Below are 60,888 nucleotides of genomic sequence, written 5' to 3'. Positions count from 1 at the left end.
CCTGTAGACAAACGGCCTTCAGTCTCTACTTCTTTCAACTGGTGTTCTGTAATTATCTCGCTCTCAGACCCAGTCTTGAACAACAACATCCAGTGATTCCACGATGCTTGTTTAACAGCCTATTAGGCTTCGTATTAGAGGCTCTTTTCTTCAGCAGGTTGTGTCCAAAGGCACACAGAAAACAGTCTTTTCAAATGAGTATAAAAAGTGACTGAATTATAGAACAGTTTGGGTTGGAAAGGACCCTAAAGATCATCTAGTTCCAAGCCCCATCTTTAATTTTTAAGTTTCTGTCTTATCAGTATGTACATCAAGATTAAACTTCGACTTCTTGGTTGCTTTTCTGAACAATCACAGAATATTGATCTAACTCAGAATATGCCTACAGTAATCACAAAGCCTAAATGACAGAGACATCTGTAAATGACAGATAACTTCAAATCTGTCTCTTGATCACTTCTGATTAGTTGTAGGCAGGCTATAAGAATTTAATGGAAGTTGTATTTTAATAGAAAGATACTGCCTTATTGAGAGAGTTTTCTGGTACCCCCAAGCTCTGTAATTTAATTATTATCCATTAATGTAATTGCCACGATGCCTAAGTGATAATACACTGACTTAGCCCCAAAATTCTGATGGCCATGAGTCTTAGTTTATCTGATTTTGGAGCTAGAGTGTCTGAAGCACAAAATGGTGGAGCAACTCTTTTGCAAGGTCATGGGGTAAACTTGCCAGAAATGTATTTGCTGAGCATTGAATGTCGCATTCTTCTCGTTCAGCCTACTGTTCTACGGAATGCATATCTTTTGTACATTCTCTACCACAGACACCTGCAAACAGCAAAATGATCTTTAATGGTTCCATATCATCTGGAGAAGAGGCACTTAAGTTAATTTCATCCTGTTGCCTGCTGTATAGGTAAAGTATCTTTAAGTTAATTTCATCCTTTTGCCTGCTGTATAGGTGAAGTATCTTTGTTATGCTCATCCTTCAGAAATGTAGGGATGTATCAATAAGACCAAGGAATATTTCCACCAATAAAATTTCAGTTCCCCATTATTTTAAAAAATTAGAAGTTCAATGAGCAGGAAAGCGCCTTTTCTATCAGCAATAAGCTCTGCTTTTTTGTACATAGACACTGGACTATGTTGTATTTGTAAAAGAGATCTGAAAAGAGTTGGAGGGTTAAGTATTTAAAAGAACATCACAATGGGAATACAGAATGTTTGCTGTCATTGACTTAGTTGTTATGAATAAGTACAGCTGGAAGAAATCTGAAAAAATCATCACAAATACAGTGAAGGAGGAGAGTAGCTGAAGTGACAGGTTAGTGCAAACCTGGTAGATTACTTTTGCCTGGTAGGGGATGCAATCTTATCCTTGTTTATTATTAATTTTGCAAGTAAAAGTTTTGTGGTACGTGTTATGTCTTCACTCATAAATCAGCCTCTCTGTGCCTCCACCTGTGTTCAGATTTGATCTTTATCTCTCTTTACCTAAGGCCCATAAAACACCTACAGATCTTTAGACCAGGAACCTGAGAGAAATGCAAAATGTAATTTATTACTGAGATAATACTATTGAAAAATGGATCCATCTGCTTATTTAATACTATCCTTAATGGAAAATGAAAGGTCCTTGAAATTCTGAGAAGCAAAAGTGCTAGAAACAGCTGAGTCCATATTGAAACATAAAAAAATCTAGTACTATTTAATTTTGAAATCATATTTCCTACAAATTAAACTAAGAGGTTTGTAATAGCAATAATTACCTATTCAGCATCCTTCATCAGTCTCTGAACTCATTTTCTTCAGTCATTACTTGAGAGAAAAAAAAAAAACTTAAATGGGTCATTTATGCTTAAATTAATCTGTGGTTTTCCCCACGTACGTTCTTTGTTCATCTCCAGCTTTAATTATGGAAAAACATTTTGTTTGATAGAAATCTATGGCAAAATAGGTGCCTACTTCTTAGTCATCCTAAGTTCAGTGATTGCTAAATTAGTGACATCAATTGTAAGATCTATTTAACTTGAAAAAACCTGGCCCACAACATGAATGAGCAGGAACATGCAGAAGAGCTCTTTGAAGCTTTTAGAGGACAGGAGTCATTCTGCAAGGCAGCAAAGATTCTCTCAGCTGCTAATGCAATCTATTTGTAAGCCTGTATGTTGAGGGGAGGCTCTGTGAAGGCCAGTCAACAAGAAGGTTTATTTGCTTGTTTGATGTATAATTTACAGTTGCCACTTGTGCAAAGGAGAACACCTCTGGGGTGCCAAACCTCACTCTGCATTTGGAGAAGCTACAGCTTCACAAAGTAGCATGACAATGGTTCCACATTCACAGGTGTGGTTTTTTTGTAGTCATTAAGACTTTTTTTTTTCTCAAAGTATTCTGATGTTGTTGTTTCTTTATGTCCAGTTTGTTATATACAGTCAGAATGGTGATGCATATGTGTTTCTCAAAAATATACATGATTTAACAAGTTCTGGAAAGAACCTACGAAGAACCTACGTGCCAAAAGTTAGGAGACAAAAAAAAATCCCCATTTATGAAAGAGGATGAATTATGTTTATACAAGAAAGGAAGAAAAAGGAACATTTTTTTCTCAGAAACCCAAATTGTTTGCATGTCACCTGTAATATAAAAATGAGTTTTTCCCGTTTGAAAAATAATTTTCTGGTTAGAGCAAGGAAACAAAAGGATTGTCCTTGTACTTTTGCAATGCATTTTGAGTTAACCAGTGTAGCAGTAAAACAAGAACATCCTTGTTGTAAGCCTAGCTGGAAAAACATCTAAATGCTCTGATTGTTTATGGAATTTTAATACTTGAAGGATTGCTGCTTCTTTGCTTTTTTGGCAGAAATAGCAACTGTGGTTAATGATCATCTGGGTTTTTATTTTTTTCTAATAAAATGTCATTTATCAGCAAAGAAGGAGAAAGGAATCTGAGAGTCATGCATACAGATGCATAAGCTAAATACTGCTTCTTTTGCCAGATTTCTGCTTTTGCTTGTACATTAATGGAAAATCTGTTTGTTTAAAAATAAGGGAAGTCCAACAAGTCCAAATTTTGGATCTAGATGTGAATTACAAGCTCTTATATCTAGATTTTATTCTCAGACCAGTACGTACCTGAAGCCTGTAGTGCTCAGAAACATATATTGAATTGTATCTTCACATGTATTTATATACGTAATTTCCCCCTATTTGTGACTGGACAGGTCTTGGTGATCACCAGGAATTATACACTACACACAATTCAACATGTATAGAGAGCATTTAAATGTTTAAACATCAGGAAGTGCTTAGGTAGTTCAGGATGAGGTGGCTGTCAACCACGACCTTTCCACATATTTTTGGAGAAGGGTACTTCCCTTACAGCCTTGATTTTGTTACTGAGCTCTAGGCCTTCTGTGCATTTTTTCTGTGTCTAGCAGTTTCAGTGCAGGCTTACAACCCAAAGTTCTATGGCTCTTCAGAAGCAAAAATCTAATGTGTCATAAGTATACACTAGTGCAAAGAATTACTCTAGTCTGGTGCTCGTGTTCACTAGAATGGTGACTGGTCATGGCTGCTGAATTTGCTGGCATCACAGGTCTCAATTGCTCAGCGAAGATTGAGTGTATGTGAAAACGAAATCTCAGGATAGGGAAATAAAGTAGAATCCTGAATAAAGTAGATCTCATGAATATTTGGCAGCACATAAAATGAATGAGACACTTCTTACAATCTTACAAAAACTACCTGGATCTAGATAGAACCTGTATCTGTGTCAGAAATGGGAATTCAGTGTGCAAAACAAATTGAGTTAAATAGTGTGTTTAACTCATTACATCAACTTTTATATCTCTCATAGCTACAGTGACTCAAGGAATATATTACAGGTTTCTTGAACAAATGGAGCCTGCCCACACTAAATGAGTCAGATAAAAATCAATTACATTTTGGATTCTTAACTCTGGAAATAATCAATGTCATCATTGTTCCATCCCTAGAAGCGAAATACTGGTCCTGGTCAACCAATCTTTTTAAGTTGGTTTGTGCAAAACATTTTAAGTATTTTTTTATCTTATTTTTTGGACCCTTTGAAAATGGATAAATATTTGGTATTGAGGCCAAATATTAATAGGGCCTTTTTAAATACCAATAAGCACTGTTTAATGACTCATTTATGTTTATATGGGATGTTAAAAAGGCAGACCTTAAGTTTTATCATATTTTGTAATATTTGAGGCTCCAACTGGTAAATTTATTTGTATTTCTGTAGTCTGGAGTCTTCTACTCTCAGCAGTGTAATGGGAGATAAAGACAGAATGGGCTAGTATAAGCTACTACTCAAAGTTTTCAGAGTTTAGAAATTTGTATCCATTAGCTGTTTGGGGGAGAGAAACGTGTCATATGCCAAACCTACCAAACTATAACATCTACTAGGAATGGTGTACTACTGTTACAGCATTTATGCGAGCTGGAAGAAGAAAGAAAACAGACTTGATACATTACATTATATGCTTTATTTCTTCAGCCTGTGTAAGTCCATATTGTCTCTAAACTAATACAATGATGTGATACTCTTTATATCATCAGTTTTTATTAACTCCCCTTGCTTTCTCTAACTTATCCCTCAAGGACTGATATATATTAGCAAGCACTGAAAACAGATGTTGATAATTCTTTGTGTGTTGTTTACACCTCCAATTTTCATTGGATTCCCTGCATTCCAGATGGCACATAGTGATTCTATTAAATGTGTAAGATTAAAATGGTTTACTTTCAAATATGCATGTCTGTTTGTGCTTTGTAATTTTAATTCCAACATCTTGACCAATCCCATTCTGTCCTTTTGACCTTTTGGATTCTTCCATTTTTGCAATTTGTTACCTTCTTGTCATTTGCCAAGAATAGAGAAAAGATTCCCTGCTTCAACCATTCCTCATATGATTTGTCATCAGCGATAGTAAATTTTAGAATTAATTACTTGTTTTATTGGTACATTCTTTAGGTCTCTCAAAGTGCATGTAATCATACTTAATTAGTTGTAGTAGGAAATGAAGTAGACTGTCTGCAACTGTTTTTTTGTTTGTTTGGTTGGTTGGTTTTTTGTTGGGTTGGGTTGGGTTGGGTTGTTTTTTGTGTTTGTTTGTGTGTTTCAGAACTTCCAAGTTAAGAACTATTTGGATTGGCAGTATGATGTAATATGTACTAGAGTAATTCTTAGGAGATTTGGACTCCTCAGACCTGCCCTATTCTAATCAGTTGTTACAAAGCTAAACGTCATATAAACATTTCCTTTTCACTGCTTCCATTTCTCATTTTTGATCTATCTTATATTCAATATACTGCATGCTTTTACAGAACGGTATATTCTCCTGTGTATGTTCACAGTAACTTTTAAAAATTATTAAAACTGTACTCAATTTATACTCTATAAATAAGACCAGATACACAGTACTGTAAATTATTTATTCAGTGCCATTATATTCATGACACTTCATATAACAAATCAACTCCTATGACAAAATTCTGCTGCTTTATCTAGGTCTCATCTGGAGTAAGTCCATGAAAAACTATAATTAAACCAACATAGATTTGTAGTAACTTTAAATGACTTAGTCATAGTAAAATGAATATAGCACTTGGTCTATGATCCTGGCTTCAAAAATGTGTACTCCAAATTTGGCAGAGTGAAGGAGGCAGGAGAGAGCAGAAATTCCCCTCCTGCACATACATTCGCCATCCTCAGGTCTCACGTTTATATGCAAATGTTCCTTTATTTCTGCAGATGAAAACACTTCTGCACTCAGGCTGCAAAATCACAAGAAAATGTGTTTAAATTACAAAATGGAAATTTCTCATGGCATCCTCATTACAGTAGACAATACTCATGCAGATGTAATATCAGTGGATTCCATTTGAAGAGGAGGCAGTGTAGGCACACTGCATACTCACCATACTCATCACCTAGAAAGAGCTAAGCATCCTGAAGCTCATCCATGACCCATCCTGCAAAGAGATCAAATACAGTACTGACAACAGAATTGTAGAAGAGAGCCCCCTACGCAGACGTAAAGAAAAAAAAATGAAAGAAAAAAAGAGAGAGAAAAAAAAAAGAAAAAAAAGCTGTGAAATTACAGAGATTTAGATAAATCTAGAAGATCTTAAAGTCCATATGGCTGTAACCATCCACATCTTCACCAGGTCTGATTCACTCTTTCAGATGTGCATATCTTGATTTAAGAAAAATGGATGTCTTTCACTGCACATCCAGGTTTAGAAAAAGGTAGCTCTGTGTGCTGATCAAAAGCATGTCCTTGTGGTGCAAAACTACAGTAGGCTGTCTTGCCAAAATAGTTATGTTCTCTCTACACTTTTTTGGCATGATCTTGATGGTATTTCACTTGCAAAATTCGTCCTGAGTTTAGCTGAAGTCATGCAGCTTGGAAGATTATATTCTGCTATATGACTGTATGGCCCTATTAAGCAGACAAGTTGAAAATTGAAAAGAAACAGAAAAGGTCGAAAATCTCTTTGGATCATTCAATCAATTGCTCTTATTAGCCAGAGCTGTTCCAGCATTATACTGTGATCACCTACTACTATGATGGTGTTAGGATATTTACATAGGCTGCACCTGAGAGTGACAAATGCACTTTAATATTTACTTGCTTAATGTACCAAATGCTGCCTCATGAAGAGGGGAATTGACATAAACGACTTAATAAAAAGACTTCCTCTGGAGCTTTGCATCTAATGATCATCAAGTAGTTTACAAGCAGGAATGAAAGTGGCATCAAAACGGTCTTCATTCAGGGATAATAATACCACCATTTTACAGATGGAAAAATAATCCAGACATAGGAATGTGTTTTAGGCAATGACAGCAGCCTTATCCAGTGCTTCACTGCAGGTTTCATAGGACGAATGAAGAGGCACTCAGAGCCATGTCAAATGGTGAAGAATAATGGGACTGTGGCTGTCCTGCCAAGGAAATTACCATTGTGCGGCCTCTCCTACAGTGCTGGGTCAAAAAGGGACTCCAGTACAAAAAAGATTAGGAGAGCTTTGCCTCACAAGGGTTACCTCATACTGTTACAGCCTTACCATGCAGCCTGCCCAGGGACACGGAGACTACATGGGCCGTGGCAGCTCACGCGATGGAGAGCAGGCACTGTACCTCTGCTGTTTTTGTGTAACCATTGGTGGTGATGTTGGTCTCTTTTCTCCGGTGACAAGTGATAGGACATGAGGCAATGGCCTCAAGTTGTGCTGGGGAGGTTTAGATTGGATGTCTGAAAGAATTTCTTGACAGAGAGCGTGGTTGGGTATTGGAATGGGTGCCCAGGGAGGCCCCGTCCCAGTCCCCGGAGGTGTTTAGGAGATGTGGGGACACGGCACTGAGGGACGTGGGGCAGTGGCAGACTTGCAGTGTTCGGTGGTGGTTGGACCTGATGATCCTAAGGCTCTTTTCCAACCTAAACAATTCATTGTGCAACCTTGTGAGTAAAATCGAGGCAAAGGCAGTGCAAGCTGGAAAACATCCCTTCACAGTGCGGAGGAAGACTGCCAGCTCTTCCAGATGACGTTGGCTCTCCTCACTTGACACGTTAGGAAACACTTGAAGAAAATCCCGCAGCGTTTTACCGACTTTTACTCCTTCGGGTGTACGTGTGTGCTCGGTTCTGCTTCACTTTAGCTCCCCCCTCCCGGGGCCGCCCCCCGCAGCCGCCCCCCTCAGCCGGGCCGGCCTCCCCCGCGCCCAGGCGCCTCCCCGGCGGAGGCGGTGCCGCCCCCTCGGCGGCGGCTCCTCTCGGCATGGCGGCCACGGGGGACGCGTTCCGGAGGGCCCGGGGCAGGGCCCTGTCCGCCTTCCGCCACGGTACGCCGAACCTCGGCGCGGGGCGGCGGGCGGGAGGTAGGGAAGGGGGGGACGGGCATGGGCAGCCCGCACCGGGCCGGGATCCCCGCGGTTGTAGCAGGGAGCGGGGCCGGGCCGGGGCCTTCCCTGGGCCTGGGTCTTTCCCCCCGCCAGAGCCCTGCACCGGGGCCGGCAAGGTGCGGCTAATACTGAGCTCCGCAACTTGTGCGGCTGTTGGTTGGTGCCGGCGCTGTGCTCCCGGGGGCCTGCAGCCGTGTGGGTGACCCAGCTCGTGGCACCCACCCGGGCAGTGTCCCTGCAGGTGTCCCTGTGGAGCCCAGCAGGGCCCCGGCTGCCTCAGGGTGGTGCAGCCCCTCGCAAGGTGGAGGGCAGCTGCGGCTCCTTCCCTGCTGCTTCCACCTGAGACCACCTCACCTGGGCAGCGACCGCACTCGTCTCCTCCCAGGTGAAGGAAGTTTGAGGCTTCGGCTGCTCCTGGGGGCACACCAGCACCGAGCATGCTCTTGTATCACACCTCTTTGTAAAAGGCTCCAAGGATGGAGAGCCTGTGCTTTTTCTAGGTCTCAGGCACCTGGCGAGCTTTAGCAGTCACTTCCTGTTGCCACACACGGAAGGTATTCTCTTGCCGTGTACCTGTTTATAAATTACAAGTTGTATTGGTTTGGCGAGGTGGGCAGGACTATTCAGTCCCAGTGATTCTGCTGTATTTTCTTGGGTATCATTTGGAAATATTTGGCTTTGCTTGTTGCCAAATAAAGAGAAATCACCAACTCTGAGCATGTGAAGTATATGTATACAGTCATTCTGGCAACCTATTAATTGCAGATGGTCTGGTTGGTTTGGAACAGAATGTCAAGCAGTTGCTGAGGGGACAGATGGCAGACAAGCCATCTAGTTACATCAACTGTATAGGGAAAGCGTAATAAAAGGAGCGTTCAAGGCAGTGTAAAAATTTCTGGGAAAAGTTGTATCAAGTGCTTCTTGAAAATTGCCTTAAACGTGGACAAAAATGTGATTTGGTTACCTGTTTTCCAGGTTTGTTTCATTCTCCTGAAGTGTCCTTGTTTGGTGTTCCGTAAATAAATATTAATTAAGACTTTTCTCAGTGACTGCTGCCTTTTAATGTTGTTTAGAATGTGTAGCCCAGCTACCGTCTCTAAATACAATGTTTCTATATTAATGTTTTACTTAGCTCTCTTCTAAGAGTCTAAAGTTCAATGCAATGTTTTAATGACTAAATGATTGGGAAAAAGGAAAAAAAAGACTCAAAGGCTAACAAAACTGAGGCAAAGTTTCTTGCAGTTTAAAATGTAAATCAATTGTCTCCTTTTTTTTCCCCTCTGGCTTTAGAGTTCATTCATCCTACAGACATAATTCCTTCTGTCAGGCAGGTAGCTACACAAAATATTTACCAGTACTGTTATGGTTTGGCACAGTTAATTTCCTTTTTTCTTACTAAACTTTCTGCAAAATTATTCTTCCACACCCTATCCCCCAGTAGTCATTTGTTCAGTCTGCTTTCACATGGTGTGGAGGTTATACCTCTAACCTGTGCTGATCTACTCTTGATACGTGAGTTGCATGAACCAGAAGCTCAAAGTTCTAAAGGTCTAAAATATCCATGTAACTGATGGAGCATAGTAGCGAACACCACATAAATTTCCTACTTTATTGGAAGGAGACCTCTGTATGTTTTGGCTTTTTTTAATACATTCTCTGTCTTTCTTATCCATGCTTCAGATGTCCACTACTTTTGTTAGTGTTTTAGTGACTACACACAGGACTGTATGTTTAGGTAAGTTCTGTCGTTTTCCCCACCACCTCTCCCAAAAACTCTAATGCTATAGCATGCCATGCAAAGAATTTCTGGGAAAGTATGTAGAGCGCTTTTTTCAAGTAACTATACAAGCAACAGTACCATCAGCTGTTGTCAGGTTGATTTTTTTTTTCCTCAAGTGGAAGAAATAGTCCTCTTTGTGTTTCTTGCAGGGTGTCTGGTATGTGTGAGAAAATAGTTGTGAGAGCAGGGAGACTGCGTGGTGCAGGAGGGAGCATCCTTAGTGCCCCAGGTGCTTTCAGTGGCTAAATTCTTGGATAGGTCATGCAGAGATGAGCTAGGATCAGATCTGGTGAGAAAAATGAAGTCACCACAAATGTAAAATTAAAAAAATAAGTAATATCAAATTATTCAAAAAAATGAATAATCCTAAATCCACAGCCTAACTATGTGTTTGAGAATCTGCTAGTTTTGTCTGATGGTTACCTGCCTCTTGCAGATCAAGGTTTTGGAACCAGAGTTGTGTATTCACGTGCTCAGTCCCGCCAGTGATGGTTTCTACCTCTGTCATGTTGCTGTCACTCAACTTTTGCAGACTAAGTTTATTCAGCTGGTCCTCATATTTTTTATTTTGTCCTGTTCTTTATTCCGTTCCTAACTATGCTGTTTAGCCGTTATTGTCTATTGAGGTAACACCTTTGTAGTACTTGCTAGAGCTTTGATTGTTTCTATGAAGTTTGTGTTTGGTTAGTTTTCCCCTGCGTGCACTACCGTGCACTTTTCTGCACTGAAGTTCATCAGCTTTCTTGAACAGTGACTCTGAGTAATGAAGTCTTTCCTCAGTTCTTCACAACCAGGCCTTGCTTGCATTTAGCCAACTAGCTTGGTGCTAGCAAACCTCACTTCCTCGCTATTCAGTTGCTCCTACAGATGGTTTTGAATATATTGAACAGTATAGATGCCAGTACAGATTCACTTGTCACTTGGGAGCTGTGCATCTTGGCCCCTTTCTTTTTTTCTGACCTGTTATTTATGTCTGAGAACCTTCATTGATGGCAGCTGGGCTCCTGTAAGAGCCTTGGGTAAGGAGCTGTGTCAGACACCTGTTGGAGATTCAAGTAGACACTATCAAGTGGATTTCCCTTGTCCACGTAAAAGCTGTTGATGACTTTCTGAAGAATCAGTAAGTGCAGAAATTGTTTTTGTTACAGTTTCTATTAGCTTTGCTGATCAGTAGGCACCAGACTGCTCGGTGCTCTGTTAAGTGTAGAAGTGATACTGGCCATCTTCCTGCTTCTCTGTACAAAAGCAGTTTTAAGAAAGAAGTAACACTCCATGGGTTGGATGGTTGTGAGTTTTTTTTGTTTGTTTTTTTTTCTTCCTTCAGTTACTTTCAAATTCTGTGGGTGCCAACTAATCCGAGCGGTTTGTTGGTATTCATGTCTATTCGTTGAATCATTTGCTGGTATTTGAGCCAGGTCTGATGCCCCATCTGTAAGGAAGGGTTCTGGCCTCAGATCTTCACAGGTTCTTCCACAGTGAACACGGGTATGAAAATGTATGTTGTTTTTCTGTTCCACCTTTATTTTTGGATGCATCTTGCATGTCTGGAGCATCTGTTAGTCTTAGTGAATGTCTGCAGCTTACCTGCTCACACTGCCTCTAAAAAGGGCTTTATTAGATTTTGGATTTATGCTCTTTCTAGTTGTTCTTCATTCTTTTAAATTGATTTCTTGGACTACCAGTGTATAAAGCTGGAAATCTGTAAAAGTTAACCTTTCAGTATATAAAATCTTTCCTGATTTCCTTATTTTGGATGCTTCAGCTTTTTTAAGAGTGCCTTCCTGTTCTTACCACCCTCCTTATGGCTGTTATGTTGTTCAGTTGGGCTGGATTCTTTTGGGCTTTTCTAAAGTCCTTCTCAGTAAATGCTGTGCATATGGTTTGAGCCTCTGGGATAGTGTCTTTGAATAGTTTCCATGCTGTCCTCAAAGATTTTTGCTCTTTTTAAAAGCTTCATAATTACATATAATTCCCCTTCCTTTGAAATTAAATACAACTGCAGTTGATTTCTTATTTTTTTTCTTGCTTTCACATGAATGTTGGGTCTTTGCACATTATGATTACCATTCTAGAACTCAACAGCAATATTTTTGATCAGGGTTTTACACTGATCAGAACAAGTCAAGAACTGCTTCCGAGCTAGCATATTCCATTCCCAGTACTGCCTCCAAGTCTCATAGAATTAGGCATTTTTTTTTCACGTGGGCTTTAAGCAACTTTCAGTGACTTCACCTTGTCATTATGCAAGCCACCCCCCTTCACACCTACAGTCATGGGCTGTAGAAGTTTCTCTATTTTCTGCAATGGGTTTACATGCTGAATTTAGGGGTGGGCATAAAGGCATGACTAGCGTTTAGCATTTCATAGCCCTCAATACAAATAAACTGTATTGGAGGGGGTATTTCCTGCCTTGATATTTTATCTTAGTTTATTTTATCTTAGTTTTTAGATAGTTTATCTTTAAAAAATAGTAGCATTGTTTAAATTATTTGAGAAACTATTCTGTCAGTTAGTGTTTCTTACTGACAGCTCTGTAGTTTAAGCTTACAGTACATCATTTCTACAGCAATTACTCCTTTAGGGAGTTTTATTTTCTCCCCTAAAATGTATTTTGATACCTGTTTTGAAGATTTTTCTTTTTGCTGATACATAAAATCATGTCTCCCATAGTAGGTTACGTTGGTCATTCAGCAGAACCCCCTGTCATGTCTTTGGTAGTCTCTAAGGTACACCTGGAAAACACAGCTGAAAGGAATGAATGCTTCATTAGATTGAAATCTTCTGTGTTTGAACATACAGAAAGTAATGCCAGTATCTTTTGAAACCGTAATTACTGATAATGTTTTAATAGCAAACAAGGAATTATTAAAGATTTAGTGCATGTACTTTATTGGTTTTTAAGCTGCTTCAGGAGTGAAAACAGCTGTTTCCAGGAATTAAATTGACTTAAAGGTGAACTGAAATTTTTGTCTTGTGTGTTATTTGTGTATCACAAACACGGCATTCATTTAAAAAAAAAATTGCTTCTTTAGAAAACCAAAGTTATGCTTCTTGTCCAATCTTATGTCCATGATTTGTTTCTAGGTATTTTATAGGCAGACAGCTAAAAGCAGGGAAGCATGTACATTCTGTTGTTATTTCATATTTAAAAGCAGACAGAAGAGGGACTTGGGCCATCTTTATCTTTCAAAAAAAAAATGCTATAGAAGTTATTAAATGCTTTTGGTTTGCTTTTTGTCTTTGGTTAGCAATCTGAGTCTAAACATGGAAAAAATCCACCTTTCAGTTGTTTCAGTGATCTTTCAGAGAAGTGAAGTCAAGTCCCCTGGCAAACCCAGCATCAGAATAAGGGTACTTTTCATATTTATTTCTGCCCATGTTGTACTGAGCAAGCATGTCCACGTCCTTTCTCTTCTGATAGTACAACATCCACTGAGAGACTGCAGCCAAGAGTAGCTTCTCATAACTGCTTTGTTTCCGTGAAATGTTGTAGAGTGTAGAGATAAAACCAAAGCAACCTCAAAGCCAGAGCTTGTGTTGACAGTCCCACCAGTGCCACTGGAAGTGCCACCAGTGCTACGGGGCTGTTGCAGGCCTGCTTGCAGTGCTCTGTATGACATCTCTAATGGTCTCCTCGGCCTTGTAGTCTGAGGAGAAATTAGAATAGAAAGGGAAGAAATAAAGGCACGTGACGTGATAATAGCTATTGTCCCCTAGAAATGGTGAGGTTTGACTTAAATCCCACCTAGGTCACTGAAGTCTTCTTGTGTGTGATCACAATGCACCACCCAGGTTTTCTCCTGTGTATGCTGCCAACTGCTCTGGCCCTTCACAGAATTAATCCTTAGATAAAATTAGAAGCTGGCACCATTTTTCAGTCCGTGCTACTTAAAATACATTGCATTGATCCTCTCTCCGTACTTTGGCGTGCATGGGAGCAGAGTAAGAGTGGGAAGCTATCGAAACTGAGGCATAGCAACATGTTCGGAAGTTGGACTTCTCCCGTGGCAATCGGATGTACGGCTCTTAAGGAGGCCTGCAAACAAAACAGATTTGGAATAGGAGCTTTGTGGGCTCTGTCAGAGCAGCTCTGCAGACCTTATTTGTCCTTCAGAAATGGAAGCCCTACGTACATCACTTGTCTGAGAAATCTGCTGACTTCTGTCTGGCATTTGTGGTTTTTGATTGCTGTGGTAATTTCAAAAAGTCATAAATGACCTCTGTGCCAGTAGTGATAAAGAACCAATTTTCAGGTGTTCTCAGCTCTGTTCAGTTTTGTGATGCAAGGGAAAAGGCAAAAAAAAAAAATATTTACTAATTGAGTCTGTCTTTTATTGCTTTACCTTTGTCTAATGCAACTATGTAGCTTATTTAAAGGCTTGAAAAATGGACCCCCCATGGATTTGAAAATTGAACCTCCTAGCCAGAAGGATACCTTTGATGTCATTTCACATAAAAGCCATCACTTGCTCCATTTGAAGGGAAGATAGCAACTGCACATGCTCTTTAATTGGAACCTTACGGAGAAACATCGAGGACCTGGATCATGACTGGAGGATCACTGCAAAAACAGCTGTTTGTTACTAACCTTCTGCCAGACTTCGGCATTCCCCTGGCATACCAACAGGGTGGTTTGTCTGAGCACTCTTGTGATCCACTGCATAGTCCAACAAACAGGTCCAAGCAGCCTTCTGGGGTGCCTCTCTTACCACTTGAGCAGCTGAGGGTCATTTGTGTGGCTTATGTACACCTGCTCTGCTGGAGGTGCTAAGGAGCAGCTGGTGAGGGAGAAGCAGGGCATGAAGATTTGCTAATAACTGTCTGAACACAGATTGAAATCCATCAATAAATCATGTAATTGACAGGCAGAAGACTTCTGGATCCAGCCGCAGTAGTGGATGATGTTTTTCTATTCTGTTCCTCAGTGCTACGCTCTTACCATGTTGGTCTGTTGTCAGAGCACTTGTGCAGGAGTGCTCCTGGGGTTTTAAGCCAAATCAGCCAAGTTGCACCAGTAGCAACAACTTAGTTTAACCGGACTGATGTTTTGCCTTGCACTGATGCAGAGAAACTTGTGTGAACTGCTCTGCAAGCTGCAGTAAGGGCAGTTAAGAGTTATTTCCTGAAGGAGCTAGTTCCAACTGGGGCTTCAGGCTTGGTGCACATGCAAATCTGCACCAGTGCTGTTGTACCAGTACAACTCTCTTCACAATATTCTGCTTTTAATCGTAGTACTGGATAGTAACTGGAACATAGTGCTTTATAGTAACTGAAACATGTTCCAGATAAACAAAAACTTGAAGTGGGTGTCCCTGTATTCTTTTGTTTGCATACATTCTTCAGTGTTTTTTATGTGGGGATGAAAGTCAGTAACTATTAAACTTAATTGGTAAGTGCCACATGATAAATGATAAGCTAATGCAACCTGGTTTAAATACTGCTAGGATTTTTTTTAAGTTAGGTTTCAAGCAATCAAATAGCAAGAAAAAGGTAGATAAAATTTATTCAACCTCACTGTTATTTGTAACTATTTAATAAATTGTCAAATACCAAAAAAAGAACTTTCAACTAAATTTGACTAAGACCAGTTAATTAAACTAACATTTTAAGTAAATGTTATTTATGTAGACCCGATTCCTGTGTCTCTCCTGTTGTCCCAGCTTCGTTTTCTAAATTTGATTCCTTTTTGTCTTTTTTTCTTTCCCACAGGAGACTGTGGCGTATATTACCTCTGCATCAATTTCAGTTTTTCTCTTTTCACCCCCTATCTCTTTCCTTTTCTCCCCACTCTTCTTCACCTCCACCTCTGCATCTTCTGCTTCTCCTTTCTTCTGCCACTTCTTGGTTCTGTCTGTGTGCTGAACTTCTCTTTACAAATTCATCTTATCAGTCTCTCTCTCCCTCTGCCTCACATGACCATCACCCACCCACTCAAACCAGAGCATCTGTGCACAAGCTTGGAAACATTCAGGTACCTAAAACCTAGAGAGCTACTCTATTGGCATAGATGTAAAGCAGGGGAAAAGAATGCCATGAAATGAGAATAACCCCTGCTCTGGCCTTGCAGAGAGTTTAGCTCCAGCTCTGCAGCCTCCCTGACAGCCCGCTCTCCGCTTGCCAGGCTCCCCTCTGCCCAGGCAGTGTACGTGAACCTCCTCGGTATGCAGGACCAGGTCCAACCCTGCTGCCTGGCTGCCACAGATGTGCAGCTGCCCTCACCACCACACTCCACCCCACGGCTTGAGCAGGGGAAGCATGGTGCATCCATCAGTGAAACCCAGTCCTTTAAAACAAAGATTAGGTTTTCTAAGTGGTTCCTGTGAAGATAGATGTCTCTTTGTTGGCTTAGGTAACTATTGTAGGAATTACTGGCTTCAGGTTAATCAGTGCAAAATAAGTCGATTATGCTCAGCATCCATGATCAGCGCTGGCTCCCAAGTTACTGGAAAAGGGACAGGTGTTAAGGATCCCACCACATTGCTCAAAGACTAAAGCTTTTTCTCCCCGAGCATCAGTTTAGTGAGTGTGAGGTTGTTGCACTCCTCCATAACAAGCTCCCATTTCAGACTTTCTCTTTTCAGCCTTGCTTTGTATAGGTCATAAAGGGTTTCTGATGCAAGCCTCCTTAACTCATTTCTTTATAACTTTCTGCTTAGAAAAACTATGAGGTGATTTCTCTGCCCAAACAATGCCTTTGATACAGCACGTAAGCTGATTTTTATGGCAGTCGTATTTTTCATTTTCCATGCAAGACACACACAATAAAAACCTAAATTACTTTGTGTCATTCAGCTGGTTCCATAAGGCTTCTATTGAAAACTCATGGATAGATGGATCATTTCACTTCTCCGAATAAGTTATGTAATTGGAAAAGTTCATTTCAGAATTAAAAGCTAATAAATGGCTCAGAGTTCTATCTATAAAATGTGATTATTATTTAGAACAAGGCAATGCTAGCATGAATTAACAAACAATGTTAATGGATGATAAGTAATTTTGTTTAGAAATTAAAGGTTACATTAACCAAAATGTAGAAGTTTGCATTTAGCAAAATGATCTGATGCCATAGCAACAGATGACAATTACAAGCAGCTTTGGGGACTTGCCCACATTCCTTCTTAGCCACCCCAGTCCTTCTATATCCATGGTGCAGATGAATTATAACCCCTGCTTTCCAACCTTCCTTGAAAAAAACATACCCCTCTTCTTAGAAAGTAAGAAGGTCCAGTACTAGGCCACTTGGAAGAAAACAAGAAGTGAATCCATGCGGTAGACATGTTACTTGCTTATGTGCTGCTAGTGGGGGATAAATCTAGAACTGCTTCAAACTGTACGTCAGATCAGGCGAACACAATTTGGGAACGCACTTATCTATTGTATTTTAATTTGAAATAATTTGCTGTATCATTTTTTACGTTCAACTATAGATTGATATAGTCACAGACTTTCTGATGGTTGAAATGCTGTAAAAAAAAAAGACAATAAAACTAAATGTTTTAAACAAAATAGGAGTTAGACATGCTCGTAACAAGCATAAAAGTGAGAAAGCCAGACCCAGCTGTCCAAACTGAAGTTTTCAGGTCACAAATGAATGTCTTTAGACAGCTAGAGAAACCCCAGTGTACTTGTGTTTGTGCTTTAATTCAGAATTGAGATGTAAGTCTAGGGAACATGATACCAATTTTTGGTTTTAATCAGTAGCAAGCTATAGCTTTAGTTTCTCAGTGTGAGATTTCTTTTTCGGAACATGCTTACAGGCAGTCTTATGTATCACACTTCTTTTGTGCTACTTGGTATTGGAGTATCAAAGAACCAAGTATACAAGAAGATTGTAGCAGTACAAATTCTGTAGTATAATCCATCTGCACTCACTCTACGAATGGGAATTTGTTTTGTTTTGTTTTGAGTTCCCACCTTTTTATCATAGTTCTTGGAAGCTATTGTGGCAGTTCCAAATTAGGTTTTCCATTACTGCTGCCAATTCTGATGTTGCTGGGATTTGTGTTTGCTGACCTTGGTTCTGTTTGGTGGCATTAGCCCTAACTCCAGAGAGTGTATTGCAAATAGCATTTAACTCAATAATAATTTAAGGACAAGTCTAGTGGAGCAATAAAATGTGGAATGTGTTGTGTATGTTTTAACTTGTTAATTAAAGGAGCAATTATTGGAGTATTAAAAGAATCTACTGAAATGTAATGTTACACACTTGTGCTCTGTTGTACTCTTGCAATTTCCAGCACTATTTGCAAAATTCTTCACATACTTTTCCTCTAATCAGTCTGCAATTACCATGTGGTATAATTAGATTAATGTACTTCAATTTATTGCAGCTACGCCTTACAGGAAAATTTTGCAATTCTGCCTTTATATTTGTCCTATATGAATGACTACAGAGTTCTATACTTTCATGAAAGTGGACTCAACTTATTTAAGTAAAGAGCAATCAATTTAATGGGGCATAGAACTTTTCATTCTCTCTATAAGTTTCTCTAGTACTTCACTTTTTTTTTTCCCGTGTTTTTAGATGATGAGTATGAATGGAAAGGACCTTTCTACTTCATCCAAGGAGCAGATCCTCAGTTTGGACTGATAAAAGCTTGGGCAGTTGGAGACACTAACAACGGAGATGATGAATGGAAAGAAGAAATCAAGTTAACAGAGCAAGCAGTGCAGGCCGTTAACAAACTAAACCCTAAACCCAAGTTCTTTGTGCTGTGCGGAGACCTTATCCATGGAATGCCAGGTAAGGCAATTAAAAGTATAACAACTCCATTTTCTTTATATTTCAGATAGGCAACAAGGCTAATTCCCTTGACTTCACAATATTCTTTCATAGCATTTGGTATCCTACTGTTTTGGTGTTTGGAAAAAACAGAATGTTTTTAGATGATTCTTGAGATGTATCGAGCATTTAAATTCTTAAAATGCTAAAAGTCAGCAAATTCAAGTTGTAGCATTCTGTCCTGTTGCTGTAGAAAGCAGTGATCAGTGTCTGTGTGTGTATGACCATAGGAAGAACAAGAGTGTCTAGAAAGGTGCGTTATAAAATTGGACAGTCATAACTTTAAAACAGACTCATAATATTGGCCATTTTAAGATAAATACTCGTACTGGAAGTGAATAAAAAAGTCATCTTACCAGTTGGCAAGTGGTCTCAAAAGCAGATCTAAACAAAGAGTCTTTGATTTCTTAGCCCTGATAACAAACAGAGCTGCAGACAGCCTTAGCAGTGCAGCTGACAGCACAACAATCCAACAAGAGAGCTTGCAAATTGAGTCCTGCATACTTTGCTCTACCTGAGATGGTGCTTCCTGGCCCTTGTTTGCCCAGCAAGGTTTGAGTGCATTAGACACCTTTCACTAATTCATTCAGTGTCTCGCAAAGTGGATTTTAAAACCTTAGCTGCTTGACAAGACAAATTGAATGACATTGTTATTTATAAGCTACAAACTGTCTTTTTTTCCAGAATACAATTTTAGTGATAGAGCAGAAAAGTATAAAAAACAGGAGAATTTAAGCTTGCTAGGTTCTATTGCGTAAAACCTCAGCAGCTTGATCATAATGTGAAGTCTGCTGTTACACTCTTTTACTGATTTATCTTTTTCCATTAATTTTGGAAGCATACAGGTTTAGCCCAGAATTATAAGCTAATCTCTTCCTAAGAAGCATCTAACCTTCCCATAGCAAAGGTTTAATAAGTATTTCAATTAGGACATAATTTATGGAAGAGTTCCACATGTGTTGCTTTCAGCATCCCTTGTAAGGGAAGGAAAGAAACTCAGAATAAACAATAGGTTTTCTGCATCCTCTCAAGAAGGGTATTTCACACAGAGATTTAAATAATCAAGAAACCTAATCTAATTTCAGTTTACCTTGATATTTCTAAACGGCTCATAAAACAATGCAGAGTTCTGTCTGATACCTTTGTCTACCTTTGTCTATTTTGATTTTATCAACATTATTCTAAGGCCTATTCTGTTGATAGAGAGTGAGTGCTAATTATAGACAGCCAGCAGTCTTCTGATTTCTGCTAGGTGCTGGACGGCTGGATAAAATAAATGAGTGTTGTGTGCTGCAAGTTTGTTTTCTCTTAGAAATGGATCTTTCGTTATCCCTTCTGCCAGTGTATGTCTTGGACTTGTATAGTATTTTAAATAGAAACCTGTCGGAGTGCAGCAAAACATTATCATTCATTCATTTTACTAGCAAACATGTAAAAGAAATCAAATAGGTTGTACTGCTGAGATCACTTGTGGTGTATGATGTATGTGCTGTGCATTGTATAAATATTTGAAGCTACCTACTGCAATTTCCAAGAAATTGCAAGAAAGAGCAGTTATTAACTTGCTTGAGCTTCTGTATTTTATTTAATTCACCTAGTAAGTTCTTGTTGATTTAAATTATATTCTTTAATACTTTATAAGCCTGTGTTACCACGTCATTAAGGAAATAGTAGGAAATATTATTACTGCTAAAAGGAATTTTAGTCTTCAGCTGAAACAATTTACTGTCTTGTTTCATTGCTTCTTTTGTATTTATACAAATGACTTTGTGTTGTGAGTTGGTAAACATATAAATACAACTTTACAACCAGCCATTTGTCTTTCTGTCCAAACTGATGAGAGCCTGAGATAGAAGCGAATCATTCTTCTTTGCAGAGATACGTGGGGATTAGCACACTCTGATCAGTTGCCCCAAAGGGCAGAGAGACGTGTGATACAGCAGGGGGGATAGAAATGCTGAGTCAGAAAAAAATATTTCATAGAAGGTAAATCAGAATCTGTGTCTTTTAAAGGAATTTGAAACAAAGTAGTTTAAACTGTATCATGTCTATTTTGGAAGTGAAATAACAGGTTTTTCAAAGGATTTTGTCCTACCTTTTTCTCTCAGTCTCTGGAATAGAAACTCCTTCAAAACACAAAAACGGTTAAATAAAAACTCTGAGAAAATATATTTTAAAGCGAGACAACCCACACCCTGTTTTAACAATGTTTTATCAAGATACATATTAACAGTTTCTTTGGTGGGGCTTGTTAATAGCTGTTACTGTATGAGACATTGCGAGACACCGGCATTAAGAAGCCAAGTTGTTGGCTTTATGAGAACTTATTTGCTGCATATTCTTTATCAAATGGAAATCCCCTGATGTTAAAAATGAAACCTTTTCAGGTTCCTTGCAGTGATAGTTTCTGGAAAACTTGGAAATACTGCAGTCACTTTTTCTATTTTTCTGCCACATTCCATGTTAAGCTCTGGGGGTCAAGGTGACTCACAGAGGAATGAGTTCCTAAATTTCTTCTCTTAGAGGGAACATGTTTGAAAATCTAGTATATTTCTGCACCAGTCCTAGCTCAGTTTTAAAGCAAAAATAATAATATAGAGCCGTTATATTCTATTATCAAATGGCACAAGTCTCTTTCTGCTAATTCTGATACAAATACTGTGCTTGAGATTTCATACCTTACAAATACATTATCTCTTTTAACAATTCTAACTTACAACCACAAAGAAATAAAAAGGTAAGTCAGTAACTGATTAAACTTCAAGAAAATTTTAGAAAGAGTTCAATTTTAAAATTATAATAAGAATATTGAAATTTGCCAACACTTTCAGCATTTGTTATTTAAAAAAAAAATCAAAATTTTAAGTCTTTCTGCAGTAGTACATTAATGAGTAAGAGAAAACAGGGAATCTAAGATTTGTTATAGCCAATAGCTTTTCAGGTAGCGTGAATGCATAATTGTTTGCATGCAAGACCAGAATGGAAGACCAGTACTTGCATTTCTTTTCCTCGAGGAATTTAAACATTCTGACTGCATGTTTGTAGTGATATGGTACTGCCGTCATTTCATGCTTCTCCACAGAGCAGTCTCTCAAAAAATAATTGCTGTGCCGATTCCATTATCATGTTAGTTCAATAGAAGGAAGGATTAAAAAATCTTTTTTTCAGTAGGAGAAATTAAAAATTATATAAGACAAGACTTTGATTTAATTTTAACAGTTGTGAATTTGGCTTATCTTATTTAATATCTCAGATTACCTTGTAAATCACTTGTGTATATCAGCTATATTAAAACTGTATTAAAATCAGGGTTAATGAAAGTGTATCATAGTTACTGTTGCAGCATGGTTACAGTCAGCTGAGGTTAAGCTTATTTTATGATCCCCTGGCTGATGTCTATCAGGTTCTTTGGATAACATTACTTTATAATCAGTGCCTGACAATAAAAAAGGACAAAAAAACCCCACATACATTCCTCTCTTAATGTGTTTTATCATGAAGAGCTCAATTTAAGGTTTGTCATGACTGTTTTAAAGCACACACTCTAGCTATTTAGCTGAAGTAAGGTTGAAGCCTTTTGCAAAGGAACTCCAAGAAATCTCAGAATTCCAGCAGCTCGAAGTGATGAGCAGAATCCTGATCAGCTGGGAAGCAATCAGGCACAGCACTTGGAATCCATTACAGATGTCATTAGAGCAATGAAGTAATCAGCACCAGTATCTTGGTATTTAGCTGCTGATTAAAAGTAGTTTGTACTCTGAATATTATTTTCAAAAGTTTTTCTTGATTACATAATCAAGAATAGGATATCTATTCCTGGTAACGCTAATATTGTGGTACATAATCAAGAATTTTAAGCAATACCTTATAGTGCAACTTTGTTACTAAAAACGGTTTCTGTGAACTTGATACTTACACCTAGACACATCATGATAATGAAAGACTTGCTTCTAAAAACATTTGTGTGCATTAAGTTAGTATACCATAACTTACTACGGCAAAAATAGTAATCTGCAAAATATTATTGATTGGGTAATGTGTTTATTTCACTGCATTTTTGTAGCACTCTGGCAACTTCTTTCTTTTTTTTTCCTTTTTTTTTTTTTGTCGTATCAAGTTTGAACTTTCTGTTTTGGTTTATGACAGCTTCCCATGTCCTTCCATCAACCAACACCTTTTGAGCACCACAGTGCAGCAAGGTTCTCCACCCACCTAGACTGCAACATCCTAACTCCACAGCCTTTGGAAGATAAAAAGTGCCTTGCAGTGACATCAGCCAACTCTCTGCATTCTGGGATGCTTCCCCTCAAGTCCCACAGACTTGCTTGGGTTGAAATTTTTCAAGAGATACATGATTGAATCCTCTTGCACTACAGATAGTTCCTTTGCTTCTGTAAGTCTAGGCCCAAAGGCTTGGGAGAACATTTCAGTAAGGACTGAGACAAAAAGAGCATTGAGCACGTGTCACTAATCACTGCCTCACTCAGCAGTGGTTCTACATTTTGTTTGTTATTTTATTGCTAAAGTAGCAGCAGAAACTATTGTTGCCCACCATGTCCCTTGCTAGTTTCAACTCTTGTGGAGCTTTTGTTTTCCCAACATGAGCCCTGCATGCCCAGGCAGTTTGTCTTTGTTCTTCCTTTCAAGCTTATCTTTGCTTCAGTCTCCTTTTTATGTCCTTTTTACATCAACGCTCACAGAGTTCCCCATTTAGCCAAGTCATTCTCCTGACAATCTACGCTTTTTTTTTTTCCCTCAGTATAAGGATGGGCAATTCTTGTTAGGAGGAGGTTTCTTTTGAGACCTGTCAACTCTCGCAAACTCTTGCCTTTCAGAGCTACCTCCCACAGGATCCCATCTACCAATTCCCCAAATAACACAGAGTCTTCTCTCCTGAAGCTCCAGATCTGCTGTCTGCCTGCTTTACTCCCCTCAGGATTATGAACTCCATTCTGATGGCTGCTGCAGCCACGGCTGCCAGGGATTAACACGCTCCCTAGCACCTCCTGTGTTTGTGAGTAGCTGGGCTGGAAGAGTGGGCCCTGGTTGGCCCACAGATTTGCATCTGTGTTAAGAAGTTGTCCAGGCTCCCTCCTGGATTGCTGTCAGCAGGTACTGGGGAGGTTTGTCTCCCTTAAGAGTCAGGGTTCGTGATCTGGAGACTTCCTCAAGTTGCTTATAGAAGACTTAATCTGTTTATTCACCCCTATTGTCTCTAGGAAAATCCCACTCTTAAGGGCTGACCTCTCCTCTGATCCTGAACCACAGGCTCAACAAACCCAGTGTCTGGTCATGGAATACCCCCCTCCTTACATGGAGGGCAACCCCCTCCCACCTTCTTTCTTACCCTTCTTCCCTGTTTCATTTAATATGCAGCATTGTGCTTTCTTTAGCATCCCATACCTTTAGTCTGGAGCAGCACTCAGGAACCAGCTTCTGCATTTCAACATCTTTCGTTACAGCAGCAGAGAACTCAGCTGTTTGCAAGGTCACCCCACTGCAGCCATGGAGAAATGCTCACTTGTGAAGCTGAGAATGACAGCTCTTTTTATGTGGCTGAATTCCCTTGGAGGAATTTATTTAAACTGCATTTTTGTAATGATGCTACTGCTATTAGTGGCATGATAGACATCAGTTCTATCCAGAAAAGTCTTTTATGTGATGTAGCTTTAGACCAGGTGTTTAATTATTTTTCATTAATTGCTCTGCTTACAAGGGTGAAAGAGCAAGTAAGACAGCAAGTCTGCGAACTTTACTTAGCTCTGAGTGTAGTAAAACGTAGCTGTTTAGAGACTAAAGGAAACGAGACTTGTCTAATAATGTGTATAATCAAAAAAAAATGATAGAACTTAAGCTTGGTCTGTTAGCAGTGTTATAATGGATCAGTGAGCAAGCAATGTTTATGCTTGCAGTTTTAGATTAATTTGTATGTATATGTTAATTAGAATAAATCAAAATTACTAGAATTGAGTATCATGGCACTCAAAGTACAGTGTGAATACCTGTACTAATTCCTCCAAGTGAAGGTGTAATCTCTAATATACATTTTTCCTGCCCATGTCTCTATGTGCTAAACAGTCCACCACAAGCCTTTTCGGTCAAGTAAGCCCAAGCAGTAAGATGTTTCAGTTTTTTTCCTCTACCTTTGTTTTATATTAGTAAATGATTTAATTAAAGGCTTTCAAACTGTTCTTTCTGACACATTTCTGAAACAAATGTGGTTCTGGTGGAGCAACCTTCAGCTTTTGCTGAGCAGACACAGCATTTGGCAGGAACAGCCATGCATGTAGTGCTCTACTTCAGAATTCCTTCTTTTTGCTGAGAGGTGGGAAGGAGGAAGACTTGGATCTGCTATTACAAAGGTCTTTTCTCTAAAGAACACATCTATTCCATTTTTATATCCCTTTGAAAAAAAATCAATCTAGACAGCTGTGTAAATGATGGCAGGAGACTAAGCCATTGTATTTGAAATAGACTGAATTCCAATACAAGAATTATGTTGTCTCTGTTCTTCTGACATGCCTAGTGAATTAATTATGATGGCACTTTTTCCTTTTTAATTAATCTGCCTATATTTCCATTTCTCTCATTAGTTTCAGAAGCAATTGTTCATCTTTCTGTCTAGTTTGATCACGTCAAGATAAGGAATTTTGCCTGTTTATGCTTTCTTACTCATTCCCAGTGTCTGATGTTGTGGGGCTTTTTTGCACAGATTTTTATTCATTTTAAAGCAGACAAAATATTTAAGTGGTGTTGCTCATTTCAGATGCTTTTAGTCTTCCTTTTTTTTTTTTTTTTTTTTTAATTTACCTATCGTAGCTCTCTTGAATTACCTGTATTGCATCCCCACAACACACCCCCACCCCACACAGGGCAGGGTGTGGGGAGGAAGGGAAGGTACAAGGAGCTGGTTTTCTGTTTGCTGAGGTCAGAGCTGCCTCGTGCCATTTTGCACCTCAACAGTGGCTCTGAAATTGGTACACCTGGTTCCTGGGGAGATGTTGCACAGGAAGGAAAGCAGTTCATTTAATCCTTATATCTACCTGGGAGCTTTGTTTGTTACAGTGGCTCTTCCTCCTTTCCTAGAGTTTAGTGAATACTTATGGTCTTTCAAAGATACCCGGTATTACTGCACGTGGTGGCAGTACTGTAGTGAAGGTGTCTGTGGGGAAGGACAGTAGCTTTGTAGGTTATATATAATTGCGATATGAATTTTATATCCAGACTAAAGATGAGTCTCATGAATTTATTTTATTCTATTATTAAATATATTTCTTTAACATCAGACAGATTTGCCATATGCATTTAATTGTTGTCTGCCTGGTAGAGTAAACATTGTCCTTGTTTTCATGTGCTTATGTATATATTTGCGTGTATTCTTCCATTCACGTATATGTGGATATACATTTCAAATCCTTAACAGGGCAAGTATTATAAATGTGATACGCTGCAGAAAAAATGGCATAAACTGATACTTTTTTCAGATGCAAACTAGTTACCCCTTAATGAACAGAAGGTGGTTGGGGAGAATTAAACAGAAGCTTTCAAGTGTGAACAAAGCTGCTCTGGTCTGCATGGTGCAGGAAGAGGAAACACAGGGTTGTTACCAAACATGACATGGCATGGAAAGGTATGCAAGGAGATGTTGTCTAGTATCAACAGTTTGACTGCTCTTCAGCAAAGCAAACTGTATAATACTTAAAAATGTCTACAGAGCTAAAACTGGGTAGACCCAGTTTCTGAACTTACTTTTGTACGACTTAGGTTTTTATTTAATCCACCAATGCCAACCAAAGCCTGAATTGCCAGATAATTCTCTGTGATAGGATTAGAACACAGAGTTGGTCAGCATTTTGGTACCGTAAAGCATGATGAAATGTAGATTTTTATTTAAGTTTCTTTTGTAAATGGAACAAGTTAAATCATCTGATTAATTTTTTTAATCAGCTATACAGAGCTGCAGTCATTCAGTAATATTTTCGTATTGCTCCTTGGTGTGTTTGCTGTCTGTGTCTCCTTCTCTCTGTTGAGCTGCAGTTAGACTTGTAAGATCTTCCAGGATTGTGTCTGTTACATATTTTCTTTTTTTCTTCTTTTTTTTCTGTGTGGTCTGATGTTTATTTGGGGCTGTGAGCACACACAAAAAAAAAAAGTGCTAGAGGAACTTCCAGGGAGAAAACAGAAGCACACATATGGAACTTGATGGGGTAAGGTTGCAGCTAAATGAGATCAATTTTACAGTATGAATGTCTAAATTCTACTTGGGGCAGCTACATTTTTTCCCATATCTTGCTGTAAAATTTAAATGTGCTAAAAAGAATAGCAGTGTTGCAACAATTGCTGTTTAACCCACCACCAATCCATGGGCTGAGGCAACACAGAAGATTAGTCTTAAATTTGTAATAGAACTTCTGGCACTGTCAGAAGGAGGGAACAACTGTCTTGATGGAGGAAGAGATTTTTGATGTGCACCAGTCATCTTCAGAGGGATGGGACCTTTAGGAACAGCCTTCCGTAGCCTGGTCCGTAGGTGCATTACAGACAGGTACAGGTGTACGTTGGCCAGGATCAATGTGAAACCCATACTCCTTTGGGAATGCCATTTCATACTTTCCTGTTACCTCCCAGGTTTTTTAAGGAGGATATTAATTATCCTAGGTAATTACAGACTGGCCGCATGTAGGTGGGTGTAGTTGCCATTGCTACACACAGGCCACTAGCCTTTTGCTAGCATGCTTTATGATGGCTTCATGAGACCACAATCCTGGCCTACCAGGCTCATTACCAGCTTGTTGTAGGAACTGGCTGTGTACTGGTGTGCCTGGCTCCCACTCTCTGCCTGCTGCTTCCAGGGTCCCCAACGCTTCTAGGACCATCTCACCAGCCAACCAGTCCCCCCCCAGTGCATACAATGCTGTGAGCATGTGTGCATGTTTATTCCCCTCAAATTCTGCACATTTTTGCTCCTCTGTCACTCTAACTCCCCAATAAAGCCTTAGTGCTTAGCAACTCAATTTGACTAATTACAATTTTGGGCAGCGCTATGTGCTTTATGTGAAAAGCAAGTAAAACTGCCAGCTACATGTGTCCTTAAAATTATGTACTCCATTCTGTAATCCTGTCTTCCATACAAACAGTCTTTTTTTCCATATAATAATAGAGGGAATGATATGCACTAAGTTTTCCAAGAGCAGGTGCCAAATGTTAGGATTCTGAGTTCAAATTTAGGCAGCAATTAAGGGACATGATTTTCAAATCAGCATTTCTCCATTTGACTTCTGCTTGACAATTTGATGATCAGGACACAAGACGAGCTGGGCGTACTGGCTTTTATACAATCAGTACCTCTTATAAGCTCTGACACATACGCTGGAGAGAGTGAAGTTATTTACGTTCAGAATAGACAGCTTCAGAGCTGAGGAGCATCAGAGCTGATGGCTCTGTCGTCCAGACAGCGGTATGGCTTCATTTCTGGTTATAATCACTGTAACGTTTTAAGGCATTCCCCCTCCTGAGAGAATTACTAACTTGAACCTCTTTCCAGGGCCCAGATGTGATGTGTGACTGCTGCAGTTCAGAATATTCCTGTCTTCTGTTTCTGTTAAATATTGAGTCCCTGAATACATCTTCCTCCAAAACTCTAGTTTTTATAGATAATAAATTTTAAAGCATAGGCTGCAAACCTCCGCCTTAGAGGGTAACTCTAAGAAAACTCTTCAACTTGTTCAGTTTTCTAAACCAAGAGGAAAGTACATACCATAAATGGTCCTGGTCAAAGCATTTTCTTTAAAACCAAGATAAAGGCACCTCGCTATTGTAAATACTTGAGTTTCTCTTACTTCAAAAGCAGCCTTGGGCTTGACCAGGAAAGATGAGTGAATTTTTGGCTTCGGCAAGGGCTGAAGCTTAGTGCATTACAGGCAGTTCTGCCTGATTTTGGTTTGGAGCCAATAAAAAGGGGTCGTTGAGATAATACTGAGTTTCATAACTTTTGTTATATTTAATAAGGTCTGCAGTCATTTGCATATGAATGTTCATCCTTCTCTTTAGCAAACATTTCGCATGCATTTAATGTACAAACTTGTAAATTTTTCTGTTGATTTCCTGACATCCCTTCCAGGAGGCAGAGTGCTGCACTCGTCCTTTGTTGTATCAGATACAAACCATCTTGGTCACATTTCAATAACTGAGTTGTTGGAGATTTGGAGCTCTTTGCTGCTGGTGGCTTTTGTGCACAAGACATGATATGAATGCAATGCTGAAATCTGTATGCAAATGCACAAACTGCCATTTATATGTTTGTGAACTGAATAAATTACAGGGAAAGTCAGGTCCCATACAAGTTCTTAATGTTATATAGAGAGAATTAGCAAGACATCATACAAAGGAAGAAATGCCTGATAATGCTTAATATCTTCCTCAAAAAGTGTTTTTTTCTGTAGTAAGTCTGGCTGTGAACTGCTTTTGTTATTGCTTTTAAACTACCATTAAATAACCCATTTTGCTAAAACAAAGGAACAATAACTTAAAAAAAACAAAACAAAACTCACCAGATAACTTTAAGCTGCTTTGCCTGCCCTCAAGGGAAGCATGTATATAAGGAGATATTTTATAAAGGCTTAATTTTAATTAAAAATACAGTAATTCTTAAATGATTTCCCTTCCTCATGTAGAAGGCGAGAGCACAAATGCTGATGTTTGATTTGTTCATATAACAAACACAGAGCTAATTAAAAGAAAAAAAAGTCTACAGAAATAATGCTTAAAATATGGCTCCAGCTTTAAAAATGACTGTAGGCATGTCACCTTTACTGTATTTGTCTTTTTTTTCCTCCCTTTTCGGAACTGGCTGCTTGGTTTACTAACAAAAGCAAGTTTGTGTGTGGTTTGATTTTTTTATTTTTTTTTCAAAACTCCCATCAGCCTGGCACAGCTGGGGAGGAGGCAGCTGTGTTCAGCTCTGCCACATGCGGCTTCAGCAAAATTGTCAGCTAAATCCCAATTCCTGAATCTTTGTCAGTGGAGATTTATAATAGAGCACGAAGTAGAAAAGGCACAGATTGACTTCTCAAGTGTGAGGTAGAAGCAGTGGAGTTGAAATGTTTATACTGAAGAAGTTATAGGTTAAAATTTTATTTGTTGAATATTCAGTAATTTTTTTTATCAATACATCATTGATCACTATTGTGGTGGTTTTTTTCTGCACTGTCATCTGAAATGACTTGAGCAGTGTTTTTAAGCGTGATCAAATTTTCTGACAGTAGGGTAGCATACACTAAGTCAACTCATTGCATCCATTTGTCTCGCTGTTGCAGCCTATTGATAACTTTGATATGCTGGGTATGATGGAGCCCAACCAAAAGGATTCTTGGCTATTTTCTTCTCCAAACCTGTATCCACACGTCAATTAGTAACGTAACCCAGTTTCTTAACTGGGTGGGTACTACAGTATTTGTCAAACATCTAATAGTACCAATTTCAAGAAATGTCGCTATGGTTGCATAAATAAACATTTTATAGTAATTATCTGTTTCTAGTAAAACCTAATGGAGCATTCAAAGCCTCCAAGCTGCTTAGTGTGAAATTTAATTTGCTGTAATCAGCCCAAGAGCAGGGAAGCATGAGATATTCTCTGTGCATGGAGAATATCTGCTCGACAATATGATTTACTCTCATACTGCAAACATACCATAGTCAGAAGAAAGTGTTTAACTTGAGCAAGTATATATTTATTTGTATTTTGGACCGTAATCTGTGGTCTGCTCTGCAACTGATCTGAGGAATCCTGTTAACAGTACCTCTCTGAATGAAAATCTTTGAAACATGATTATTTACACAATTGTCCTAAAACATACACTCCTTCATTGTACTAGATGATATATAACATATTATATATACATATATGGAAGCATAGTTAGATTTTTCTCCATGTTATAGTAAAACTTAATCTCTCAAACTCCAACTGTAATTCCTTTTCCTCCTTCTTTCTCAGCCCAGAAAGTTTTCATTTAGCTTAGGAACCTTTGAAAATGCATACATGGAGTGGACATCCACAAGGAGTTATTTATTTGGCCTGTTGTATGGTAAATATATCTCTGTTTGAATCTTTGTTGCCTCTTTCTTGTTTTTCCTTGGAATTGCATGTGCTATACATAATGAGTGAGTTGCACAAAATGAGTGCTTTGAGTTGTGCAGGTATTGTCAGAGCAGATGACCACAACAGGCTTTCGAGCGTAAGTGTGAGTGTTTTTCAAAGGCGTGTATCCAGGCTTTTCCACGCCTCTGAATTGGAAAGGATTTTGTTCTTCTTCCTTGGAAGTCAGTGGCAGAAGATTTCGCCCACATCATTTTGACTTGATTAATCAAACTGAACAAAGCTGTCTTTTCCAAACTGCCAGCTCGTACATAGTCAATGAAAAGTAACATCGTTTTAATGGGTAGGCATTGGGCTAAAGCATCCAGTTCCCGTTTGAGGCTCTTCTGCCCGTGGCACATTGCCTGCTTCTGCTGTAAGCTCTTCTCTAACACCCCATAGCGAACATGGGTGCGGTGCAAAGACAAAAATGGCAAAGGATTATTATTTAGGTTAGGAGAGCATATTCTAAGGAAGAAATGGCTTGTTTAAGCCATTGATTCTGGCTGATATTAACCGCCTTTTTGTTATGCACTTGCTCTGGTAGCAAAGATGTATTTGTAAGGCTAGACAATGCCTCAGACATCAGGAAAAGCACATTTATTTTTAAGTAATTTTACCCACTTACTGGAAGCATTTCTCAGTTTAACAGTGTGGACAACTTCATTGGACTTAAGGGACTAGTATTTCAAAGAGTTATTTAGTCATGTTGGTAACTACTGAATATGAAGCTGTAAATATTGCGAAAGTTTCAAAAAGCTGTAATATTTCACAGGTCATCATTTGAAGAAAGTGAAATATTAGAATCTTGCCCTGTCTCTTAAAAGTGAACGCTTAGTGAAGACAATTTTGTACCTTTTGTACTTGTTTTTAGTAAGTTTGTTATTCCAACTTCTGTAACATTGCAGCTTTTTTCCCTGCTTGTCAGGATTTCATCAGCAGCACAAACCCAAAGGCAGTGGTGGCCTGTGCCTGATGGGACAGCTCTGAACAGCTAAGAGATGGGGAAGGATAGAAGAGCAGAATCGGGCTTAAATGAAGCATAATACTTATTTTCACAGCAGAAGGCAGAACAGTAAACTCCATGAATTAGGTTGTTAAGTGGACACCTGCATGGCTGGAGCTCAGAAAAATGTCAGCGTTTGCAGCCGTTACATTTAATGTTGTTCACTGAAACCCAAGGAGAAGTTGAGCCCCTAATAGGCTGTCTCATTTACTTTTGGGGGGTTGTCATTGCTTTAATATAATAATTGTTAATTATTAGCTAAAACCAGAGTTAAGTTTTCTTCCTGTTTCAATGCCCAAAGATATAAAATATATTTAATTTGTGTTTTCATGCAGGGAGATTCTTTAGCATGATCCCTTTTTGTGGCTCAGAACAGACTATTACTTGTTTCTAATGTACTGAAAAAATCAGTTGCTTACAGCTGTAGACAAATGGGTATTTCAGTTCCTGCTTTTCAGTGGGAACTAATGAGATGAGATATTTTATAAGTTAGATTGAGCAGGCAGTTTGTCCAGGAGTGAGTATATAGTCATATTTACATGATCTTTAAGTGTGTATTAAATGGTTTTTGCATGCCATAAAAATAATGTTTTCAGGCTATTTGAAATTAGAAACAAATATGTCTAAAGAAGAGAGAGGAGACATTCTGGCTATTACAGCACGGGCTAAGCCAGAAAAACCTATTTCAGAACATGACCATGCTGGGTTTATTAAAATCGATCAGCTTATTCTTGCGTGTAATAATTGGCAATGGTACAGTGTATTGCATGACTTCATTATGGCAGATGCTAGAGGGGGGAGAAAAAAAATTAAATTTAAAACAAGAAATAATGAAGGGTACAGACTGAGTAAGAGGATGGCCTGCTAGCTCTTTTCTTTCTATACCAGTGTCCTGTGTATTGTAGAAAGAGCCTGTAAGATACAGTTTCATTCTGGGGATACCATTGGCTTTGGGCCTAGGTAACAAGCACAGCAATGGGGCTGTCACTGGGGTCAGCAGAGAGATGCTGCGAGGGATGCTGTAAGAGCTTAGCTGTAGCCCTGCTAAGCTGGAGCTGACAGCCAGGTGTCCAAAACAGCTATGGAGATAAAAGGCAATCCCATTTTGAGCAGGAGGAGACTGCTCTCACAAAGAGAGATAGAGGCAGTGGTTAAATATGTCTCTGTGAAGGTACTTACAAAAGGAGCATGCTGTGAGTATAGCCTTGGACACCCCTTTTGTCTTCCCTAGAAAGTTAGGGAATAATACTAGGGAAAGTCATCAAAATGTCACGTAAAAGGAGTCGAGCAACTGCAGACAGTCATGAAAACCACAAAAGGACAAGCACCTCAAGAAAAGGAGAGCCCAAAATAATTAGACTCTGATTAGGTGATTGTGGTGCAAAGATGATACAAAGATGAACTGTAAGGCCCAGGAGAAAACACAAATCTGTCGTTTGTTTATAGCAGTCGTGTGATTGTGCCCATCAAGAATTATCTGCCTTCTGGTATCAGAGTAGTTCTCCTGATTTCATTGTAAACTACAAAAGGAATGGGTCCAATGCTTTTGTTAATTCAATTTTCATTGGTGATGTTTTGACATTTTGTATTTTGCTTTTATCAGATATAGTTACTATTTCTATCTGATGTTTTATGTAGTGTTTTAACCTGCAATTTAGCTTTTACCTGTTCTGTGATATTCTGTCTCTTGGGTTAGATGTTAACCAGATTGCAGTTGTCACGTCAGTTCTTTTCAAAAGTGTTGCTTGCATAAAAGCTCATAGTTAAACAATTTTCTTTTTAACTTTCTTCTTTTGCTACCTGAAAATTTGCATTTTTCTTTTAAAAGGATGTGTTTGCAACTCCTCAAAAGTTTAGGACACTTGTATGATACAATGAAAGACTGAGGCAGTAATTCTGAAATCCAGAAAACAATTATGCTACATTTTTTACATTTTTTATGTAATTTAGAGAGTAATTTTCCCCTTCTGAACAGGTGAAGTAGAGGAAAACGGAGGCCTCTCTGGTGGCTGATAATAAGTAGGCAACAAGAGAAATATAAATGTACTTATGACAAAACCTGCAAGTTACGCTGCTACTTCACATGCTCTCATCCCGCACCTTCTTGCCCTCCCTTAGGTTCTTTTTCCTCACTGGAGCCTTCTCTGGTACACCAGTTTCAAAAGTAGATTCAATTGATGCACCACCTTTTGGGGGGGGGAGATGCTCTGCCGGGTTGGTGAACTTGATAGGTTTGCAAAGGAATTCAGCAAATATGAGAATGGTGTGAGCCTGGTGGGTGAGGGCTCCTAGGCAGGAGCTGGGATTTTCACATTTCGTAGTCAAGAGGTTGATCAGTTGGCTGAATCTTCAGTAACTTTACCCTAAAAGTGCCTGCACTCATCCTCAGCCGAGCAAAGGCCTTGCAGAGACTCAGAGACGCCTTAACTCAGTGCAGGCGATGTAAATATGTACGAAGTCACAGTTAGGATCCTGTTTGCCAGACTTCTAAAGCCAGTTGTTAGGTTAAACTTACTACTAGACATTTGGTTGTATTCACCCACGTTGTTTTTGCTGTAGCAAACCATGACACAGTAATAATGTCTGTGCCAAGATTTGCAAAAGAAGTAGGCAAATAGGACTATTCTGGCTCCTGAGGAAAACCAGCCCCTAAAGGAGCTTTAGAAGCAGCAGCAACATCAGCATCGCTTGTCGAGCTGCAGCACTTCTGCCCTGTGGTACGGGGCTGGTCTGTACCAAGCAGATCACTGGAAGTGACTTCTCAGTGGGTTGTCAGAAAGAGAAATGTGGTATCATCGTGTCAGGTTGAGTAACTGACCTCTCTCTGGTGGTGGTCTCTGTGGATTTATGACTGATACCTTTGTTCAGCAAAAGATGTCTAATTACCTCACTGGAATTTCCATCTCTTGAAAAACGGCATGAAATTGGAGGCGCAGGCTGATGCACCCACAGTTTCCACGCACCTGTGTCCTCTGGCAGAGGTGGGGTAGTACTTGGGGGTCTTTTCCTCGTAATTCATATCAGTAGATAAACAGGTGTTAGGTATTTGGAATACCTTGCAGGGTGGGAAAGTGATGATGGTGGTGGAGGTTGCTGTCAGTGAAGGCTTGTCTCAGATACAGAACTGCAGACAGCACACATTGCAGCACTGCAGTCTGGGGACAAACTGTTTCAAATTGTTTTTATAGCTAGGGCATCCAAAAAAAATTTTTTTAAACCCAACACTTTGCTATAGAGGCATGGTCTGGAATACCAAAGTAAACTGCAGCATGGATTATCAGCAAGAGGATTATTTCTTTGGCAGAATAATCTGAATTCTGCTTGTGCTGACTGAAGCCAGCTTCAGCAAAAATGCTTTAGAAGTACGTTCTTTCTTGAAATTTACTCTTCCAGTGAGTGAAGGCAGGTTGCCTTTACTCCTTAAAGCAGTGCAAGATAGAGCATTGCAAGTGTGTAGGCGAACAGCAATGTAACCTACAGCATGAAGATGCAGCGCAGCAGAGCCTTTGACATTGCACCTTCATGCTCCTGTTGACATCGCTCAGCCTTCAGAAATGATAAGCTGGGAAGCTGTGGAGAATTACAGGCAACTGCACCAGCACCGTCTCTTGCTTTTGTGTTTTTTCTAAAAGCCAAACTGTCCTTTATGGGCTATTAATTTAAGTTGTTTATCTTAGGGCAAGACTGTATTTACATAGCCTAACATAAAGACAGAATATTGTAGCTTGGGATTTAAAAATGTCACCACACATGATGCCAGGATAAAGAGAACAGAAATGAATTTCGGTTCCATCCACCCTGACACTTCCCAAATTACTTTTTTACACTGCCTCTTGGCATTATATTTTCTTCCTATTTGCCTCCAACTAGTCCTCTCTCTAAGCTAAAGAAATATATACTGGCACATAAAAATGTTCTTCATAATCATTGGAATGATTAATTATTATAGCTAGCCCTGTCCCAAAGACTACAGAGACATTGCTCCTCCTTTTCTTACCTTTGTAGGTTTCTCTTCTTTTGAAGTTGTTTTGACCTTCTACCAAGAAAAGGTCAAGCCAGAATGTAATTGTCCTGAAATAATCTTTACTTAGTATGATTTCCTAGACTCTTTGGGCAGAGACCTTGTTTTCCATTTTGAGCAATCTGTTTTCTGCAATAAAACACTGAATATGTCTCCCTGTTGCTATAGAAATAATATTGCATTAAATGAGGGAACCAGTGCCCTGCTGTCGACAAATCTAATCTAAGTGTTAGTCTCTGGAGCTTGAATTTCACCACTGGGAAGACATATACATAATTCTACAAATTATTTCTGTAACTTATGCATAAATGTCTTTATACTCTGAAACTGTTAGCTAAATTTCCCAAAGTGATAGCGTGTAGATTAGCATGGTGTAGTGTGTTTACATATCTCTTAATAGAGCCTTCCCCCTCGCCTTTTCCCCACCTCCCTCCCACATGGAATACATTTTTGTATTTATAGCTTGAAATTTCCAGCTCTTCACATGGGAAGGCAGGGAGGGGCAGGGCAAGCAGATTTCTCACTGGGCTTCCTGCCCCATGGGCAACAAAGTATGTCAGATTTATTTTTTGGTTTGTTTTACATCCAGCTCCTCCAAGTAACAGGAGACGTTATTTGCCTTGTTCATTTCTAGGAGTAATAAGGATTTTCCAGAACTGGAAGGATGGCCCAGACTGACCATGCTCCTGGTACATTAACAAGCCCTACAAACCTACCTGCCGTCCTCTACTTTCTAGATACTTTCTAGTGCCATATGGCCAGTATTTCTAAGTTACTCAGAGATTTTGCTACAATAATGTTCTGCCTGGTTCTGCAGTTAAAGATGAGTGCTGCGGATTGCCTTCCTTTGAATTGACACACCACTTATCAAATCTCACACCTGTCTTTACATTTAGGTATATGAATATGTTGGGTTTTAGTACTTTTCTCAAACCATAAGATTCTAGTAACAGCAATAAGGTGTACGGTTTATCTATAGGGTAGAGAAAAGGAATTGAAATACTAACAATGGTTACCAAGGGTCAGTGTTCGGAAACATATTAATTGCAAGGATTTTCAAGAAATGTGGATAAAAAAAATCTTTTGTCTCCTACTTATATGACCAGAGTCCCTGTAATACATTTCTGTATATATATACATGTGTAGTTACAAAAATAGAATGTGGTCTAAAAATACATGGTGATTGATTTGCATGGACTTGTACTCAAACCTATATTGTAATTCTGATTTCAGAGTTCTTGTGAAAACCCTGTTAAAATTTCTTGGTTAACAAATTCAGTTATGATTTGTGAAATAGGCCCATGTTAGATTGTATTGCAGGACAAAATGCACTTTATAAATGTGCAATTTAATTCACAAAAAGTAGGTATATCAGTGACCTCTGTGATTAAAGATTACTCTTTAGAAAACTGAAAAATCTGTCATCATTAGAATAACTTTTTTCCAAAAAAAAAAGCTTTTTTAATTTGTTTAGTGATTGTCAATTAATTAAACCTGCCTAGAGAAGGACAAATTTCAGAAAACCAGAAAAGTAACTGTCTGGGTATGCATATTAATGTAAAAATGAGATGAGGGAAAAACTAGCAAAGTACACAATTACCTTTCTTTGAAATTAATGCTATGCTTATTATTAAAGTGGACTCATCGTATAAACAAGTCACTGCAAGACACTAATTACATTTTTGCTGTTAAAGTAGTTCTTGTAATGAAAAAAAAGGTTTAATTCCTTTGCACTGACATAAAATATAAACCAGATTTTAAACCTGTTTTTTATCCTTGTTTAAAGCTGACTTGTACCATCCAATGTGGCTGCATTTCTTCACCAGATTGTCAGTCTATAAATTATAAGAATCGGACCCCAAAGCTTTTGGTGCAAAACACTATTAGATCACCTACTGCTGCACTGTCTGTTGGTTCCTCTCCAGAGCCTCACTTAATGAAAATTTCAGAAAAGGCTGAGTACTCGATAAGCAGGAGGGAAGGGATTTTCTGGACATACCATATTAAAGTGAAGGTATAGTCTATGTTCCTGCATATTACCATAATCACAAATCTAATGCTAAATATTTCTTACTATATGTGGTATTTCCATTATCTAAAACAAACAATGAAATTAGGAAAAGATAGCATAAACAATAAAACTTGTTTGTTTGTTTGTTTGTTTGTTCTATAGGATCTCAGTGGAGAAAGGACCAAGAGCGAGATTTAAAGAACATTTTGAAGAACACTGACCAGGATATCCCATTGGTATTTGTCAGTGGAAATCATGATATTGGCAATACTCCAACAAGAGAAACAATAGATAATTATTGCAAGAGCTGGGGAGATGACTACTTCAGCTTTTGGGTTGGAGGTGTTTTCTTTCTTGTGCTAAATTCTCAGTTGTACTTTGATTCTTCCAAATGTCCAGAGTTAAAGCAAGCCCAGGATGTGTGGCTTAATGAGCAGCTGGCTGTTGCTGAAAAACATAAATGCAAGCATATAATAGTGTTTCAGCACATCCCTCTGTTTCTGAGAGAACCTGATGAAGACCATGATTATTTCAACTTGGAAAAATCGGTTCGTCAAGGGATAATGGAAAAGTTTCATAAAGCAGGTATTTTCTTGAATTTTCCTCTCTCTGATTTTTTTTTCAGTTGTTAATCATTACGCTGCCAGAAAAAAATAAATTTAACTTGCGTGGTACTGTTTTCAAGGAATTTTAGATTTAGATTATAAGCCTCATTGTTACTTTTAGGGCAAAATTACCAGCTGAATCTAATCATCTCTCAAATGCAGCAAAAGAAATTCAAAACTTTGAGTGAAAAGTAAAGAACTGAAAGTGAAAAACTCTTTAAAACAAATAACAAGGATTCCATTTTGCAAGTGCTGGTATATACAAGACAACCTGAATTTTTCCTACTGAAGGAATAGAAGATCAGGTATTGCCATAGGAGAAAAATACAGAATTTATTTTGCATAAAACAGAGAAACAGAATTCAGAATTACCTTGGAGGTTGTTTTCTCCCACACTGAGCCAATTTTAAACCAAGAGTGTAATGTGCTCTAGATTTATTCAGTGTTAAAGAGTCTTGCTTTGCTAAGATCCATCCTTTGTTTATCCATCGTAATAGGGGCCATTTCTGGGATGAAAGCAGGTGGAACATGCTTTGAACGAGAATATTGTACCAAATCCCTTAGCTTTGTTTGATGAAACTTGAATGCCGTGGAGACAGATACAGTACGCAGCTACTCCTCCATGCTGTTCCCATTGTTTCCCGTTAATTGCTTTCATGTTCCTGGAGTGTGCTAGTCCCTCAGAATTTCCTGCCAGCCTGCCATCACTGCATCAGAGTGTCATTTTCTCTGTATCTATAAAAGAATACGTTATTTGGATTACTGAACAATGGAAATTGCTTATGATATTGTTTGTAATTTACCATATAATTGTTAAGCCAAAACCAGCTACTCATCCAAAACTCATCCAAAACCAGCCTAATTTCCAAGCTCTGAATCTCCTCCTGTTTCCAATCAGTAGGGCCAAAATTTACAATTATCTGAGGGCTCTCCAGGGGACTGACATATATGCAGATTCAAGTTTTACAAGATTTTTTTTCCCCTAAGGAGACGTGCTGAGAGGTGAGGAGATGTTACCTCGTAATATCTTAATACAAAATATAAAGATACTGGTTTTGGACACGAGGAGGATTTTGGTTAAGACTTTTGGTTTTATTGCAACAGAAGGGAGATCTTGTCTTCTTTATTTAAAGAAAAACAGCAGAATTGTATGCTTACATATGGAATGAAACTGATAAAAAGAAAGAAGAAAGAGGTAAGAAGTTAACATAAGTTGAAATGTGTGTGTGTATAAGCCAGGCACATATGTTAGTTCCATCTTGAACCATGAACCTGTACCTTTTACCTTTTTTCCCTGCTTCACTTCACACAGGTTTTTTTTAGGGTTTAGTGTTGTTGTGTTTTAAAGTGCTCAGGGCAATGGCTCTTAAGGTGTTAATCCCAAACCTTGCATAATGTTAATAAAATGGCAAATAGAAGGAAGCCATACAGTAAGAAAATAAATAATCACTCCATGATAAGTTACTCATTTAACTCATGTATTTTCATTGCAAGTTTGAAAAAAGAAAACATATAGGTTTGCATACGATGACTTTTTTGCTTTGACAAGATTTGCCTTACAGGTAGGAGCCCAAAATTTAATATAAAATATTTGTGCTTTTTTCTTTCTCCAACTTTTCCTATGAAAAAGAAAAATGTACCTACCTGATTATGGTCTTTTTGTCTGTTCGTTTTTGTGCTTGTGATAATATAGTGGGAAATATTTCTATTGGAAAGTTGGGCAGCTGAATGCTTATGTACTGTTGGTAAAAACACATCCTAGTCCATTAGAGAGTGCGTTAGCAGAAGGACGCTACCATGCAGGCATATCCCAGTAAAGGAGCATTAGGGTGGAAACCAGAGCAGTTCTGTTCTAGAGTTTTCTGACATCCAGATGGCTTGCTAACATTTCACAACACTCAGCACTGGGAATATAATTAATCAGAAGAGAAGAGAAATTATGCAAAATGTTATCACTGTAACATTTATCATTAAGTTATCATGCTTCTTACAGGGATATTTCAGGCTCTTTCTCCTAATGAGTATCCAGGGGGTTAATCAAAAGTCAAAACTTTTTTCAGACAACTCATGCAGGCTTCGAGGGAGAGGGAAGAGTGAATGGGAAGCCAGGAATACAAGACAACTCTCGCAAAAATATTCTGAACTTCTTTTTGTGCGAACATCCCATGCGTTCCTTCCCTCCATCATTTCCCACTGTGCCCCTTGCTCCCACCCAAAAATCCTCCTCAAATGGCCTGTTGTTTGATTCCTTCATGAATATGTTAATACATTGATCTTTTCCTTGCTGTTTTAGACAACACTGAGGCAATAAGTAACATTTGCAATCCAATAATCAAATGTGCTAATTAAATGAATACAGAGAGCAAGCAGCTCAGTGTTACTCAGAGTGCTGGGAAAAATGAGCTGCATCAAAAGTTGGCTCAGAGTTTCCTTAGTAACGGGTGCATTTGGCTTCCATTTTGTTATTCCTTTGAAGAACGGTCTTTGTAAGACCACAGAATGTTATCAGTAGATTACAAAGAGGCAGTTAGCATGGTAGGACATAAAATTGGTTCCTCCCAGTTCATATATTAATGGAGGATTAAAACACAGAATATTGATAATGAAACCCCAACCTACTTTGCATTTGTTGGGGTTTCTTTTGTTTTGTTTTATGACCTGCTGTTTAAGAAGGTTAACCGCTTATAGCACATAATTGAGAAGTATGGTACAGCTTTTTATTCTGGAAAAGGCAAGGCTGCCTTTATAATGAGTCCCCCACTATTCTCCATCCCCTGGCCCGACACCAGCCCATCCTTCCTTCTGCTTTCTCGTTCTGCATCTCTCCCTTTGCATCCTGGCATGATGCTGTCTTGCAGTGTTTCCAACCACTCTGAAGGATTGTTGTGTAATTACAAAAAAAAATCAGTTTAATCAATGTAATGTGCATATTCTAGGGCTTGGTTTTGGAAATGCAACGTCAGTAGATGGGCATTGTATGATAACCCAGGATCAGACGTGGAGCTATCCCAGTTTTCTCGCTTATACTTTTAATGTTCATAGCGTCAAACATGGAGCAGTAATGCATCTGGTTAGAGAGAGAGAGAGGAAAGGAAGAAAAATCTAAGGATTTCAATCCTTTCATAAACCAAGAAAGTCATATGGGTTTTTATAGAAAATAAAATGATACTGAAAGGATGGATGGTAGCATTGTACAGCTTCTTCAGAGTGAGGTATGCGACTTCAGAAAATGATTATTTTAAATCCTGAGCCCAAATCTTGTGTAGTGACTCCCTTCTGACCGCTTACACATTACAGAATGTTTTTGGTTTAAGTATCCGCTCATTACAAGCAGAGATAAAAGACTAGCTGTAAAGGCTACATCTGGTACAAAGTACTGAATTACATTTCTCACATTAAAAGTGTCCTTAACAGTTGGGCTAATTAAAGATAAAATCATGTCCTTATGATAAATATTTATAAATTGAAAATATGGCACTTGTAAATCTGTATTACATAGTATTACTGCTATGCAAAGTTAAACCATACTTGTAAGCCGCATGTCTAAGAAATCTTCCGAGTCCCATTTTTCTTTAAATGCATTATAACAACCATTGTCCATCAAAAAGCAATTTCAGTGATAGTGAAAGTCAACTCAGTTGAGAACATAGTTTATCATTTAAGTGAGAATATATTTCTGAAAGCATGTTTGTGTAATGTTTAACCCCAGTTGGTAAGGTTCGTCTCCTTTCTGTGCAGAAGCTAAGTACAGGAAAAAAAGCCTGCGTGTGAGTACTGGGGATGAGCTGAGCTAACATCCTCAGTGGTGAGGTCTGCTCTGCTGCGTGAATTGCATATTCAGCTTTTAAGAATTTTATAGCAATGATATAAATAGGCTTGCTTGTAGCTTTGAAGGGAAAAAAAGGAATCCAGGTGGTGGTCTAGCCCAAAATCTGCCCTGTGTGTCATGTTTCTTTGATAAACATTAGAAATTAGTTTTTAAATAAGCAGTTTATGCAGTAGAAGACATACTTTGTCTTACAGATCTCATTCAATAATAATTTTATTAGGCTTTACAGACTTTTTCTGTGACCAGAAAAAGATCGGTATTTTTGCTGAGCTATGGACAATCTTTTGAAGACTTCTTATCCTGAGAACCATCACCAACACACTGAAATTTCTTCGGAAACTTAACACAATAAGGACCAGAATGAAGTGAAATATTTAAGCAGATGTCTGAATAGTTTTAAGACCTTCGTCAAATAAAACCTAAATTACTAGCTGTTTCTTCACCAACAAAGTTGATAAAAGAATTTGTGGTTCAGAGTGCTGTGAAGAATACAGGTGGTGTACATAGGTGAGAGACTTACGAGTCTGAGAGAGAATCACAAGATAAGAGACATAAAATAATAAAAGGAAAATCCCTGCAGCATCCGGCTTTTTTAATTAAAAAGTTCTAAATTCATCAAGATGACTTCAAAGCAATTTTTCAGATGTGGTAGAAAGCACTTAAATTCATACATACAGGAAAAAGTAACAACCTAACTTTATTAAATGTCTTTTTGTTATTATATTTGTGACTGCAGGTGCTGTAACTTCTAACACCTTCACTCATTAAGAGAGTGTAATACCTACCTGCTCCTCTTAGAATGTTTTGACAGGAGGGTGGTATTAAAGGGAGAAGCAGCTCTCTGAACATCCACGGCTGAGATATATTTGAGTACAAAATTAAAGCATGGAGTGCTGAAAGCTGTTGTTTCTAAAATTTACCAGACAACATATGTTATGTTTCATTATTTTCTTTGTTGTGTAATCAAAGTTGACAAGGGAGTAATATTTTCTTCTTCCTGCCATTGAGACCTTGATTTTGGCAAAGCCTGTACACCAAGTGAGTAATCTCAGTCCTTGCTTATGTGTTGCTTTGTCAGTATTTAAGATAATTTAGATTTAAATACTCTCAGCTTCAGTGTTTAGCTCAAACTCTTTCAACCTTGAAATTATGTGCTCATGGTACAGGTAACCAGTTTCAATATCTTTTGTGTATCTGTGTAAGAATGGTGTTTTTTAAGACTGCTCCCTAAGTATGAGAATATCATCTAGCACATAAATACACAGAGACATACATTTTTTTCTGAAATTCAGCAGTGAGATGCTGCAAAATACAATTATTTAGCATAATCCATAATGAGAGATTAGGTAATGTTTGTTCTTTGATAAATTTTTGACGTCTGTTTTCTCCATTGGGCTGTAGTTTTGGTTACCTTCTTTTCACTCCTTAGAGCCCACGGCAAGCCAGGATCATCTGGGCTTTGTATCAGATCTTTTAGAAAGCTTCATTTTCAAATGGAAAATGTAGCAAAACCAAGAAATAAATTCCACCGAAAGGTCACAAGAGGCATTCACAAAGATAAACCTGAAGCACAGAGTGACCTTCTACAGAGAGCAGCTCTAACAGCTTATTTAGAGCTGCAGTCTCGTTAGGTGATCTGGAGTCACCCTCTGGCTGTGCCTGCTGCCTCTCCTCTGGTTATATAGGAAAAACAAGCGTGACTAAGGTCCTTCTCTATATAGCTGCATTCAGTGGTGTCCTATAAAAAACTACTTTTGTCATAGATAGACTTTGCAGACTAATAGCTTGTCTCCCACTTACATAGACCCACGGATTTCACCAGTTGTATCAAGCTCTGGATTTTTTTATTCTATAAAGTGGATTTAAGTAAGTTTTCCTGCACATTTCTAGGGTAGTGTTTGCTAACAACAGGCAACAATGTGGTATTTTTTTATTAAGATGCTCATGTTGCTGAGCTGTAATTCTAATTACACAACACCTCTGATGAAGAAGGTAGGATAATACAGAGCTTATAAGGTCTGCACAGAATAATTCTATAATGGTTATTTAAGGTTGATTCAAATGGTGATGGTTGATTTAAGGTGTTCCCTGACACCTACCAGTGGGAATATTTCCTTTTACTGGAGTTCCACTGTAGGGAACTGACTGGGTTTGTTGGAGATCAGGGTCTGAGAACTGCCTGAGCACTGAACAGTCCTGTTAGCACTGCTGTGACTGATGCTTTCACATCTTTGTTTGCTTCTGTAACACCTGCTTGGCAGATGGGGTGATGTGAGCACTTCTCAAATTGCAATGAGATAAAAATCAATTTAATTCCACAGGAGAGATTTTGTTTACAAAGACTACTAAATATCATCATTCGCTTTGTAGCACTGAAGTCTTGAAAAAATGATATACACCACCTGCCCAGGGGAAAGGAAAAAGGTACAACAAAAAATGGCTATGGTTAATGTGTGCTCTTGTAGGGAAGCTGAAAGAACATCATTTTGGAGTGCAAAATTGTTCTGAGAACAGGTATTACTGTTGAACCGACCACACTGTTCAGCACTCTAAAAGCTGCTGTATGCTGCAAGTGAAAGGAAGGAAAAAAAGCCAGTTTGTGCCTGATGCTCTAGGGGAGGTGCTCAGGATCAGTTTGTCCTTGTGACTTAAATCATTGTATTTGCCCAGAAACATTGCCTTTTTAAACAAGATGGATATCTACACATAGATGTGTGTGGGTACATACACACACCCTGAGTCTCTTACAGTAGCATCTCCCTGTGCCTGGATAATACTTGATTTTGTTCTCCTGCCCATGACAACTCTGAAAGGGTACCAAGGAGTGTCGATAACATTCAGGTTTTTCACTGAGCGCAGTTGTTTCCTTACAGAACTGCTTCTCCATCTGTTTGCTTCCATTTTGGCTCTAGTGCTGTTCCTGTCTAGCCCCTGCAGTTTCGGGGACAAATTCATATAGGTTCAGTTTTTCCCAGAATATACCCTTTCTTCAATTTTTGAGCAAGAGGTTTGGCCTGGGAAGCTTGCGATTTTTAAATAAGCATAATTCTATTTTAAACTTAGTTTTATCATTAAACTTAATAGCTAATGTAACAGCAGAGTAACTAGACCAGAATGATGGTCCCTGTTGCCCACTCCTCTGCTGCTCCTTCTCAAACCCTGTAGCACAGGACAGCAAAGTGCATAATGATACTTCTTCCAAGTATTCTTCCAATCTCCAACAATTTTTCTTTTAGCGACTTACTGAATCATATTAGTTTTATCAGTACAGTGCTATTTAGGGGTGGTTCTGTGGATTTGTTGAGTTGACTTTTGAAAACTCTCGGCTTTCACAGTGGAAAGGAGTTTCCCATTTCACAGCTGGTGCTCTGTGAAGAAATGCCTCCTCTTGTTTGCTTTGAACTTCACCTGCAGTCTGTTCTGGGAGCCATAAATCCGTAAATGAAATGCAGTGAACATTGGTTCGTGTCTGGAGTTATTTTTAAAAATTGTTCATTAATCAGCACGTTAAGGGTGGTAATCTGGACCACGCAATAAATTTTGTTGCCCAGTCAGAACTACTTTTTTTCCTGAAATCTCTACAGAGTGCAAGGGAGAAGAAAGGTCTGTACTGTACTCATTACATATTTATTATGTCATTCATATTCCACTAATTTAGCTTTCTCATTCTCTTACAGTCTCATTTGCTTTTGCTGAGAAAAGCATTTATTTAATTGAAGGCTCAGTCTAAATAAAGCATGCTGCTGATTGCCTATGCTGATTATTCCAGGCATTCTCTTCCTAATTTGGAAAATCTGCTTGCTTTTCTTTGGTTTATTTTTATATTGGTAATTTTCTTCCTATATTTTTACACTATCCATAGTGCTGGGTTGAGTAGTTTGATTTCCAACTGAGACTAGGCCAGTTGCGTTTTGGGCACAGAAAACCTGCTTCAAAATGGTCTTTGTATGTTAGGAACTCGAGTTGGAAAACAACTTCTTCTGAATTCAGGGTTTTTTGGAAGCAAGCCATGGAAGTGTGTGTAATTATAGAAATTAGATTCAGAGACCCCTGGAATTTAAACTAGTTCAAGTCTGAATTCCAGCCCAGTATCCAGGTTGTGTGAGAAAATTTGTTTTCTAGGTGCACATATCTTTATGAAATTATATTTAGTATTTCAAGATAAATGTGTGAGCATCATTTTCCATCCTGCTGTAGCTGATTTGGACCTCTGCAATCAATGCATCTAGATTTCCTTTGAGACTGGGACTCAATTTGTATTTCTGGAATTAACTTGAACTAACGAACATCCAATTTTCAAGAAGTTAGGAAAACAGATGTACTTACAAAATCATACTGTTGCATTGAGATTTTTTCCCTCTTTGCTACCCAGGCTTTCATACGTCATGCTAGTCTGTGCTATCACATGAAATCTCATTAATAGTGTTATGTGCAATGTTCTGCTATACTTCATTTATTCCTATAAGCCGTTGAGCTCTACCACTGCAAGAGCTCAGACTACCAGCAGCTGGAGACTTTTGGCAACATTCATGACTTGGTACAGGAAATCTTGCCAGTAAAAATAAGTCATTTTTATTGAAATACTGCTCCATGGGAAGACAATTGAAGCTTGTGACAATACTTCAACAGTGCAAGCTTTTGGAGAGGTCTTCCAAAGAGCACACTTGATTTTACTTGTTTATTTTTTAAATCGGGATGTTTGAAAGCACGTGCATCCTGTCCATGCTGACTGTCATCTCTGCTGGGCTCTGGTGCCATGTTATCCCCAATGGCCCCGCACCGACAAGTACCTGGCTGCCTAAGGGTGACTTCTCCTGCAGGGAGAGGGACGTGGCCACCCTCTCACTCACACGTGAAACCCTTGGTTTCAAACACCATTGTCATGTAGTCCTGTAGTGCTCTTTCCCCTCGCTCCTGCCTTTATGGGGAGGGAGAGAAGAACAACCACTGTATGTCTAATAAAATATGATAAAAGAATGCTAAGAAAAAAAAACATTACAGTTCATTGGCATAATGTTAAGGAATGTATCTGCTGTCTGTTTAATAAAGCAAAAATAGGTCATGGTGAGCGTTTCACTTTTCAAATAGAGACATTTTATGATTTAACTATTCCTTGAACTGAAAGATTGGTCAAAGGAGAGATTGAAAAAGATGGAATTGTCTGTTGGGCCTCTAGGAAAAGTTGGATTATGGTCCCCTTCCCTCCCTGCCCCATGTGGAGTTGGAAATAAGACCAGTCTTCTGTGTCCCTGCATTATTCTACACTGCAGAATATAAGAGCAGTGCAGTAACAAGGAAGGGAGGGAAGTCTGGGGGCTGTGGGACTGCAACCCAACAATAAGCTGCAACCGGGACATAATCACTCTCATAGGAATTACACATGATACACAGCTAAATGCCTTTGTTTTCTTACAGTGCAATTATGTCAAAATCTTGCTGACCCCTTTTCCCTGGTGCTGCAGAACTGTTGTTTGGAAGGGTTTCTCAGAGTGATAAAGTATAATTTGTGGGAAGAAGATGCTGTACTTTTAAAATTCTTTAGAATAACTTGAGCTTCTCCTGCTAACCAATTGCCTTCTGCGTGATATCCAGCATGCAGTTTCTTTTCATGTAATGAACTGTTTTCTCATCTGATTCTTGTCAGAAGTAAAATCGACAGCATGCTAATGACATTGGCATAGCTAAAGTTTTCTTTGAAGTTTTCCAAAATTTTTTACTATCACTAGGTGGAAAATATTTCAGTTAGGACTCCATTCCTTTCAGAATGATATTCTGCTCAGGTCATGTGGGGACTCAAATGGTGGTCATCAAGAATAACCTCTTCCAAATCAGAGCTGCTGCACTGTGTGAAGACCTGACAGCTGTATTCATCAAGTCGCCCCTGGGCCCGGTTGGCCAGGTCATCCCTTTCTGTACCAATATTTTCCGTGAAGCAACCAAAGCAAATTTCAGGTACTCATTTGGATCTGTTTCCCCAGCATGCCAATCAGTCAGCTTAACAGTATCCATTACACCATCCGTGTAGGAAAAGCCCTTTGTAATGCAACCTGCTGTTCTAGTTCACAAAGCTTGAAGAGAGAACTACGAGAAAAAGAGAAAATGGGAAATGCCAATAATACTTGTCAGTCTTACCAGAGCTTTGAACACGGACCAACAAGAGCTTGCTGAAGCTCTTGGAATGACTGCTTACTTGGTGTGTTGGCTTTAGAAAGCAGACACTGGAAATAATGGGGGAGAAAAAAATTTTAAGAGGAACTTTTGGAATTTTCTGTTGAGAAATGTGTGCAGTAGAAACCATGAACAGAGTATAAAACTAAGTACAAAGTGACTTGTCCTTTAAAGCACAAGTCTGCATACAAATGACCATACAGATAGCATTGAAAGCAGCATGCCCAGTTACATAAGCTATTAATCACTTTCCTTGGCATTCACCCCTTGCCTTAGTTTATCCACTGTGTAGCTTTACAACCTGAGGGAATGGATGAAGTGACACAATGCAGGATGTAAATACAGTAGCGTAAAAACAAAGTATTTTTTAACTTGTGTCATGTCCAAGACAATGAGGATTTATCAACACATGTAAGACTTCCATCTGGTCAAATGACTCCTGAACAATCCTTATAATGCTTGTTTGTTACGTCATGTAACTTATTTTATGCAAAATCGGCTGCATTGGGTTCACAGAATTGGTGCCATAATAGGTATTTCAGTCTTCAGTACAAATGCATTATTCTACGGGGAAGAAAGGTTATGATCAGTTCTTTGGAAACAGCAAATCTTTTTGTCTTTCAGATTCAGCTTTGTCAGATCAGAACTGAAAAGGACTTTTTGTGCTTGATCAGAAAATGAGAGTAAATTGCATGCTAGGAGGAGGACATCTTTGCGTCACAAAAATCAGAATCAATTCCTGTACTTCAAACCTTTTTTTTTTTTTTTATCAAAGACATTAATTTTTTCGATGACTCTGAAAACTCATGTTTGGTTTGCAGGCCTGAAGCTCGTTGTTTTTAGATGCTTTTGTGATCCAAGGCATGGTTTTAGAACAGATGAAGCACAACATGATGGCCTGCACTGAGTTTTCCATCAGGAGTATCTGCCTTCCAGTCGTGTACTGATCAAAAATGAACATGTCAGCTCAGGCCTTTTTTTCTGTGGTAGAGATGTTACCACTGTAGTGTCGTGCAGCATGGTATCTGACTGTGATGATCACAGAGTTAAGTGTGTGTGGTTTGTTTGTTGTTGTTTTGTTGTGTTTTTCTCCTTTCTTTTAGTAGTAACTATCTGCACAGTTTTTGACTTTATTCTGAACTTAATCTGTTTTTTTCTTTTAATGCCTAATCCATTAGGAGTGAATAATGTCTTGCTGTAAGGGATCCTGCTCTGTTGGCTAACAGATATTGTAAAACCTTCAGTCACATTTAAATTCAAATCACTGTGTATTTCCTAAAAATGAAATAATGCTTGTGAGGGTGCCATCCTTTGGAATTTAGTTACACAGTGGCTTTTGAGTATTTCATATTGCTTTTATATCAAAGCTTTTCTCATCTGCTCTTTCAGAAGTCAAGGATGGAAAACAAAATCACTGTTCTACCTACCTCTTGTTTTTTTTGTTTTGTGTTTTAGTGGGAGAGGACAGCACCCATTTGTGAATAGCTGGATCTACTGAACTGCATTAACTGACCTGCACACGCCTTAAAGCAGGTTATTACAGGGAGACCTGCCAGGACAAACGCCGCTCTTTTCTCACAGGGTTTAGAAAACGGGTTTTGTGTGTGAGGGGACTCGTGAGCAACTTGACCGTATTACTTCAGAAAAACATCTGAAATGAATAAATTAAATTTGAGTGCATACATCTTGAGATTCTTTTTATGTTTAAGATCAAAAGCAAGAGCAAAGTAAATTGCCTGCTTGTCATCTTAGTCTTATTGCATTGACTGGTTCAGATTTCCTTCTTATGCTAACTAACAAAAGTGAGGGGAAGACGGTTGGGTGAACAAAAAAGTACTACTGAAGTAATAAACAACATCAGTTAGACTTCTATTAATACACAGCAGTGACCTGTTTGTTTCTTCGTTTGAGATGTAACAGATTGTAACACCACAATAACAAAAATTAATACTAGCACTGGAAATAAAGAATACCTGAAGTCTGGGCACAACTTTCACTGGGAGGTATCAAAGGCAGATGCTGGATTCTAGCAAAGGCTGATCCTTGAGCAGCTCATTCCACAAGGGCATTTCAGCACTGAACACCCATCCAGCGAAATTAGGCCTTGAATGACAGACGTATGCTAAAATGGGGAATTTGAATGAACAGTATCCATAAACACCAGCTTGTTTAGACGGTCTGCCTCACAGAGCCAACAGGAGGTAAAAGAGGTTTTAAATTGCATCCTCTGTTGTGAGGTATCATATTTGCACTGTTTATCAATCACTCTTATTTCAGTTCTGTTCCAAAATACCTTCTTGTGTGTAGGCAGGTAGCAGATGTTAAACATAAGTGGGGTGAAGTTGCAATATTTGCCTGAGGAAAAAAAAAAACTGCATGATTCATGGGCCAAACTTCATACCTGGCGTCTGCCTGCTGTTTTTGGCTAAAAGGTCTAGGATGGGTGCCTCAAAAATCTTCCCGTGAATTCTCAGACAGCAGGAGATTTTGGTTTTCCTTATAAGTAAGGTTGCTTTACTGCTTTTGTACCCTTATCCTTCTAATTGCACTGAAACTGTGTGGTTGGGGTTTGGTTTACGTATGTGATAACAGTCTTGATTTCTGTTCCTCTTCAATTCCAAAGGTTAAATTCTCTGCAAGGTGGAAAGCTGAACACGATCCTTCCAGTTAAAAGAGAGCACTTATTTCCCTTACAAAAGCACTTACACGTCCCTTACAAAAAGAGTGTCACGTGGGGTTTATATCTCACTACAGTTTTATGATTGTTATTTTGTCCTAACTTTTTCACGGACTAAACCAGTTTTGCTTACCTGCAGAAAAAGTGGAAAACATTGAAACAAATTCATGTTTCCATAGTAGCACTGTCACTTACTAGAAGTGAGTAAGGATATTTTACAGATCTAGCTGGTGCAGTAAGAAAGCAGGCCAAACACTTGGTTCCTAAATGTTCAGTCCTCGAAGGCTGAGCCACAGCTTAACTCTGCGGGTGAAGGCGAAGATCCAGCCAGGTCCATGCTAGTTGTGTACCTGAGGGAGGAGTCCAGAGCATTGCTGGAGCTCGTCAGTTATTTGTCAGGTGCTGCAAGGACAGGAAGGTGCTATACACATGGATCCATTACAGCCAGCTCTCAGATGAAAGCAGACTGGTTTTATTAAGTATAGCATGTCCTCTGTCCACCCCACAAGTGCCTTGTTCAGAGGCTGCAGCAATGCTGGAAGCAGCCCCATCTACTTCAGCATCCACTCCTCCCAGGTCAGGGCTTGCTCTTCTAAGGGCATTGCCACAAAGGAAGACGGGTCCCACTTTAGCAAGAAGGATGTCATACTTAAAGTCCCATGAGGCTGAGTTTTGCTGTCTACTGGAAAGCAATGGAAGGAGATCCCCAGCCATGCCCTAAGCAGCTCTAGGTGGGCACATGCTGCCTGTCGCTGCAGGAAGGAACGGCGGGGCTGGAAGGTGGGGGACAAGTGTAGCCTCGTGGCCTGGCTGTGTGTGCCTGTAATGAGAAATAAATGCTGTGTTCTGTGCCTGAATTGCTCAAGTATGTTACGTTAGGCAGTCACTGTAATAAGATACAACATGGAGGAGTTGAGAAATGACTCCTCACTCTCAAACTGACTAGCATCAGTTTTAAAACACCCTTATATGATGATTCTAAAGATCCAAATAATACAGAAAGCACAGAATCTGTGGAGAGCCCGTTATGTCACGCCATCACCTTTTGAGGTATTCTGATGGGGTTTCTCCCAAGGGGGAAGGAAAAAAAAAAAAAACACTGTTCTGCTAGGTTCCTGCCGCTGAGTCAGAGCAAGCTCTCCAAGTTACAAGTGTAATTCTCACACCAGCTAGGTGAGTATGTTACACAGAGCAAAAAGAATCAGTACCGATAAACTAAAATAGGATAACAGACAAGTTCCAGCTGGCAACAACCTTCATATACCACTGTTCAATGTAAAAATTACTTCATTCTGTTTTCCCTCTTGAGTCATTTGCTATCTGAGTAAGGTTTGGATTTTGAAATATGAAAGCCCGTGTAGCTTTCACCAGGCACACAGAAGAATAATTATATTTTGCTTTCCAAGCTGCTTAATTTTTAACTATAGGTTGATCCTAGTTTATGTATCAGTCGTCAAATCACTATCTCCTATGAAAGCAAAGGACAGATATAACCAAGTTTGTTAAGACAGGTCCCCTACTTCCCTCTTCATTTAATCATGGTGAACTAGGTCTAAATTACTGCAGGAGAAAGGGTGGAAGGTGTTCTGGCTGGGGAGATGAGGATCTCCTGTGAAGTTACAGCTGTGTTCTTAGGCACAGCTCTCTGCCTTTGCATTGCCTTTAGTCTTTGCCAGAATATCTGCTGTCTGAAGGCAAAAATCAGTTGTTGCTAGCATTTTTTGTTATGCCACGGTTATAGTAACACAAATGACCCATTTGCTGGCCTACCGCTTGAATAGCACTGAGTGTGTCTTACCTTTTGTGGGAAGCATGGAATGGCAGATTGCTGGAATATATGAAGCAATAACAAATGAATCTTGGTGTCCATCCCTGCGCATCATTGTAGGCTCTGCTCAGTGTTTTATAATTACAAAAAAAATGCTTTCACCTGTACAGTACATGGGATCATTAAATTCCCCTTATGTCTTGCTAGAGATACTAAGAATGCAATAGCATAAGCTTACACAATTCATTTCTCTGCCTGTGCTGCAGGGATTTCAATTTTTTTTTCAACTTCTTCGACATCCTTCAGCTTTTTTATATAGTGAAAGTTTTACCATTTGTAACACAGTTTAAGCGCAAAGATATCTCATTATTATCTTAAGGTAATATTTTCCTTCTTAGACACAGTGATCTTTTGGTGCTTGATATGCAGGTACCAGGGCATTTGATTACATCTTCAAAACTCAAAGAGTTTTTAAACAAAGATCTCAGATGTACCCTTCTTTCTGGCTTTTCTGTGTAAGGCTGGCAGGTGGAGCAGTGCTAGCTGCCATCTAGGCAGCTCACTGCCAAAACTGTGAGTCTGGACTAATCTTTGGTCACATTTACTATCCAACTATTGAAAACGAGCAATGCATAACCAGATTTAGAGGGAACTCTCATGGACTATGTCATGTATTTTCTAGAAAGCCACATGGAACAAGTAACAGATCCTACTTTGAGAGGTAGTCTTGTCAACCTCAGCATGGACTTACTGGATGAAATAACTGAATTATTCACAGTATTACTCTGGCTCTCTGAAAAGCTGGAAATTCCCGTGTCATGCTGAGGAACTTCAGGAGGTGGTGCAACGCAGGCGATGACAAGGTCCTCTGCAGCAAGACCAGCTACACACAACCTCTTTTCCTTTTTTCCTTGCTTTAGTCTTTGATACTTTGATATTTAGTCTTTGAAAGATTAAATTTCATAAAATAATCGGTTATTCTGATAAGCTGCTTGCTATTTAATCAGGGTTGTCAGGGAATACTTAGGTGTGTTTCCTGAGTCACTCAGTATTAACAATATATTTCCAGATGCTTTATGAAGAACCATGGAAGTGTCGTTATGATTAAGGATTACACAACCTCTTGTGTTTCAATAGGGAAATTACATCTAAATCATTTAGGTGCTTTTGAAATTTTTTCAGTTGTCATTAATAGTATCATAAATCAACAGATCTAAATGCTTCCTGCAACAGTTTTAAATATTAATTTATATGTTTCATACTTGATGACAAACAACAAAATTCCTAGTATTTTCAGCTATCTGGTCTACTAATTTTTCTCTTTCAGAGTAGTATAAAATAGCACTAAATACAGCTTCAGGAAGTTGTGCATTCTGAAATCCAAGGATCTTAGACTGAGCATACCAAAACATAATCCCAAAACCTGTTTGTAAAATTTGCTAGTTATACTTAGCTCACATTTTCATTTCACATGTAAATAACATGATTGCAGAGAAAAAAAATAAATGTGATTGTAAAGAAAAAAAAAATTATATTGCCCCATCAGTCACAGATATCAATACTAGGATTTTCAGATATCATATCTAAATTAACATGCAACTTAGTCGCCTTTTGTGTCATCCTGGAAAACAGAATAATATAAATAGTCTTAAAAGAATTTCAGAAATCTTTTCAGAAGCCTGTTAGCAGCTGATTCAGTGTTACGATCAGTGTTACCTTATTTACAGACCATGTTCCTATCAAAATAAAATATGCACCATCTTAAATTAGCAAGAAAGCTGATCAATAATTTTTTGCTTAAAAAAAGTGGTGTATGATGCTCAGCTGTGTATCCAGCAGTAGCTAAATGCTAAAGGATGCTGGCTTAACCTGGAAGGGAAATGTTTGTCTGTGGTAGCACTTTCTTTCTTGTGAAGAACCTAGAATCTCAGCTTTGTTATTAATGGTTTTACAAACTTTGATGTGAAAGATAAGTACTTAGCATTAAAATATGTGGGGTTTTTTTTTCAACTTTTGTGACTCATGAGACTAATCAAGGTTTCATTATTGCATAGCAATAAAGTGATTTGATTAAAATTTATAAATCATGAAATGGAGAGGGAAAAATAATCTATCTGGTATTAGGAATTTAACCTGAAAAGACAATCAGGCCGTTCAGAGCAGTGAACGCAGCTTCTACCAGTTTTTAAGTTTGTTTTTCCAAGGCAGAAGAAAGAAAAAGTTCCATTTTGGAGATGAGGATGACAGTTCCATCTAATTTGAAATTGTTTCAAAAATTCTGCAAAAAATCCTATGGCTACTGAGAAGCATGGCAGGAAAGCAGAGCTGACATATGGGTCACCTTTAGAAGACAGTCAAAATCAGCATATGTAAACCTAATTATTTTTTTTGTTGAATTATTGTGTTCTGAAAGAAGAGGAGGGGTGGTTGGACTTTTTTAAACATTAGTTTGCCTAATCAGTTAGAATGATTCAGCCAAGGATTTCGAAGTACATTATAAGGCCTTGAAAATGAAGTACACTTGTTCCTTGTACCTGCTGCTGCTTGTCATTTAGCTTTTCTTCTACCCCTGACCAATCTTGGATGATATTTGCATGCTACCTACCCAGAAATGTTCAGTGCAGCATGTTGTTGTCTCCTTCCCCAGATCAAAAGTATCTCTTTCTTTCAAGCTCCTAACAGAATGATTTTTAACCCAGTACAATGTAAAATATAAATAGCCAATAAAAATAAATAAATAAATAAAGCTTTAAATCATCAAAGATACAGAGGAAATTAGAATAAACCTGCTTTGTTTGTACCCTGTACTAGGTAAATGTTAATTCATGTCATTGCCATTCCTGACTCATGCAGATCATCAACCTTTTCTTTTTTGGGTGCTCTCATCTTTCTTCCCTGTGTTATTATAACTCACAACCTCTTCTGCATATTAGGTTTCTTTCATGTATCTGGATTTATTCCATCTGTTATAAACCCTAAATATCTTTGAGAATAGATTACAAATTATCTTTTTATCCACGTTTTTTGTTTGTCTTGACTTTTTTTTAAGGTCATCAGCCTTGGGTAAATAGGTTTAAATTCTCCGTAGTGAATTTTTTGCATGTTAATTGTCAAATATAGCTACACAGTCCTTAGCTTTCAGCTCATGTTTCAGTAGCATTATTCTTTAGGCAGTTATTCATTACTGATTTTTTTTTCTACTTTTAATCTGCTTCCTCTGGAGTGTTCTTTCTTTCTAGCCAAAGAATTAGCAAGATGACAAACACCTTACAGCAAGTGTAAAGAAGGGGGACTTCAGTAACCCTAACAAAGCCAGTGGAGCATAACATCATTCCTTTTACTAATTATTTAGTCTTTATTACAATTACAGTTATTTATTGCTGTTTACTAATTATTTGTTTAAAATGCAAGTTCAGGTAAATGGTTTCCTCTTAACTTTATGCTTTATGAACTATTAAGGACTGAAGGACACCTACAGTTACCATAGAATTTTCTCTACAACCCCACTAGCAGTGTAAACTTCAGCAGTATCTTTTAGGATAAACACATATATGAACTGCAAATGCTAACTAAATATATGTTCTTTTTTCTTTTTTTTTTCTTTTCTTTTTTTTAACAGGCATTAAGGCTGTATTTTCTGGACATTACCATAGGAATGCTGGAGGGTCCTACAGAGGCCTGGAAATGGTGGTTACATCAGCAATAGGATGTCAGCTGGGAGAAGATACACATGGGCTTCGAGTAGTTGTTGTGACAGATGAAAAGATTGTTCATAGATACTACAGTTTAGATGAATTGAGCAGCCAAGGCATGGAGAAGGAGCTGCTGGATATGCTTGCTAAGCAAAATTAGGCTGTCAAATCCCTTTTAACTCAAATGGTTGATGTGAGTTTTGTCTGTATTTATTAGACTAATAGAGTTTTAGAAAGTTTCTACAAGCTGAAGTCACAGGTGTACCATGCCCATGAACTGTTCTCAGTTTGTTTCTGCGTTGACATATTTCTCTTTTTGAAAATGAGGCCTCTGAGGAATATGGAATAACAGAACTAATATGCTAATGTATCATTGAAAAGATTTGTCTGTTCTGAGCATTTTTACTTACCTCTTGGATAAGACTTTCTTAATAAATAGAGAGTATAGCCAAGAGTTAGAGTAGTACTTCAACTCAAGTCTATTTTCATTTGATGTTTGAAAAGACACTTTAAAATCAATAAATTTAGTCACTTCAGTTATATTCTGGACAATACAAATGTGACATGTTTTTACTCTGTAGAAATAAATCTCGAAAACTCAGTGAAATCAACAGACTCCCACTGACTTTTAGCAACCTTTGAATTAGATCTTGTTACCCAGAGGTCATGTTTTCACCCATTTCCCATTCTTTCATTTTCTTAGCTCTTCAGAGCCAGCAGCAATGGGAGAGCAATCACATTCTGTTCAGTGGAGTCACAGCTTTGGGTTTCCCTTATATCTGAGTTTGATATAATGAAAAATCTATAAATGAGGCTAGTATAAATGCCACTGAGATAAACTTAGCATGGAACAATTATTTTCCTTTTGAAATTTAATCACCATTAAATTAGTATATATTATTGCTATAGGTTCAAAGGTTGGAATAGCTGCAGAGAGAGAGAATATTCTGTACAGAATAGTGTCACTTCGTTGATTGTAAGACAAGTGGAGAACTTCCATTTCTAAATGCAATTTAAACATGCCTTATTGAAATATTATAGCCATTGAATCTTGAAAACCCTATAAAGTATGTTTTCTTCACTGAAATAAGTCTTACAAAATAAATCATATAGAAAGAAGAGACAATTGTATTCTATATGTGCTGCAATCTAATATTTATAGCAAGCATGTCTGATTACTTTTACATTAAAAAAAAAAAGTCTTCATCTAATTAGCATATACCTCAATTTTTAAATGTTTAGTTGAACACATCATATAATCTATGCCACAGGTGATCTAGATATACAGATATAGCACAACTTTACCACCTGAAGATGGAGGGACACAAGCAATACTGGCTAAAAATGCAATGCACTCGATCCATTTTATGTGTACTTGCATACAACATCATTCCCTAGAACATACAGGTACTTAAATACAGTCTAGGAGGTGAAATACTGTGCTGAAGAGTCAGTTTTGTGATATTTTTGTCACAAGTTTACTTGGGAGGCTCATTAAAGCTTCATCTGTGGGGCTCATGAGATTGTGAAAACCCACAGCTGTGATGTTTTGGCCAGTTGTACCAGTGAAACAGCTCTACCTGCAGATGGACAGGACCAAATGTGGGCTACTGTCCCACAATAATAACCTGAGCATAGGTAATGTTCAGTTTAAAAAGGAAGAAAATGATTCTGCTTTTATTGTCTGGCTGCTTTTGTTTAGCTGAATGTTTTCACAGACTCATTTTCAAGGGAACAGCTGGGAAATGAGAATGAAAATCTCAGGGTAGATTGCTTTGAAATGGGTAGGTACCCAAGCACCCGAATGGCAGTTTTGCTAGGAGTTAAACACCCATTAGTTCAGATACTTATTCTAAAAATCTGGGTACTTACATATCTTTCAAGCCACTGACTACTGGTAAAATTTGGTCTTATATAGGTGGGAGCTATTTAGTAATCACAGATCATTAAAGGCTTCACGAATTAGATGATGCTGGTTTATGTTTGGCAGGGGGAGAATAGTCTTGCTATAACTTAAATCTTTTAAGTATGTCGGGTTACATCTTAAGGCTGAAGTTCAGCAGAGGGACCTGAGACAATCTGAGCATGGAATATGCTCGTTGCTCTGGCACAATATTGTAAAGCTGAATGGAGGAAGTGTATAAGCATTTTTTTCATATGCCTGTTTATTAAAGGATATAATTTTAACTGAATATATGAAGCCTGGGAGATAGAAGCATAACTTCAGGAGAAAGTCTTTCAACAAATATGAAAATGTTAATAGTAGTGGTATTACAGAGCTCTGTAATTTTATTTTCAGAATTACAGTGTACTAATGTGCAATGCTAATGTTTGTATAAGCATAATTTTAACTCATAGTTGTAAATTTTTTTCACTTGTGTCATTTCACTGTAAGAAATACTGTGCGTTCTGTCATGAAAATATTACTCAAGTACAAATGTGAAGTTCAATTTTAAAAAGTGGCTTTATATCTCAAATATTTTATTTAGTTATTTCTAAGAATATGTTCTTATATTCATGTGTAAAAATATTACCAGCTTTGTCTTTAGTTTGTAGTTTTTTAAGATAGAAAAGTTAGGCTGCTGATTTTTTATTAAATGCATTCGCTTTACATGTAGGATTTTGGGCGCTAACACATGTTGTGTAACAGCACCTTCCACTGCATTCTGCTAGTACCACTTAACCTTTAACCTAATATATATGGAGAGTAATATTTGTGCAAGGCAAGAAGATTGATCAGTGCCTTTATCCTCACAAATTAGTGGGCATGTTGTAGAATTGTGGCTCTTCATGCTCAGATTCACCCATGAGCAGGGCTGAAATCAGACATCTGTGTTCCCAGTTGTCAGTGAGCTGGTAACGCCAGCATTGTTCCACCTCTACTGCTACAACCACATGTAGATTTGCAGAAAGCCTTCTGGACCGAAATTCCACCTTCTCTGCCCTTCAGATCTCCCTCTAGACATCTGCTACCGCAAGCCAGCTCTTGTACAGGTTTGCTTGAAAACAACAGTGCTGGTATGAGCCATCTCAGCCTCATCCAACTTTGACAATCTTCTATTAATCAAATAATGGGGATTTGTCTGTCAGATTGTAATAAAATAGTAGTACCGCTGCCTCCATTGCTTTTCCCTGCTGGTGCAGCTGCCAAGCTTCAGTTGCTCATATACCCGAGGGACGTTTTTCAGTTACTTAGCTCAGAAGGTGGTAGACACACAAGCAAACAGGAACCAACCGTGGGCTAGAGGAGGCCAGCTGGGCACCCCAGCCACCCCTCCTGCCTTCCCCTGCCTGCAGGTGGCTCAGCTGTTTTTACAAGGTGAAAACTCATTTACAAAATGTAAAAATTGCAGTAGAGTATAAGTAAAACCTATATCATATGTCACTAGCTGCTATGAGTTTTGTTTTAATGTAAGGTTTTTATCAGTATTTTACTGTATAATTACTAGAAAAGATGAGTGACTGGGGTGCAGCTGTGGCCCACATTTTTGTCATACCTCTTGTGAGGACAGGTAAACGTTATGTAATTTACTTTCTATTATTTTCTCCTGAATTAGCTGGTAAAGTAGGAAAAAAAACAGGTATTTTCTTAAAGACTTCATGATCAACATGATTAATGTCACAGGAAGAAGAAAAACAGTCTCAAAGTTTTAGATTTGAAACATAGAAGACATTCATTTTTGTTCTTGCCTCACGGGTTTTCAAAAGGGAGAAAAAAGTTGTGTGCATAACCATCACTTCGTAGCCTGGCTGACAGTCTGGTGAACACACCGCTCACTGGAGTGATGGAATGGCCTCAGCAGTATTTTGACCTTTTCTAGCCCGTTCCTCAGTTCAGTGAATTAAGAATTCCTTGCACTAGCCCAAAATAAGATGGGGTGTCCAGCATCTCATTAGCTGTTCATTTTGCCATGCCTTAGTTTCTCAAGCACAGTCCCACCTGGCGCACATAAACATCTCAGCATCCTAAAACCTAAGGTATGTGTAAAATAAATAAAATTATTTCCCTTGCAGCACACATTGTTTTGAAGTATTTCTTTCTTTGAATAAGAACTCAGAACTTCCACATGGTTTTAGTTCATATGAAGTGGATGTCAGCTAAGATGAAAACACATCCTCATATTTATTATACTATACAATTGTGGGAAGGATTTTTAACTATGGTGTGTTGTTGAACAGTACCGTGTGAAGCAAACAGTTAAAAAATAAAAATGTACTTTTTTACCAGCATAAATGGCAAATTATGTTGGATTGCTTTCCTTAGCATGGTCAGCTAACTTGGAATTAATTCTGATGCCTTAAGTAATTAGAAATGGCAGAGGTCCTTGTGGTCAGAGTGTCTCAGCTTGTTTATGGAGAGAAAAATAATTCATATTGTGTTAAATTATAAAACAATCCACCCATGGAGACACTAATTATCATTTAAGAAAACATCTTTTGATGTTGAGGATGTTATTTTTGTATCTCCAGCAGGGCTGATA

General features: G+C 38.5%; 1 protein-coding gene across 3 annotated transcripts; it reads left to right on the top strand.

Moving 5' to 3' along the window:
• The first annotated feature begins 7,763 nt into the window (after positions 1 to 7,763).
• On the top strand, positions 7,764 to 60,423 carry CPPED1 (calcineurin like phosphoesterase domain containing 1). 3 transcript variants are annotated; one of them, XM_035548631.2, is made up of 4 exons: positions 7,764 to 7,875; positions 18,240 to 18,458; positions 37,831 to 38,253; positions 56,335 to 60,423. In XM_035548631.2, exons 1-4 carry the CDS (start codon positions 7,812 to 7,814, stop codon positions 56,565 to 56,567), a joined length of 939 nt encoding a protein of 312 aa, XP_035404524.1. In that variant the 5' UTR covers positions 7,764 to 7,811; the 3' UTR covers positions 56,568 to 60,423. The 3 variants fall into 3 exon arrangements, with proteins under 3 accessions (XP_035404524.1, XP_050569681.1, XP_050569682.1); XM_050713724.1 differs by having other exon boundaries at positions 7,773 to 7,911; XM_050713725.1 differs by lacking the exon at positions 56,335 to 60,423 and adding an exon at positions 53,398 to 53,555 and having other exon boundaries at positions 7,773 to 7,911.
• Positions 60,424 to 60,888: the final 465 nt, after the last annotated feature.

Source organism: Cygnus atratus, chromosome 15, assembly GCF_013377495.2.
Source record: "Cygnus atratus isolate AKBS03 ecotype Queensland, Australia chromosome 15, CAtr_DNAZoo_HiC_assembly, whole genome shotgun sequence".
Classification (NCBI taxonomy): Eukaryota; Metazoa; Chordata; class Aves; order Anseriformes; family Anatidae; genus Cygnus; species Cygnus atratus.
This window is presented reverse-complemented; position numbering and strand designations above follow the sequence as displayed.

What these genes read in the sequence shown, in the direction of transcription:
- CPPED1 (XM_050713724.1), top strand. Translation starts at nt 7,812, where the DNA reads ATGGCGGCCACGGGGGACGCGTTCCGGAGGGCCCGGGGCAGGGCCCTG. An exon ending in CGCGGGGCGGCGGGCGGGAG is followed by an intron (nt 7,912 to 18,239) that starts GTAGGGAAGGGG and finishes CCGTGTTTTTAG; the next exon opens with ATGATGAGTATGAATGGAAA. An exon ending in CCTTATCCATGGAATGCCAG is followed by an intron (nt 18,459 to 37,830) that starts GTAAGGCAATTA and finishes TTTGTTCTATAG; the next exon opens with GATCTCAGTGGAGAAAGGAC.